This window comes from Poecilia mexicana, unplaced genomic scaffold (assembly GCF_051168715.1).
Source record: "Poecilia mexicana isolate PSO_F unplaced genomic scaffold, ASM5116871v1 scaffold_5, whole genome shotgun sequence".
Taxonomy (NCBI): domain Eukaryota; kingdom Metazoa; phylum Chordata; class Actinopteri; order Cyprinodontiformes; family Poeciliidae; genus Poecilia; species Poecilia mexicana.
Window position 1 is genome coordinate 5984960 of NW_028263374.1, and position 59653 is coordinate 6044612.

Genomic DNA, 59653 nt, shown 5'->3' on the forward strand with positions numbered 1-59653 from the left:
TTTTATCACCATTGTATCACACAAAATCTTCACAACCTCCATGTGGCAAATATACTAATTGGTTTGGTTTACAAACTTATTTCTGAACTTCTAAATGATCTTGTCAGCAATGTTTGGGGGCATTTAGTAAAAGTGAGAGGAACATCATTTTATTTTTAAACCAGTAATGATCATATCCTCTTCTGACAAAACAAATTACATTTAAAAAGACTTGGACTTAGCAGGTCAAGTTATTCTCAAAAATTATAAGTAATGGATTTAAATAAAATGGTCTCTATGCACGTGCAATGCACAAGACTCCACTGAAGAAGGAAAATCATGTTTGATGTTTGCTGCAGATCAATTGTGAAACATAGCCTAGTCAAAGTTTTTGGACTCTTTGGATGCCACCATGACACATTTGGAGGAGGAATGGCACTGCGTTCGCACCAAACGCACCACAAAACACAGTGACGTTTTGGGGTGAAAACATCATGATGTGATGTTCATCATGTGGAATTTGATAATCTGAAGATGGAACGTGGGTGGATTTTTTAATTTTTTTTAAAATTTTTTTTAAGCAAGGCGATTATCCTAAACACACAACCATGAAAACTCTCAATGGGTTTCAGAGAGAAAATTATCTAGTTACTCTGTTGACTGGACATGTCAGCCTTAAATCCAATTAAAAATCTCTGGGAAAATGTACAGGTGAGAGCAAAGGAGATGCTTTAAAATTATTCGAAGACGTGTCAAAATCTCACCTGAGCATGCTACTATTTTCTCTACACACAAAGCGACTTGAGGCAGTTTGAACCAACAAGAAGCTGTTTTATTACATAGACAAATTCCATGAATCGTGTACAACAAACTATTTTTGACGTCTTTGTTTTGATTTTTGTGGATTGCCTGCGTTACTCTCATGCCAGTATGCTGATTGTTAAAAATCTTTCCTGAGAAGAAAGTCAACAATACTTATATTCCCTGCTGTAAAGGTTGCTGCTCTCCCTCTCAAGCTCCTAGCCGAGCTTTGGTGGCCCGTTCATTTGTGAACAAAAAAAAAGAAAAAAAAAGTGGATCTTCTGTTAAAACACGACTTCTTACAAAATGCTTGCTTTTTAAATTTTCTGCTTCAGTTCTGCTAACTTTTTTCCATTTCACATCTTTTCTATATGAAACATGCCCTATCGTCTGCCTCTGACAGACGCGCTCCCTCGGTCGGCTTCTTGCCTTGGGACGACTCATTAGCCATGCCTGCTGATATTATATTATTCAAGGTACTGGAGTTCTTTTATTTATTCATCTCGATACTGGATGTGCGCTTCAGGAAATAAACAACACATGTTTTGAAAATGTGCCATCTTTTTTTTTTTTTTTGAATATTCCCTCCACGCATCACCTTCAGGGTTGATGCTGAATTATGTATAATGGCCTTGTTTATTCAACGCTGGTCATTTCTTATAGAGTGTTGCTCAAAGCTTTGAATTTCTACCAGCCTATACAATCGTGTTTTGATTAAGTTTTTTTTTTTTTTCGTATTCATCTCCTCTTGCAGCTCTGGCAACATTATTGGCACCTCTGGTAAAGATGTGGAAAGTTAATCTTTCATAGTAGTAGCATAATCTCTCTCGCGCACAAAACAAGACAAAATCCAAACTTCAGTGTGGTGGACATATTTTTAGTGGGAAGGAAAATTCCTTCCTGTTTAGATATAAATGTCTTTAACGAGATCGACGGTTGCACAACCCCATTGTTGACAATTGCATGTTCATGTTCACGTTTCGAATTTCTCAAACTTATAAGTCTTATATTTGACATTTTATTACTTGTCGTCATGAAAATCAGAGATGTTGACGGACGTTTTCATGGAAGCCATGTTTTCATTGGTTTTGATCTCGGGAGTTTATCTGACTCTATTCTCACAAACCAAGCATGTGTCTTGCTAGCATGGATGGATTTCCCGCCACTCTGCTGCAGCTGAGTAAGTTGGTCTGCAAAGTTTGCATCACATGACAAATTGAGCTTTATTATCACAGAATATGTGAAGCTAGAGCTCCACATATTCTGCGATAATCGTAACCAGTTAATCTCATGTAACTGTTTACGTCCATCGCTGCCGTGATTTTTAATGACTTGTCGCGTGAGCAAGCTTATTCACGTGTGATTTTAATTTCATTTCTTATTTAATGGAAATGCCACAATTATGAAATCTTTTTTTTCCACATCAGCAGAATATCAACAAGGACTGTTTGCACTTTTGTAATGGAAACTCAGCTGCGGTGAATTTCACAACCTTCATCCCGATTTGCATGCACTGTTCTAAGTGGGAGGACGTCCATCAAAAGTATTTCCTTACACATCCAATTCATTAAATTCAGGTGTTTCAATTACTCCCAATGCAAGTGTATGCAATCCAACAAACAGGCATGCAGACCAGAACGGGTCGCTCTCAGGATATCAGAGTTCCAACGTGGTACTAGTTTAAATCATGAATTTCCCTCCATTAAATATTCTATCTAGACGTTAATTGTACGTGCATTTACAACACACTTGAAGAGATTGGGAATGAGAGCAACTCAGATACAAAGTGGTAGTTGAGATAAAATAACAGAGTGAGAGACGGCAGATGCTCAGCTGCACAGAGGTCACCTACTTTCTGCAGAGTCAGTAGTTACTGACCTCCAAACGTTACGTAGTCTCCAGGTATATATTCCTATGTAGATGGAGCGAGTTTGGTGTGGAAGAGCTTGACTGATTTATGCAGAACCGCGACCTCGACCTGGCAGAACGCTGATGTTGTAAGAGTGGTGATTGGGAGTCGGGCTTTCTCGTCCTACATCTGTCACAGAATGCACAAAAGTTACCGCAAACTCACTCCTTAGCTTTGTAGAAAGTCTTCCCTGAATTCTTCAAACTCCAATGGCTGCAGAGGGTGGGACTTTATTATATTATGGATTAAGAATGCAGTCTCACTTGATGTACGAAAAGTCAGACAAGCAATCACTTTTGGCAATATAGTGCACTGTAAAAATGAGACAGGACATAATGATCCACCAAATCTGCTTCAAAGTTTCATATTAAGGCCAATGCAGAATACTATTTTTTTTTTTTTTTTTGCATTCATGGTAGTAATGACCCTTTGCTACTTTCATTACTTAATCATTCAAGGCACCATGATGGATGTCGGAAGTGAGGGTAGGGACTATTGATCTGAGCGACTTAAGTTGTTTTCCCAAGTTATTCTTGTAAGTTTATTCATGGCTTTTACTTGTTTGAGTCAAACTAATTTGTTTTTGAGAGTAACACACCTGGTTGTGGCTCATATTTACAGAAGCTTGAAACAGCTAGCTTAGAAACCGACCCGTACTTCCTCCCTCCTGATGTGTTGATAAAATGACCCACTTTGCCTGAATTCACACCACATGATTTATGTCTTCGTCATAAACAGCGTCTCCCTTTAAACCGAAGCAGCTGTAAAACGTACAGAAGTCGAGACGCTAATTATTTTTCCCCCATACATGCTAGGCTACAAGATGGAGCGTCTTGCTTCCATGATTACTGACGGTTAGATGCGCACCTTCAACATAATGCGATATTTGATATGTTTCTAATGATACTTACTTATAATCTTCTTACCTTGTAAAAAGTCCGTAATTACACCGAAGGCTGCTATCCATCGCTGCTGCATCTTTCGTCATTAAAAGTTATACAATAAAATGACAAGTTTGGTTTGTATCCTTGTCTGTCTGTGCAGCTGACCGTGCTTTTTACTGCAAAATCAACTAAATAAAAGCGACATTAGGCCACCAGATGTGCGTTTTATGTGAGCGCATAGGTTGTTTTTTGATGTCTGTCATGGCGGAGCGGGTAGAGTTTCTAAGTGAGTGACGTCAAGTGCAAAGGGCCAATAGGAAACAAACAGCTTAAAAGTATGATATTATGCTGTTTCAATAAAACGTGAACTTACTTTAAAGGTTTTAACACAAAAAAGGTTTACCAACTTAAAAATCTAACCTCACTATGTTCTTTCGCTCCTTGGAACAGTTCACCTTTTATTATTATTTTTTTTTTTTATTGGCGCTTTTACAGCGTCGCCGGGGCAGCGAGGCCCTCTGCGGCTGAGCACCGCAGGCACGCAGGTCAGGAAGTGTGTTTGTGTCCGTTCCTTGTGATTTCAATTAGTCAGCCGAAACGCCCCAAAAAATAGGCCCGCTGGGGACTTAGAGGGGATTTAATCCTCTCCGGCTGTGTGTCTATCAATTAGCCACACCATTAATCCCCACGGCGTAATCTCATTAGATAGAGCGCCTTTAATGAGACGCCCGGAGAGGAAAGGCAGGGAGACGGGCAGGAGAGAGACCGAGAGAGAGGGAGAAAAATGAGGCTGTGTGGCGTGATGCAGGTAGGCCGTGTGGAGAGGAGAGGTGATTAGTGGGACGGGGGAGAGGGGTCAGCAGAGGGAAGGAGAACCGAGCGCAGCGGGAGCAATGCATAACATTTAGAGAGTGCTTTGGAGGAAAAGCTCACGTGGAGGGGAAGGGAGCAGGGAGGTATTTTCTCTGCCCACTGTGGGGGGAAAAAAATTAGAAACCTGGGCGGTGAAAAGAGTAAAAGCAAAAAAAAAAAAAAAAAAACTGGTGTGAGCAGGACTCAATGAAAAAGAAGAACAAAAAAAAAAAAACTCCGGAGTTCTTAATGAGAGGTGATTTAATTCTCAGAGTGTCCAGATAACGACTAATAAACCCAACTTAACCTTTATGGTTGTAAAATAATGAACTCTTCCCCAGGATTGCGGACCTGTGTTAATAGGAGCGCCATCAGCAGAGGTGGGAAGGTCTGAAATTATAATCAAACCGGGAAGAAGTCATCTTAGTCGCAAGCTGTCAGCAGAAAAGAATATTCAGTTCAAGGACGGGCTCTTTGATGGGCTTTGGTGAAATTTCTTTTTCCTCGTGGCGGAGGAGAGGAAGTTACCCCTCATAACCCCCCCTCCTCTCCGCCCTTCTTCTTGAGAAAGGAGCTTTGCTGCCGGCTTGCAGCCAGAGCCTTGTGTGTTGTAAATAAAGTTCTCTTCTTCAAACATGTCCTAGCCTAGCTATTTTTTTTTTTTTTTCCCATTTTCTCTCCGGAGTCTCCTGGGCTGACCCAGAGAACAGTTCAATTTGAAAAACACCACGGTTGTGATGTTGGCTGGGACGCCGGCTGCGTGATCAACCACTGGTGGTTTTAGTGTTTATGTTGTTATTCCACAGAAAAACAGGCCTGGATGGACGGACTCTGCTGGCTGGGTGGGGGTTTTTTGTAATTATTTTTTTCTGCTGACACCGCTCTCAGCCTTCTTCTGCTATATTTCAGGAATCTGTCTACGATGAGATCAAAGCACCACAATGGATTTCATGTTCCTCCTGGAGAAAGTATCTGCCGCCTGACGAGTAGTTATTTATGATGTGGAGATAATCTACTCCACACCATAAAATAAACTATATTTTCGACAGCTTAGGCTATCGAAAATACTTTTAAAAACCGCAAAGTTCAATGTAAATTGCAATAAAACTGAACTTCTCTTAATTGGTACTAAATAAACACCAAGTAAACTTAATAACTTCTCCATTTAGGTTGATAGCTCCTCCATTTTTCCCTCCCCTCAGGTTAAGAGTCTGAGTGTTATCCTCTTCCTTTGCCTCCCATGTCAATAACCTCACTCGGTCAGCCTACTTTCATCTCCAAAATATTCATCGTCTCCGACCTTCTCTCACTGCTGTTCTGGTCCACAGTCTGGTCACTTCCCGTTTAGGTTACTGTAATCGTCTTCTCTTTGGTCTGCCACAGAAAAACTCTTCATAAATTACAACCGGTTGAAAATTCAGCCGCTCATGTCATCACACACACAGCCCCATTGGCTTCCCATCTCATACTTTCAAAGCGGTTCACATCCCTCCCCTCCCCCCGTATCTTTTGGACCTCCTTCACGTTGCTGCACCAACCCAAACCCTCAGATCCTCTTCTTCTGGTCTGTTCCCACTGCCCGTCTCGTCACTATGGGGACCAGAGCGTTCAGCCCCTCTGCTCCCAAACTCCCACCTGATCTCCGTAACTTCGACTCTTTGCCACACTTCAAGTCCGAACTCGAAACCCATTTGTTTCAAATCGCCTACGCTCTTTGATTGCAGTCACATCGTCTTTTTAAATCTTGTTCTGTGCTAATCGACCTTACAATGTCTGAGTTCTACAACAGCATTCACTCACTGTGCAGAGGTAACCGTCTATAAGGCAAAGCTCCAGGCTCGATATACGTCGGTGAGTTATGCATAATTAATCAGATGATTTGAAATGCTGTACAATAGACTTCTTCACATAGTGTTTTGGCATTAAAGATGCATGTAGCCCCTATGTCTGCTACATGAAATAAATCAAAAACGCCTTTAAGTATAAACCCACCGAGGAACGATCGCCACTGGCACCGAAACATAAACCCAACAGACTTTGCTCCAAATTTCTCCATAAAACAGTCTACATGTTATCCATAAACCATATCACTGGCTTAAATGGATACAATATGCAGCATTTTTTGTATCAGTTTTGGGCTCAGTTGTGATTTTTTTATTTTTATTTTATGTTTTTTACGTATCTGCTGAAGTGAAAAATGTGCCAGAAAGACAGAGGTGGGCTCTGGCATCACGTCTTCATGACTGGAAATATTTGTAATAACATCCCCACTGAGTAGTTAGTGCTTTTGTTGCTGAAATCAGAGGTTGTCTCTCAGGATCGTTCTGAGTTGAGTTTGTATGTCCTCCCACTATGTGTCTTTTTATTTTTTTATTTATTTTTTGACAGGTTCTCCGGTTTTCACTAACAAACCAAAACAAGCGGGTTTGGGTTAATTTGAGATTTTTTCTATGTTTGACAGTGTGTAACAGTTTTTTTTCTATCCTGCCTCTCATCAGTAGGCTGTCGAAGATTGGTACCATCAACTCTGCAACCTGAATAGAATTAAAGGGGCCTAGAAAATGAATGAATGGTGTTTTCATTCCATTTCGAATGGATCAGTGGACCTCGGTAAGTATTATAAACTGTTTACCTGTTTGTCATAACTGAATGAGATTAATGACATTTTTGCTTGATTCTAAAGTGTATTTAGAAGCTTTAGAGTACCTTCTGAAGGTATGTTGTATTTTTTTAGAAGTAATATCCAGACTACACAGTGGCACTGATCTTTTAAAGTTTAAAAAGATCCTTGATTCTTGAACTTGCAAACTTTTGTGTGAAGTTAGCATGTTCTCCTAGCTTGGCCATTGCTCTCCTATGCAATTCCACTCGATTCTAATCTCCATTCAGTTCTCAGTTTGGGCTTTCTCCCATTGACAAGGATTCTTCTGGTAGAAGTTCAACCAGGCCAATCAGCGAACAGAAGGAGAAGTTGTGAGCGGTGACGTCGATTTTCTTTGCTGTTTTAGAATTGTAGTCTTCCTGTAGTTTTAGCGACGGCAATGGAGGAAGTGAACAAAGCCGTCCAGTCCGTGTCGGCCACGTTACCAAATATTGAATTAACATGGTTATTTATAGTACAGGGCAATTTGCGGTAAGCTTCATAGCATCAAGCTAGCGCATTACATAACGTCATGGCACAGGCAAACGTTAACGATTGAGTAGAATGTAAAACTTCAACGGGGTTTACGCCTCCAGCAAGCAATTGCTTCTCAAAAGCCCGAGGTCCAGATCCTCTGTTCGGAGCGACGCTTAGAACAAGGGGACAGGCTAATGTATGTTCTTCCTATCCATTTGAGGGTTTTCCCTGAATACTCTCTTCCTTCTACACAGCAAGCACAAGCATGTTGGCCTAGCATAACTCCCCTCCTGCTGGGAAAACTGCTGCACATATTCAATTAATGCTAAGAGATTATTTCTTTGCACCTGAGCTTCTTTAGTGGTGTTGAAGGTGCAATAGATCTTCCATTCTCGTCTGTCTTCTGTCTATAACTCAGGAGGATCAGTGGTATAATCTGAGTAGTAGTGATCATTTACATTCAGACAAAAAAAGAGGCCAGCTAGTGACTTTTTAAAAGTACTCATTGTGCTTTATTGGGATTTTTTTGTGACCGTGCAGCAAAACAGAAAGACCAGACAAGGAGGAGCAGCCACGAAGCGCCATGGTAACTCTGGAGTTCAAGAGAGAGAATCGTTGAACAGGACAGCTTTTTGTTGTGTATTCCATAAATCTGTCCATTATGGGAGATTGGCAGGAAGAAAGCTATTGTTAGGGGGAAAGCAAACAGGAATTTCCATTTGCAGTTGGTCATAAAGCATGTGAGAGACACAGGAAACATTTAGAAGAAGGTGTTTGCAGGCCAGATTAGACGAAAATCTTTTTTTTTGTTGTTGTTGTTGTCAAGATCAACTTTACTTTCCTCAAGAGGGAATTTGTTTTGCAGCCAGCGAAGAAAAGACCAAACACAACAGAGAAATACAAAAGTAGCCACATAATTATCTGTTTCCCTTGACCATATAAGTGCGCAATTTGACTTTTAAAAAGTAAAATTTGCTCAATGGAAACACGTCACTTAAAAAAAACCAACTTCATATTTTGATAAGTTTTGGCTCTAAGATGAGGTGTTGTTTTTAGTCATATCGAAATTGGTTTATTTTACGAAACTACAATCGAAACACTTTTTTTCCATGTCCAACGAGTCACGTGATCAACCACCGGCTGTTGTCACTGGCGCAAACCACGAAGAAGAAGACGACAGGAAGTAGTTGGAGGATGATGGCGCCACATTATTTTAAGGACTTAAAAAATGCATTCGCATCAGATTATGAGTGCGTGCCTTCTATAATGTTAACATCGCAATTGCAAAATTGCTGGGGTTTTTTTTTTTTTTTTTTTTTTTTACATTAGCGGAACATTGACAAAGTTTTATCTGTAGGGGAAATGCAGCTAGTCATGATACAATCAGGACACAGACATAAGCTACTGCAGTGTGTGTTGAGGGACTGAATACCAACACTGACGCTGTTTTCAGATTTTTGTTTGGAAAAAAAAAACTCTGAAAACCGTGTGTCATTTCCCATCCATTAAGCAGTTATACATTACGTTGTTTGATGTCCACTTAATATGTAACGTTTTTAGCAGGAATCATGTTAAATGCAAACAGCAGAGCACAGTACGTTCAGTCTGCTGGGGGCACAGCGCATTTTGGAGTCTGACCCGCATCGCCCGACACATGACTTTGTAAGAGGAGACGTTCTCGTCCTCTGGGCCCGAAACTGTGTGCTGCTTGGCCTGAATCAGCTCCATTAAAGAGGCCAACAGGCTATTAACCCCAGCATCAATACCTCACAGGTTCAGCGACGCTCCCAAACCCCATTCCAGCAGCCGGTCATAAACACCGGCCTTATTATAGCATCTCCTGGCCAGAGCGGCGAGCTCCGGTCGGCCTCGTAACAAAAGAGTCCTGAAGTCAACATTAACCCGGGTGGGACAGAGGCCAGAAACGAACAAGAGACAGAGTCGTGAGGACGCGGGAGCTAATGAACTGTTGCTCGGTTTTATGTTTCGGGGTTTAATTCCTGTCGGTGGGCTCCAAATGATTTCATTCAATTTCGTTTGGGGAATAAAAGTGGTTCCGGGCTGCTGGGTTTGCGCATCCAAATGGAAGATAAAGTGCACCGACTGAATCACATTGTGCCACATCAGTTCACCTCAATCATATTCCCTCCCCGGAACTCCTTCCAGCAGATTTTTTATTCATAAGCCCCTGGCTTAATCAACATTAGACAAGGTGGTGTTGAAAGGAATAAAACAATTTAGCGACTACCAATGCATTTGTCTCACAGCATGAATGCGACGCGACTGCAAATGGATTTTTTTTTTAATTCACCAGCTTGCAAAGATAACATCACACTAAAATATGATCTGAGTTTTAGTATTTACAAAGCTATAGGGATCGTGCCGTAATCAGAGTTAAAGTGCAAACCGCGATGAGCTTCTCTGTGAGAGTAAACAAAGGAAGATTGTTTTAGATTAGAGGCTTATCGTGGAAGTGCAGCAGAAACGCCCCACTGAGAGGAACTATCACATCAGTCAAATCCCATCTTGGAATCTGACAAAAGTGACAACTGAGAAGAACACGCGCGCGCGCATGTGCACACATTTGAACTTGCATGAGACTCATTAATGATCTCACCCCGGGGTGAAAGCAGAAACAGCGACACTGAGTGTAAGACGTTAATAAAAGCCTTTTGCAATAAATGTCACGAAGGGAGGAGGCGAGGGAGTCGGGCTGGTGATGTCACTCGTTTCCTCTTGCCTTTGGCAGGCTCGCGGTGTTTACCCAACACCCTCAGGTGCAGCGACTGAGGCGTCGCTAGGCAACCGCACCATCCCTGGCGCTGCTCTGCCTCTGGCACTCAAGTGGGAGCTTATGTGGACTTAACTCGGAAAAGAGCAGCAGGGCTGAGGAGCGGAAGGGAGGATTACCAGGAAAAATATTGGATTGGGCCGAGACACAAGGGCCGAGGCCTTACCTGAGTCCCCGCTGCCGTCGAACATTGACGCCCTGAGAGGCTTTCGGGCCTCGACGAGGTTCCCACAACCAGAAAGAGACCCCGGTTTGGCTTTCTTCTTCTTGGCTTTTTTTTTTTTTTTGATTGATTATTCACAGCAAAGTCGATGATGCAGGGTCACCGAGCAGACTGGGTGCTTAATGAGTAAAGGGAAATATAAGTATTGAATGGTGAATGCTTTTATAACCTAATGTTTAAGAGAACGACTCTGTCAGCAAGATAAACCTTATAAAGGGAATGAAATATTGCCATCTAGTGGCTACCGGATATATCTTCCTGAAGGAAAAGAAAAGCTCCACTTTGTTGGTTAGCACCCGCAAGTTGTAATGTATTTTAGTCATTTAAACGTTGTGATTTGGAAAGATTTCACTTTTATTTTTCAGGTCGATTAATCATCAGAGATCCACAGCTGTCAGAGTAACTTACATGCTCAGATAAACCTGAATTTACAGAAGAGTGGCAAGAAAACAAAATAAAATAAATAAAAATACTCCGAACTGCATGTTGCAGCTCTAAGAAAAGAAACAATGCTCTGGTCAGATAAGATGTATGTTCAGCTAGTGATGCGCTAGAATGGTCCAGTCAAAGTCAACATCTAAATCCTAAAAAATCAGTGGAAATCTTGAAATCTATGTTTCTAGATGTGACTAAGCTGGTAGAAAATATGTCAGTAGTGTATATCAGTAGAACTGTACACCACATATCATAATTTTAATTCCAAACAGGAATGAAAACCCTGAACCCTTATTCCACTTCATAATTGAGTGCCACTTATAGTTTTGGTCTATCAAAACAACAAAAAAATCCCTATAATGTATACGTTTAGGCTTGTGGTGACAAAATCTGAGACGTCAAAAGGACGAGGATCCATTTTTTTGTGAGCTGTGTAGCGTTCCTTTATAATGGACGTCATAGACACACACACACTCACACACATACACAAAAGAAAAAAAGCTGCTCTGCTCCCAATCATTAAACCATCAGGCTGCTTTCCCAGTGGAAGAATGGGCCTAATCATTTCCAGCAAATGGTTTATTATGGCGAATGTTAGCAGCTGATGTGACAGCTGTTGCCAGTGCACCATGCAGGGGCTGATAATGGGGACAGCCTTAAACAAGACGACTCAACAAAGAGTCGGACAGACTGGTAAGCAGGCTGCATGCGTGTGATTTCGTTCTGAGCAGTGATTGTTGCTGCACTTCTCACACACACACACACACGCGCGCACACACACACACATGCAGGGGACGCGTACAGTGAACTTCAGGTGGTTTTACAGATGTTAAGGGTTTAGGTCCTTTGTGTAACACAGCTTCGCAGTCCTTACAGACATACAGCACATATTTAGATGCTGCCCCCTGGTGAAAATCAAAGCAAAAAACATCAACACATGGAATATGTAAAATCATCCTTTATTCAAACTTTTCAGTAGAGAAATTTAGATTTTCTTGATGCAGTATGCATAAATTTTCAATTCTATACAAAACTGTATGTAAAACTTTAGATGAAACATTTACAAATGTACAAGAAGAAACTCTAGTTTCTTAAGACAGACACACTAAAGACCTAAAGGGTTGTCCAGTAGCTCACCAAAGTAGTAATGTCACATTACAGCTGTCAGTTTGCAACAGGAGTAAAAATGTGTGTTGGGAGGCTACAAAAATAGATTGAAGAAGTTTGGTATAGCAACAGAGGTTAGAAGCCTTAAAAAAACTATTAGAATTAGAAATTTTAAGTTTAAATCTAAAGAATAGATTAAAAATAAAGAACACCCAACTCTAAGCATCTGAAATCTAAAACGTCATTTCAAACATATCCTGTTGTGGATGTACTTTTAATTTTTTTCCCCCAGCTTTAAGCAATAGGACACACTTGTAGCGTCACATAATAAATAAATAGCTAAACATTAATTTAAACTTTGATTTTTAGTAAATAAATATGATGGAAATTTTTAAATATGCTGCAAAGTAATGGAGATGAACAGAGTGAGCTTACAGCAGGGTTAATTGTGTGAGAATGGTTGTATGGCTTATTCATAGTTAGGAAGGCAACTCAGCAGGTTACACAGTTTGGAGTTCAAACTAAAAATCAACACAAACTAGAAGGAAATCATCATTCAAGAAAAACAAAACAAAAACAAACCGGTTGTCTAATACAAGTGATTTCCATAGCTTTAAAGCCTAGCTTGCATACGAATGTTCAGAAAATAAACCAAACTATGATACAGTGCACAATTGTGCATTATGTCATTTGTTCACACAAAATAAAACCTTCATAAAACACGTTTTACTTTTGCACCATCTTGAAAGAAAAGGAGGTTTTAACAGGGCAGATAAAGGGGCATCAGTCAACGACTGCTCTGAAGGAAAAGAGGCATCACTTGAGGAGGGAGGTAGAGAGGCCTTCCAGTATGGCTACGATTGTATTTTATGATAGCAGGTGAACCTAAAGAACCTTTAAATGCACCAAATAGATCGTCTCCTCTCCTTTTTACCCAAAGGAGTCTTTCTCAAGAGGGAGCGTTTTGGTCTCTCCACTCACGTCGCTCCCTCTTCCCCCTCTAGTTCTACTCTCTCTCTCTCTCTCTCTCTCTCTCAAACATCAAGGCTATTTGAGAAAGCCCTTGTAAAGGAAATGAGAGCGACTGGTAAATCTCTCGTTCTCCAGGCAGAAGAGCAGGTCCCTGAGATTGACACGCGTGATGCGCTGTCGAGTGAGTCTGGAGCCCGAGGAACCAGCGGCGCCGGTTAGAGACGAGCCTGTTCCGGACCCCTGAAAGATGTGGAGAAGTTAAGGAAGAAGGAAACGGTGAGCGATGCTGACGGCGCTTGACAACATTTCTGCGATAAGTGACGTTACAACTACAAACGTGCTAGTGCATAACTGTGCAGTGAGTGGAAAAAGCACATAGTGTGCTACAAAAGTGAGTACGCTCAATTACATTTTTGTACATACCTTATGTCTTTTCATTGGACAACATTTTAAATATGACACTTTGATTCAATGTAAAGCACTCATTGTACAGCTTGTAGGGTATCTGCAGGTTTTTACCAACTCAAATGTAAGACTTTTTAAGACTGTACCGCAAGACCTGTATCACGACAGAAATGTACGAACATCGTCCAATTGGTGGTAAATTTCCACTTACCCATAACAGATGCAAAAAGCTAGCTAGCTAGCAAGTGTACATTAGCTGTGAATTACCAGTAGCTTCAACAGTGAAGTCACAGAACGCAACGATGTCTGAGTGCAACTCAGACGTTTGCCTGAGATTTAACCCTGCTGCTAAGACACCATTTAAGACATGTGACTGTTATATTAAAGGCCATATTACATTTTAGTAAGACATTTTAAGGCCTTCATTTTAGGTACATTAATTTAAGACTGTTTAAGGACGCGCAGACACCCTGGTTTGTATAATAGTATACCCAGAAAATGATGCTGCCACCAAAAAGTTTTACTGTGGATGTTGTTTGGTTCGAACTGATGCGCAATTTTGGTGTTACTTCTTCATATAGGAATTTTCATGTCGACCAAGAAACCTCTATTTAGGTCTCATATGATTGTAAAGTGACAAAATGTGGAAAAGTTCAAACAGTATGAATACCTTTGCAGGACTTTGGAATCATTCCCTTTATTATCTAAGGTCTTCATATTTTTGAGAGCAAATGGAACTACAATAAAGCATTAAATATATCTGTTGTATGTGTAACACATCCATATAATACATGAGTCCCACTTTCTGAAATGAGTGACAAAAAAACAATGAACTTTTTTCATGATACTATTCTTTTTCAAGCTTTTACTCGTGCAACTGAGTATCATAGAGCAAACTGAGTGTTTGGACAGAAAGCACCATATGGCCGGGGCTTTCCCTGGGTTAGAGCCTGCATGTTCTTCTGAGCACACTTCTCTTCCAGATTCCACCCACGGCCCAAAGACAAGCAGATTACACTGATCAGCGATGAGCGAGGGAGCTCATAAAGACCGTTAGCTCAACCAAAACGAATGATCATGTTGGCAAAGCAGAAGTAAAACCATTTAAAGGAGATAGAAGGTAATAAAAAAAGATATGTTGAAACACCTTTTAGTGCGAGGTGAGAAGTCAATGTGAATATTTTTGCAATTTTAATAAAAGTGACACCTCTCCAAGTATGCCATAAAGAGTTAGCTGTAACATTAAACTGCACTAAAAGCAGTAGGAAGGGCAAACTCTCAAAGGCCAATGAACAGTTTCCTCCAAAAAAAAAAACTGAAGTTTTTCTTCACAAGAACAGGGAGAATAAAGGATGACAATCCAAAATGAATGTGTCATTTCATTAGACGTATGTGGATCAAACTTGTTTGATGTGTGTTTACAGGAGTCAGCTGACGGTTGCAGTGAGAACAGAGCTCTGCTTGACCTAATGAGAGCCGTCGCTCTGCAAGTTTCTCTGCTCGAGCAGGTGGTGAGGACCGCCGGTGACAGCTGGTGACAAACTCAGCTTTCTATCACCAACACGGCCACCGAGAAGCAGGCTCGAGTCTCACCGCTAACATTTGTAACCATTAACAAAACGAATGTTTCAAACTAGAGCTATAAATACACTCAGTGACTCCCAGAAAGGATCTGTTGATGACAGTGCCTTGCTAAAGTATTCATATCTCTTTTTTTTAACGTTTTAATCACATTACAACCTCAACCTTCAGTGTGATTTTTTTTTATTTTTTATTTTGTGATGGGGTAATCCTGTCATGACAAGCAATAAATCAATTCATCACACGCTAAATTAAAAATGACCTTGATAATTTCGACTTGGACAATAATCTTTAAAAAGACACTTCCCTTTTAATATTGTTGAAAAGCCGCCATTTTGAAAAACACTGGAAACATTTGACATCCACTTTGAAGTAGTTAGTTTGCACCTTTTTTTTTCATATAAAAATCCTACCTGGCTCTTTTGTCTGTTTTCCCTGTACAAGAGGACTGATTAATATTTTTTGAAATGGTTCCAGATGCTTCATAATCTATTTTAATTATTGTTGTCTAAGTTGTTTTGTTTAGTTATTTTGGATTTTTAAAATGTTTTCCAGTCCCAGTGTCAAATGTTCTTGATTTTTGATATGGTGTTCTACTATTATCATTATATTAGTTGAAAAATGTTCTCAAAATGACATTGTTATTGTTTATCACAATACTTTCTGGCATAATTTGTGGTCCAGCAAAATTTGTTGTCGTGACAGAAATATGATAGGCCAACACAAAATTGGACATAATGGTAAATGGTAGGGGAAATGATGATTAAGTTCACAAATGTATCAAAACTTGATTGTCCACCAAGACTGGGCAAGGGAAATATTAATCAGAGAAGTCAGATGAGCCAATATAACTCTGCAGGAGCTGCATTTGTCCAATCCATAAATCTGGGCATTTTGAAAGATGGGCAAAAAGACGTCTGTTAAAAAAAAAAAAGTGCACAGTCCTCCAAAACTCTCCACATTTTAAAGACTAGAGGAAACATACCTCTAAAGACTTGCAACTGAAAGCCATGCATCGTTTTTACAATGATCAATGTCAATGACGCGATACTTTTTGTTTACTAGATGCTATTTAAATGTATAAAAGTTTTTGACTTTGAGAAAAAGTTTAAATGCTCTAAATATTTGTTGCGAGACTCTGTATGAAAAGATAAACTACGGCCGAGCTGTGCTGTCAAATAATAACCAAAACATGCAATTACAGAATATTATCCGACTAATGCTTTTTAGTTTTTCCCTGATGTTGCGCTAATAAGAACAGGATAGGTGGGAAAAAAAATAGAGAGAGAGAGAGAGATGACCCAGAATCCTAATGCATCCGGCCCTGGCTGCTGCAGGTGCACAGGCATAAATCGTGCAAACATTAATTACTGTCTTCATTGTTACCTCAGCTGAAGCAGATGAGGATGGAGAGTCCAGGTTCTTCTTCTTCTTCCTGGGACCAATGGCTGCCAAAGCAGTCAGGTTGGCCTCCCTCTGTCTCATCTGAGCCAGCTCCTGCTGCTGCATCTGGACAACACACACAGAAACACACACACACACATACGCTCACCAAAAACTGAATCAGTCGTAAACGTGACAGAGAGACCTGCAGACCGTGCTCCACCTCAACTCGTACCTCTTTCGCCTTCTGTTTCAAACGCAGCTGCTCCGGATCCTCTTGCCGCGCTCGGGACTGAAGGGCCGACATGAAGAAAAGTCGTCGTTTATTTAAGACACTTCGATTGCAGTTTGACGTCAACAGCAAAGCATAAAGAATAAGATACTGCTTATATAACCGTGCAATAACTAGAAAAAAAAACAGGCAAAAATAAATAAAGGCAAGAGGTGTCAATTAAAAGCTCTTATTAAATAATCAGAGTTTCATGTGTTGCACCATTTAAAACCACTTGTTAAATCTAACCCCAGCAGAGTCACGGTGTTAAGTCAACTGTTTACGGTAAAGACAGAAATGCAACAGGCAGCACAAAACGACAACAAGCAGACGTACAGTCTGTGGTAAATGATGACAATGACAGGTTTCATTTTCTGAAGTCACTTTGATCTACTTAAGCATGATTGAGAATCTGTGGAGATTAGGGTTATGGCAAAGAGGCCTTTCAACAAAAAAAAATGTTAGAGCGTATCACCACAATTAATGCTGTAAATACCAACAAATTGGGATTATCAAAAGGATTGCCCTGATGATTACAGACAAGACTTTTTATAGTGCTTGAAACATTTTTGTTTTATCAAAATGTAAAAAAAGAAAAACAACAACCCCAAAATGTATATATTTTTATATTGATGCCCCTTTTTACATTGTCAAATTCCCTTTTGAGAGACGGCCGCCTGATCTCTATCAGAAACAACTCTCTGAGCATTAAGAGAGTCATTTAAAAACAAAATAAGCCAGGTGTATAGATAACTATCAGCTGAACTTTAGACTCTGCAGTATATAGATATGACCGTAGGGCTGAACAAATGAATCAATAATCGTCAAATAATTTAGTAATAGATTAATTACTTTTTACGTAAACGTAAAGTCCTAAAGCCCCAAAACTATGGTGAATCAATTTCAGACTTTAAGTCCTCACAGAAATCCTGGACAGTTGAAATTGTTCTCAACAAAACAGCAACAGCCAGAAGTCTTCAAATGTAAACTTTGAAATGCAGAGAGGGTTCGTTTTCTTTAAGCTTACTCTTCTAGAGCTGGAAGTTTTTTACACATTCTGGCTTCAACAAACTAAAATCTATGAATCATTACGTATTTAATATCATGTGGTTAAATCTGACGTTAGAAATTCAACCCAAATACCAATTAGGACGCTTGCTGGCAGCAGGCTCCCTGTTGTCGAGTCATAAATCAATCCCGGCCGACCCTGGGGTCAAACCGTATGGCGCTCTCGAGTCAACTGAAAAGCTGTCAAGTGACTAAAACGTCGTATGTAGGCAAAACATTTAAGACGGCTGTTAATGGTGAACACAAAAATGTAACAGGCGGCTAAAAACAACAACAGGCACATGTGTGTTAATGAAGGTTTCGTTCTCTAGATTCATGACAGCGTACCTTAGCTGCCTTCAGCAGGATCTCCCTCTCCTGCTCTTCCTTTCGCTGCTTCTCCAGCTGGTCAAGCTGCTCAAAGAACTTCAGCTGAGTCCGAACGTCGCTGCTCTGCTCATAGCTGTCATCCTCCTGCTAAAAGACGTCATCGATACAATGCTACCTCAGAAGAAGTCAATGCTGACATACCGGTAATCGTTTTAAAGCCGTATTATGTTTTCTTCCATTTATAGCACAATCAAGTTCATCATAAAAACATGTATATGTGATGTGAAAAAAAAAAAACTGACATAATTTAACGCCTTGAAATTGGGCCTCCGTCTCATTAAGAAGATTTCTCTAACATGCATGGAAGAATACAGGCAACACTCCCAGTATGTTTTTGATGAGCTGTCTTAAAGGGGCAGCTCAAAGAAGCTGCCTTTGAGAAATCTGGTGGAGATGCAGCATTAATCTTCTATGCCCTGCTAATGTTGAACAAACTGAGCTCCTTTAAATCAAGGCTAAAAAGCTAAAAGTTGCCTTTGATTAATGGTAAATGGATCACTGATCAACATTTTTTATGTGTAATGGTGATTTTGATGACGGCATCTGACAAAATGACATGGTTATGTTTCATAATTGGTTCTATATTATGATGTAAGGCACTTTGAGCTGCCTTCTTGATGAAATGTGCTCTGCTAATCATCTTGATTTGGTGTAATTCATCAACAAACCTTGAAGTTGATGTTTTTCTGCTGGGCTACTTGGGAGACTTTTTCAAGTAAGTTCAGAAGTCGCTGCTGGGTGGCGTGGGAGACGTAATTCACCACCTCGGTGCCGAGCTCCGTAACGCCATACTTCATACCTGGAGGACGAAACAAACGATGCGGTGAGAGACTGACCAACCGGAGGCTCCCGTTCGGTCAGGAAGGACCAGAGCCTCACCGATCTCCAGCATTCTCCTCTGCAGCAAGGCATAGGAGAGGAAGGCCTCGTCCTTGCAGGAATGCGTCACCGCGCCGACGAGTCCGGAGTTAGTTGCCAGGATGTTAGCGCTCTCCTCTGATAGGTTCACTCCCGCCATGGAGGCCACGTCGTTGATGTCGTCGTCATCTCTGCTGATGAAGAAGCAGACGTGTTGTGGTTGCAGTGTCTGACAGTCAACGTTGTTGTTCGGCAAGACTGATTTGCTTTTTCTGCAATAATTTTACATCCATCTCTCTTCACAAAATTAGATTGATACAGAACTGTTTATGATGGCGAGTGCAGTTATGTATGCCGATTGAAAATATCCACATGTTGTCATGTCGCATCAGCAAACCGTATAGTGTATTTTATTTAGATTTAATGTGATAAGTTAGTAAATAATTTGACCTGGAAGGCCATTTAAATATGGATTAGCATTTGAAAAGTCAGTCCTTTTTACTAAACATGGTGGTGGCAGGATCATGCTGTGGGAATGTTTTTCTTCAAATTGATCAAAGTTGATAGGAATGAAGCTAAATGCAAAAGGATTACAGAGTAAAACTCGTCTAGGGCCACAAATGACAATTTAACAATATTCAATAAATACCTGCAATAGAAAGTTTGTGGTTAAAGAACAATCATTTTTATTTTTAAAACTAAACAAAAAACAACAAAAAAACATGAAACATACACAAACAGAGGATTGATACATGCTTTTTCTGCGGATGTTGGTTTCTGGACTATAATTTAAAAGTTTCAAATGCAATAATGAGTGGAAAGTACTGAAGGGGGATAAGCAGAGATGTGTGAGCCACATTTCACATTTTCATTTACAAAATTAATTCTGAAACGTGTATATTTTTCCTTCGACTTTACAAATGTGCCCCATTATGGTCATTCATGTTGGCCTATTACATGAAACAGTTGGGTCTGTAGTTTTCTATCACTTTGGGTTCATCTTTGTATACCAACTTGAAAACATCACCAACTTCTGCACAGACTCATTTAATAAAAGAGTTTGGGTGATGAAAAAAAAGAGTTTCTACTGCCTGAAGAAGTCAGCAGAAATCTTATGACTGCCGGTGCCTTTTCTTTTTAGGACCAAATCAAAAATAATAATTTGCGGGTTGTGACTTTTTTGAAAATGCTCAAATGGCGTCTGTGCTTTTCGCAAGGCACGAAACCAAGAGCAGAAAAAGAGATGAAGAGTCTCACTTGAAAGTGCCACCCGCTTCTTTCAGCTTGTTCTTCTGTGCCTGCGTCAAGGCAACGGCGGAGACTTGCCTGGAAACAAGCGTCACCTCGGGTCTCAGTTGAACCGCTGCAATATGTGTAGCAGAGGGGTTGGGGGAGAAATGAGAGAATAAACTACGTGGATGCAGAAAGACACAGAAACAAAAACAACGGCGTTGTCAGGGTGACGCCTCACCTGGCTGCAGCTCTTTAAGCTGCACTTGCTGCTGTCCCACCATGATCCGACCCGGGGTTTGATTCCGCAGAGCCATCATGGGGGTGGTGGGTAGAGTTACCTGAGGTCTCAGCATTGCTCTTTGCTGCTGAGGCTGGAGAACCTGGGGGGGATTTAACACCCATACATTATAACCAGATTAAATGGCAGCTATTGATTCCATCCAATGCACATGGATCAAAAGGCATGTGGTGTTTTTCCTCCCCATTTCAAACTTAGAATCCAGAAAAACTACCTTAGCAACTACGTTTTAGACTCCTGTTCTTCCAGCCCAGAAAAGTAAATAGACCAGAGGATACTTACTTATACTTATCTATCAACCCTGAATAGGAGTATCTAGTTTATCTAGTTTATATACTTTGGATCAACATTAGATACTTTCTCTTCTTTTGCTCTTTCCTTTGGTTTATTTTGTTTGTATTCATTTTAATTCCTGTAAAGCACTTTGTATTGCCTTGTTGCTGAAAATGGGCTACCTTTCCAAACTACTTAACAAAATACATTAAAAAAATGCACAGTTGTAATTCTGGACCCATCAGATGATTATAGAGTGTTAAGTAGAGATTTTCCATACGTTATTTTTGTAGTTCACTTCTCCCCCGCCCCCAGCAGTGCACCGTCCACTCTCAATAAAACTAACTATTCTCCTCCCCGCCTTCATTTTGTGTGGCCTGTTTAACTCGGCTTGATTCGAGACGATGGAAAGAACAGCTTCAGGGAGAAACTGTTTCATTAAAGCCGAGCGGCGAAGACGAGCACAAACACAAATTAAACATAGAAAATATCACATTCAACAATGTTTCTAAAATGGGGAAACATTTACGTTTAACACTGGTGCAGATAATCATAGTGTAAAAATAATCAACTGTAACAAGCTGTTGTTACATTGTTCCGGTTCGTTAGGATCAGGATGCTCCTCTACTTGACGTTTTCTGCAATGCAAGAATACTAAAGATTTGAGAAGTTACATGCCTTTTTTTTTTTTTTTAATTTACACAAATGTGAGACACTTAATGCTTTGGATCTGAAATGATTTAGGGCTCTTTTTCTAGAAAAATTTGACTATTAGCTATTTCATATTTTTGCACTTTTAATAATGATAAACAAATTTTGGCACGAACAGTAAGAAGACTGAACATGATAGTTTTTTCCCCGACACTCTTACGATTGTGACTGAACAAGACATTTGAGTCAACATGGTGACAATCGTCATAGTGTGGAATGATTTCCTTCAGGTTTTACACTGTAACTGCTATGAAACACTGAGATTAATGCTGCGCATCGTTACCAGTGACGTCGTCTGTCCTTGACTGACTGTTGGCTGAAGTTGGGGTCTGCTGCCCGGAGTCATGAGGCGGGGGCCAGGGCTGCCCAGGACCACCGTGGTGCAGGTGGCTGAGGTGGAGGAGACGGCCACCGAGGCCGGCTGAGGAAGCTGACTCTGCTGGATGAAGGCTGCCGAGTCTGGGGTGAGCTGCCTCAAGGCTGGGAGGCTTCTCTACCAAATTAATAAAAGTAGCCAAATGATTTAAGGTGAAGCCGCAGCATAGAAACAACCTTAAAGTGTGCTGCTGTTGGCTGAAAGCTTTAAACGTGACAGAAGCACATGGGCGTTCTCACCTTCAGGAAAGGCACTAGGTATGGTTGGGGTGAGGAGTTAAGCTCTTTGTACAATCTGCTGGTGAACTCTTCAGCTTCCAGCTTGTCTTCCTGGGAAAACATCAAAAAATCTAAGGGCTTACATTTACGCGAATATACTTTCCTGCTTTGCTAGTGTCTCTGGGAATCTTGTCCAATTGCAAATGTAAAGTTGTCACTGTATGAAGCACACTCACCAGCAGGTCTTTGACCAGCTCCCTCACAGTCGCTGCAGTCTCTGTGGACTGTTTCCCGCTGGATGCCAGCTTGATCAGTGTAGACAGGAAGTTCTTGCATTTCTTTACATTCTCCATTGTCTCCTATGGCAAACAGAGACGATCCGCATTTTAAACAAGCCCAAAGTCTCAAATAATACTACTACCCCTATAAGCCATTTTGAAAGAAGTGTTTGAAGTGAGCACTTCTTACCTTGCTCACAGTTACAGAGGTAACCGTGGTCCCAGGTGTTGGAGTGAGCGTTCTAGGGGCCAGTCCTGGCACTGTGGCCCCTACAGAGCTCTGGGAAGAGACAAAAACAAACAAACGTGCGTCTTAAAAAAATGAACCAGAATAAAAGCCTGTAGAGGACGACCTCAGAACTTTGAAGTCCTAGTTGGTTAGAAATATATTTTGTTACAGCACAGCAGGTAAAATGCTCCATAGAGCAAACCAGACATGTTTAATAATAATAATAAACTTTTTTTTTCTTTTTTACTATTTTGCTTGAAATCTGTTTTTTTTTGGGGGGGGGAGGGTTCCGCAATTTTGTTTCTGGGAAAAACCCCACTGCAGCCTGATGGTGCTGTACTGCATTTAGTTTAATAATTACATAAATATGTATATATTCACACATATTGTATCAATGCAAAAGCAGAATGCAAATTAGCAGTTTTGAGCCATGCATTGTACATAGCAATAATTTCTATTGGATAGAATGCATAATAAATATGTTATGCTGTAATTATGTAAATACACATTAAAAGCTTTGGTTTGCTTAAACGGAGCATAATACATTGGTAAAGTATCCACATTCCCAGACCTTTTCATATTGTCATTTTGCAAACTTCAATAATGTATTTTTGCACAACACAAAGTACTTCATTATCGTTAAACGGAAGGAAACTGATAATGGATTTTACATCTATTTACAAATGAAAGTCTAAATTGCGGTTTGCATTTGTATTTATCCATTTTTACGTTGATGACCTCTACATTAAATTCGACCAACTGCCTTCACAATAACCGCCATTAAGTCCAGTTTCTTAAACATCTAATGAAATGCAGTCAGAGTACCAATGTATTGGAGTTTCACAAAGTCCATTTGAGACTCTAAAACAAGACTTGACAGCTGAAGTTCAGAAAATCTGACTGATACTGAGCCACTTTGGAAAGAAAAACAAGCATTTTTTTTTTAGTTCTTACATGTGCAAAGTATTTTGTTTGTGAAAAATGTCAAGTAAGTTCCAGGTACGAGGTAAAACTGCCCAGGTCTGCAGTTTTACGGCAAATTACATTAATAAAATGGTAAATTTGAAGTGCAAATGAGACATCAAGAACTAAATCCTTTGCTTATAAGCCTGGCGATTATAATACTTATTATAAATCAAAGTTTAAAGCATCATATTATTAAAAGAGAACACGTTTGTAGAATCCTGTACATAGAGAGCATCTACACACCGGCAGGATGGGCGCTCTGTGAAGAGCAGTGGTTGCAGCGAGTGATACTGGGGGCGGACAGCCTGGTCGGATGATGGTGCCCGGAGATACTTGTCGGCTGATGATTGTGGCTCCAGGAGCCTAAAAAAAAAAAAAAAAAAGTAATCACAGACTAACAACTAGACTGTTTTACCAGTTTCCTTCTAGATTAAAATATACAGACAGTTTCCTGAAACCCCAAACCAAAAATACCTGTGCCGCAGACACATTTGTTGGCGTGGCGGTCCGAGGTACCATGCCTCCCTGCGCCTGCGCTTGCATTTGGGCCAGAGTCTGCTGAGGAATCACCAACAGCTGCCCGCTCTCGCTGCGCACTAGCACCATACCTGAAGTGAAACAGAAAGGTGTGTGAGAGCAACAGCAAAAAACTTAAAAAAGTAGTTTGTGCTTTATTTTTGTGTGAATTATGATGGGCTGCTTCACTGATTTTTTTTTAATTATTATTATTATTCTGTGAAGCACTTTGTAACATTTGTTTATACAAATAAAGTATTATTGTGTTGATTTTAAAGACAAGCGTTATAGTTACAGTTCATAAATTTGGGAAACTTACATAATTAGTTTTCTGTTTAAACTTGTAATAGCTTATAAAATGCTAAATGACAGCTCAACCTCACTTACCCGGGGGTATCTGGATGTTGTGTACACTGGGCTGTCCCGGAGAGGTCTGTGGGAGCCTCGGAGCCAGCATCTGGGTCGTGATCCCGGGCGCACCTGCGGCTGCCATGCCAAGAGGTCTGGGAGCACTGATGGAGCTGGGGGCGGCGGCAGCAGCAGCGGGCTGCGGTGCTGACTGGATTATCGTTGTTGGCGGCTCTGCTTTAATGATGTGCGAACCTGCGCTGACGGGCTGCCCATTGTTTATCGGCGGATTTTGCGTGCCAATACCCGTCTGATTCGATGCATTCGCAGCCACGGCGGGACTCGCGGTACTGCTGCCGTTCAAAGTTGTGCCCGACCCGGCTGTTTGCATAGGCGGCCTGACAAGTGTCACCGTGGGTCCTGCTGCTTGGCTCGCAGCAGAAACACCGTCCGAATTCATTAGCGGCGTCTGAATGACACTGTTTGACGAGGGGGGCAATGAGACGCCGGTCAGCCCTTTTGACAGCACTGCTCCGGTGCTGCCAGCCGCGGCTGATATCACAGTGCTGCTGCTGCTGCTGTTGTTGTTGTTACCAGTGCCACTTGTCGCTTTCGCCCCCTCCAGGGGGGTAACGCTTCCTGAATTGTGAGAGTTCATAGTTTGGCTCCCATTAAAAGTCTGCACAGAGTATGAAGCCACTTTCCCCGGCTGGTTAGGAGGGAAACTTATACCGTCACCGACAACAAGTGGTTTTCCCGGCTCGTGTCCCCTTTTGGTGTCGGTGCTGCCTGTCGATGCGTCCATGGCTGAACCATTGGGAAGTCGCTAAGCGGAGACCCCAACCTGCACTTCAACTAGTTTAACCGGGAGTAACACACGCTCGAATGTGATGGGGGAAGACTACTGTACGTCTGTTGCTTTTCTCTGCCAACTCCGGCGCTTGCTTCTCGCTTGTTCTCAGAGAACAAATAAGGAAAACAATATTAGTAGTTACAGCGTACCTGCTTTAGCAACCGTCTTGACCAAGTCCCAGCTGGACATTAGCTCGAGCTACCCCCCCGTCCCGGAACTATAACCATGTAATTAACAGCTGCCTCGTGCCAACTCAAACTAATAAACAAGGACAGCTGTGACTCTACAGACCGTGGAGGATGGCAAACTACCGCTTTATTCTCCCCCGTCTGTGAAAAGAGTTCATCCAGCAGACTGGGGCCAACCGCCATCTTCGCACTCCTGCGAGCTTGTGAAAAGTGAGGTACTTACTAACTGACGTGCGCCTGCGTACAATGGCCAAAAGTCCTCAGACCGGGGAGTTCTCTGAACGGTGATTGGCTGCTCTGCCTGCTAAAAGGCGGTACCAATGGCTTCAGCTGTCATTCCGGGAGAAGTAGAAGAGGGTATAACATCTCGCCGGGACGATATGTTTTCACCGAATTTTTCATACTAGAAAGCATACTTTGTCTTAAATTACAGATAATCCTTTTCAGAATTCAATCATGTGACTTTTGGTGGATAAATACCCAGGTTTGCTGCAAGCTTAATATTCAAATTTCAGAGTTTATTCACACTGGATGCACCGGGCAAGATGGCTGCAGCGAAATGAGGTTTCGGTTGTACAGAGACGTATAAAGACGCCCCACCCTTTTTAAAAAATGACTGTTTAGTCTTGAGCATTGTAGTCAAGCATCTCTGCGCTGACTTTTATATACACAACAAGAAATGTTGTTATATTCGTCACTTAAAGCATCAATACGACAAATCCCTTATTAGTAATATGTTTTTATCTGCATCCAGGGGCGTTTTTAGGATCTTGAACCTTTGGGTACTTAGCCCAGCCTGGAAAAAAAGCTTTGTCAGCTGCATAAGTTTTCAATTATTTATTGAAAAAATAATGTAGAACCTCTTCGCAGCTGGGGCAAGACACTCTTAAGAAAATCACGTAGTGTATTTCCCACAGATGTCTGTTTTTGTGAGTGATTGCAGACATATTTCACACACCCTGTTAATGCAATGAGTTGGATGGAGTCAACCTTTTAGTGGAAGAAGTAACTCAAATCTATGCTTAGTCCAGGAGTAGAACAACTTTTTCTCATCCAATGGACTCAGCAGTACTTCACTCACTCAGGAAAAAGATTCTGACTCTAAATCCAGCTTTTTTAGTTACCTTAAGCAGAAGTAAAAAAGTAAATAAAAATTCTTGAAATATAACCAGTTTTTAATAATAATGTTCCTCAATATGGATAACTGATTTTGTAATTAAAGCTAAAAAGATACTTTCTATGTATCATGAAATCACGACACAATTAACAATTAACTGGCATCCTGATTACTTGTTACAACAGTGTTTTGAAATAAATTTATTAAAAATGTTGAATATAGTGTCACCACAGTTTCTCACATTGCAAACATTGTAAGAAATGTACAATACAAACATAAAAATATATATATTTACAGTGATATCTACATATATATGGACATACACACATGCACCCCCCTCCCCCCCCACACACATGTGTGTGTGTGTGTATATATATATATATATATATATATATATATATATATATATATATATATATATATATATATATATATATATATATATATATATATATATATATAGTGTTTAATTCAGTGCCACTCTGTGAAGCTATAGTACCAGAGTATTAAGAAGTCCGTTTTTAATCTTGCAGTAGACATAATGTGTCACTATTTGTTTATTTAAGTCTAAAACGATAAAGTTCTGCCAATTTCTTACATTATTTTCATCAACATTAAAGGACTATGTTCACAAATAGAAGTTGTACGATGCCTGTCTTTGATTTAATAAGAAACAAATCGCAAATAGTTTCTCAACGTCTGTGTCGGTGTACGCTGGAGAGTTAAACGAACTAACCCAGGATTATGCACAGGTGGCTCGTTCATCTGCGAGGAGATTCAATCCTATAAAGCGCACAGGTGCACAGTAATTGCACATAAAGCAGTTCATGTCTGGGTGTCGCTATTTATTCATTTGTTGTTTATTGCTTCGTTTATTTCAATAAAAAAAAAAAAAACGTTTACTGCAAATATGAGTGCCGGAGGTGGAACTCCTTATATTGGGAGTAAGATAAGTTTGATTTCGAAGGCCCAGATTCGATATGAAGGCATACTGTCTTCTGTGGACACGGAGAGGTCCACCGTTGCTTTGGCCAAAGGTAAGTGTAAGCACCGCTTATTTAATATTTTAATATACTACTTCTTAACAACTCTTGTCGTCAGCTTTTGTCGGTTATTTGGTATATATTCTAAAGAAACGTACGCTTTCTTCAACCAGTTAAATCCTATGGTACAGAGAACCGGCACACGGAGAGACCAGTGCCTCCAAAAGATGAGATATTTGAATATATAATATTCAGAGGAAGTGATATCAAAGATATTACTGTGTCTGAACCCCCAAAACCACACCATGGGCTACCCCGAGATCCTGCCATTGTTCAGGTATGCTAGTTAATTAGCTCGCAGCAGTATAGGCTCGATAATTGTATGGAAGGCCAAAACTGCCACATTCTGATAAATGATTCAACTTAATATATACAGAGTTGTCTTTTTAAATTTCTGCTTTAAAAAAAGTGTAAATTCGATGTGCTACAGTCTATTGTGAAATGGTTCAAACCAACTATTAACCTAAATGTCTAAGGCTATGTTTACATAGTGGGGAAATGCAATTTTTTTCTTCTCTCTGTCCATATGAACCTACTGAGTTTTTCATGGCATTCTGATTGGCCCAAATGTAGAAGAGGAAGGAGCCTTCTTCAAATCAGACAAAGCTGGTGTCAAACGTTTGTGCAGCAAAAATAGTTTGTGCTGCTTTGGCTTTGAAGATATTAATGAAAGTTTAAAGGTAATTTTGATTTAGTAAAAGTGAGGGGGCTGGTTGACCTTCTGACCTTTACATTTTCATTAATATTTTCAAAGCCAAAGCAGCACAAGCAAAAAAATTTGCTGCACAAACAGTTGAGTTGATTGACACCAATTGTGTCTGATTTGAAGAAGGTGGGGAGGGACCGTGTTTAATTAGTAGTATGAACGAACGTGTAAAAAGAAGGCTTTAAAATTAGGGGAAAAGAGAATTTTTTTCAAAATACTTCCAATTTTTGCTTCCAGAATTAACTTTTATCTGGACTTAAAATTGACTGTTCTATTGAATAAGGTTTCTGTTAAATTGGTTAGATAGCTCGTTCTTTCCTGTTTTTAATTTTATCTATAAAAATTGTACTGAGCAATTTATCATTTTATTTCTTTTTCTTTTCTTTTCTTTTTTTTAACTCAGTCATCCATGGGCCCACCTTCTGGATACCACCCACGTTGGAGTCCATACAGAGAAATGATGCCCACCTTTAACCAACTGGCTGCTGGCTCTTTGCTGACTCAGCAGTACAATGCAGCTCTAGGCCTAAGTACAGAACCTTCCATCTTGAAAATTTAGTGCCGAGTTTTTTTGGTTATGTGCCTTTCTTTTTCTTTTTTTTTTTTTTTTTGGTCTCCTAGTGCCAGGACTTCACGGTACAGCCAGAAGGGCACCTACGGTGGAGCAGGCGGTTCAAACCGTGCCTTTGGCCTCAGCCGCACAGAGGAGGGGAAAGGCTCCAACCCCGCCGCAGAGCAGGATTCCTGTTCGTCCGTCCAGGGGCCCCCCACGAGATGCTTCACGGGTTGAGAAGGAGAATGTTCCCACAAGTAAGCAGAATCAAACTTTCACAAATGACTCCAATAATTTTATTCACATCACATGTGACAATCACAGGAAAAAAAATACAGAAAAAAATATGAATGGCTCCAGTTCAGATCACTTGTAAACTCCCCATGTTTAGTTTAATTAAAATAAATATCTACTCTGAAGCCTGGACACAACTATCATTGCACCAAACAACTTAGAAAAGTTTTTTTTTTTCTATTTGCTCTTCAGGTCAAGCATCAAAACCAGCTGCAGTGAAGGTGCAAGGCCAAGGTGCTGATGATCAGAAAACAAGACAAAAACAAAGTATGAAATGCTTTTTTTTTTTTTTTTTCTTTTTCCCCCTCCCCAGAACACTTGAAAAAAATGAGGGGTCAGATTTAGGATGTCTCACAGGGGGGCACATCCTTTTCTTTTTTTTTTTTTTTTTTCTTTTAACCGTTTCTGCAAATCCTTTTTACAAATTCTTTAATTCATTCTAAAACACGACTAAAAAAGATGCACCATTTATGCCAGGTCTGTATGTGTGAATGTAAAGTAATCACGGAAATATACGAAAGCCAGTTTTTGGGTAAGGCATTCTGTGAAGTCTGATGTGCTTAAAGGTTCAGCTATGACACTATTTTTGAAAGGTGTGTGTAAAAGTTGCATGAAAATCCATAAAATTTAAAATGCCTTGCAGTGGTATGGAGTTGGTGTGAAAACGAAGCAGTCGTCCATCATGTCTTCATTAAAAACAGGAAAAAAATCCATCTTTTATTTTGTACTCTAAACGTCCTGATTACCACTCCAGTAAAGCCTTAGACTCAGGCAAGTAGAAGCAACTTGATGTGACGCTGCTTCTTTTGACTGAAGGAAATGAACTAGGGAACATTTTTTCCAGGGTGAAGTTGTGGCCAGTTTAAAACAGTCAAATTTGAGTTGGTTCTGATGCGCATTCGTAGGCAGTCGCAGGCCCAGGACCAGAAGCCGTGGCCAGCTCTTGGCGAAAAACTCTCAAGTCACAGCTTTGGAGTTTGAGGCAGATTTTGACTTTGAAACTGCGAATGCTCAGTTTAGAGATCATCTGACAAAGGAGGCTAAAGGTAAGTTCAGGTCATCTTTGTCAGATTGGTAAAACTGGTAAAAAAAAGTTTATTTTTTCTTTTAGCAGGTGAGAAACTGGACTCTGGAGAGGACCAGGACTCAAAGCATGAGCTACAGGAGGAAACTCTTGCAGAGAAGTATTATAACAAAGCTAAATGTTTCTTTGACAACATCTCAGCAGACCCTAAACCCAGGTACTTCAGGCTGCCAATCTGCATTGGTACCAGTTTGCTCTGCGCTCGTCTGATTTTTAATTTTTGCCCAATGTGACCTCCCTAGGAGAACTACCTGGGCGGAGGAGAAAAAGCTGAACATGGAAACGTTCGGAGTCCCTGGTCGCTTTCTGAGGGGGAGAGCATTCAGGGGACGTGGCCGCAAAGCAGAGGGCAGCACAGATCGGCAAACCCTCGCCAAGATTGGCAGTGGGAGGGTGTGAAAACCTTTTTGTTAATGCTACTGTAAATATCGTTTTCTACTTTAAATCTATCTGTCTGACTTGTGTATTTTCATTTAATGTTTAAGCTTTGGCTTGTTTACATGAAATGGGAGCAATTTCTTTTTAATCCAGCAGCTGTGTACCAGAAGAAGGCAGTATTGAATGTCCCTGGATCAGGATAGTATTTCTGTTCAGTGTATTGATTTATGTGTAACTCAAATGGTCTTGAAACAATTTTTCTTGGCATTGGATTTTTTTTTTCTGCTCCTTGTAAAAGATTAAAAGTGGAGAAATGTGCAACAGTTGCTATTCAACTGTATGTTGTGTGAAGGTGGTTTTAGTCCCTGTGGTTGTGATTTCTAATACAGTTGGCCAGTTCATTAAACTCTGGGCCTAAATTCTCAAGGACTTTATGAAGCGAGTAGTTCTCAGAAATGTCGAGGTAACCCAGATCTGCAGGACTATAGGGTTCCCCCTCCTCTGCATAGGTTTGAGGTTCATAATCAAGCAGCTCAGCCATTGGTTCCTGTAAAGAAGAGATCTTCTGTGGAGAGAGGGAGGGGGGAAAAAAGGAAGTTGTAAGGGCTAATTCATGTTCAAGTTTTGGAGCGTTTTGTGATACTAACCCTCTGAAGGAGAAGTAGTATTTCATCAGACATCTGGTAGCTGCTCGCAGCGTTGCATTCTTCAGTCTTTAAAAAGTGAAAAGTTTATTTTAATGAGGTGACCCAGACATTTTACATTTGGTATTCTAAGAGGTGGTGAGGTTTATATCTTGGATGGAATCTGTCTTGGCATCCTAATTTCAGTCAAATTGGTTTGTCCTGGAAGCACAAGTTGATGCCTAGTCTTTAGTCTTTAAACCAAATCCAACTCCCATCACTGGATAAACCTTTAAACTGTTGCAGTGTTTGAATTGTGTGATTTATACAGGAACTGTAGGTTGGCGTTAGGGTGACTGAAACATTTAAACAGAATATTGTAGCCAGCATAGCACCAACTTAAATCACTTTTGTTGACTTTCTTCCATTTTTCTTTCACATGAAAATCAAAGGTGGCTTGATCCCCTTAATGTAATTTTCCATATAAATTGTCATTTTCTGCACATAATCTGATTTTAGTGATCTGATGAAATTGGGAAGCTTATGAAACTAGATACAGATTGTGCTTGTCAAATTGCCCTCCTGCCTACATCTGATGTGGTCAAACTTGGTTTTCAAACTAATTCTGTGCAGGAAATGCTTGAAAGCAACTTCAACCAAGACTATACAATACATGCAAAGTATCTGCATGTACTGCAGTAAACTCATTAAATTTCTTAGACTTTCTGTGAATGATTGCTAGTGCTTTTGCACAATATATTTTTCAGATTTCTCATTGATATTCTCTCGAATCCTAAAGTTGTCAGTTGCTACAGTCTTCAAATTGAGGTATTTCTCAAACTTATTTTGCCAAAACTGTATTTGTCCAGGTGTGAGTTGATTAGCCAATCAAACCCAATTAGAAAAATTTGATTGGCTAAATGAGAATAATTCTTTTAAGTTGTGATATGCTATTTCTAATTGGGAACCTATTTTTATAGGTTGAGACTATTTAGATTCGAGTTTGTTTTTCACCAAGAGAACTTTCTTGGTGAAAAAGGAACATGAATCTAAATCTGCCAGGGATATGAATAATTTTGGGTGTAACAGTTATGCTCTCTACAAAAAATCAGGATCGGTTTGAATTTTAGTACAATAAAGCTGAAAATAAATATGTAAACACCTAATTCAAACATTGACAATGCACTAAGGTTCATAAAATAGCATTCATGTAAACTCTACCTGTCACTGCTGGCTTCAGCCTCTGAAAACCATTCTGGATCTATGCATCTGTTTAGAGTTGTCTACTAAGTGAATATTAATTTTAACCTAGAAAGAGAATCTCACGATCTCACTTTTGAAAGTCCAAAACTACAAGTAGCAGGTGTTTATCAGGAAGATGTAGCCGTTGGCCGAGAAGTCCAGATGTGTTGATGCGAGGGGAGAAAACTGAATGTTCAAATTGATTCTGAAGATCATATGGTGCAGATTACCTTGTTCAAGTGTTTAAGCGTCCTGACGCTGTATCTACCCTGTGGAAGTGAGAGACAAACATCAAACTTTCTAGACTGACTTGTAAAAAAAATGTAATTTACTCTCTACCTACTTTCCAAATGTCTTGTGTAGATTCATCTGAAACCCTCACGTTTTCAGATTGCTCATGCAGTGGTAATTCCCCTAACTTTGCAAGAAATAAGAAACAGTTGAGATTTGTACAAAAATGAGTCACATTTGAGTGTTTAAAACATTTAATCAAATATTAAAAAAATAGAAGCAACATCGTTAAGTACAAACACTTCTTACTTTCTCAACAGTGAAAATCCCATCATTAGTCTCTTCATTTGTCTCTATCTTGAAGTGTCCTCCCTTGTCTCCTTGAATGGTGTATTTGGCTGTCCAGGCTTTGCTATGTGTCTTGTCTTTGTCCATCACATGGAGGTGCAGAGGAGAGACTCCGACCTCGTTTTCCTTCACTTTGCCTGAGCCCTGTTGTTTAAATTCAATGTAAAGATGATGGTAAACATTCAGAGGTAAATAGGAGTGTCTCAAGTTAACCAACTAAACGTGTTAGCCTTAAAGTTACAGTCAGGAGCACATAAAGCACATCACACATACTGACTTGGAATTTATCTGACTCAAGTGCTAAGGTATCTAAACAGTTGAGATTTGTACAAAAATGAGTCACATTTTTGAGTGTTTCTCATGTGTAACCTTAATATCACTCCCTGGTGCTTCAGCGTTTGAAGTCACTAGGCTTCCGTTGTAAGGGCAAATTGAGGTATTTCTCAAACTTATTTTGCCAAAATTGCTTTTAGTGCATTTGTCCTGGTGTGAGTTGGACGTCTGTTAGGACGTCCTGCCCAGCATGGAGTTAAGTGCTGAATGTACATGTGCTTTGTGCTTTTGTTGAAAGTTGCTGGTAACTTAAGTGCCATTGGCGTCAGTGGCTGATTGTTTTATGTTGAATTGCTCATATTGTCTAACATCTAACCATTACATTTGAGCATAAAACTATTCATACCCCTGGAAGATTTGAATTTAACGAATTTTAATTTTACATTAAGCGAACTGGAAGAGAACCATCTCAAGTGGCTGAGCCACAGCATTTATTTGAATCCAGAGATTGAACTAAGCATTAGGGTGATGGCAAGGAGGCCGTCCAAAATCTAAGACATGGAGCTCATCACTAGACAAATTTTAAGAAACAATATCCATAAAAATACAAAGGCTGGTTAACAATTAGAAGGGTTTGACTAAATGTGAATAATTGTTTTAAGTTGTGATATGCTATTTCTAATTAGAGTTTGAGACTTGTACCAACAAGAAAGTTCTCTCTTAGTGAAAAAGGAACTTGAATCTAAATCTGCCAGGGATATGAATAATTTTGGGTGTAACAGTTATGCTCTCTACAAAAAAATCAAGATCTCAGTTTGAATTTTAGTACAATAAAGCTGAAAATAAATATGCAAACGCCTAAAACAAACATTGACAATGTGCTAAGGTTCATAAAATAGTGTTCACTGCTCCCTGTCACTGACACTGCTGGCTTCAGCCTCTGAAAGCAACCATTCTGGATCTATGTATATATGTTACTTTAAAGAGAGAGTCGTCTACTATAAGTGAGATATTTAATTTTAACCTAGAAAGAGAATCTCACGATCTCACTTTTGAAAGTCCAAAACTACAAGTAGCAGGTGTTTATCAGGAAGATGTAGCCGTTGGCCGAGAAGTCCAGATGTGTTGATGCGAGGGGAGAAAACTGAATGTTCAAATTGATTCTGAAGATCATATGGTGCAGATTACCTTGTTCAAGTGCTTATTCGTACTGTATCTCCATGAGTTGCTACTGATGAAGCTGTCTCTTCTACCCTGTGGAAGTGAGAGACAAACATCAGTCAAACTTTCTAGACTGACTTGTAAAAAAGATGTAATTTACTCTCTACCTACTTTCCGAAATAGGTAGGAATAGGAAACAATGAGATTTGTACTAAAATAAGTCACATTTTTGAGTGTTTCTCGTGTGAAACCTTAATATCACTCCCTGGTGCTTCTTCGTTTGAACTCATTAGGTATCCATTAACTTCAGAGGTTTCGTCTACGGGCATGGGGCTAAACACTGGTTTGCAGGAGATGGTAATTAGAGCCAACACCGCCACTGCAAAAAAAAAAAAACAGTAATTTTACAGGAGTTGTCACATTTCCAGGATGGTCTAAAGATAAGTGCTTTCATTTCTTACACAAGAATAAAGCTACTGCAAGCAGCAGTGCGACGCCTACAGCGCCAGAGCTGCTAATCGTCAAGTTCCGATTGCGGCAGTGGTGCTCCAAGCAGGAGCACACGGTGACGTTCAGCTTGTAAATGCCATACGTCCCCTGCAGGTCCGACACCTTCACTCGAAGAGTGTAAAGACCAACATACACTCTAGAATGCCTCACCAGGCCTGCTGTGAAACCTACAAGAATGAAAGCAAAGCTTGTTGAGGTGCTTGGATTGTGTCGTTGTGTTGAGATTTGTCTACGTTTTATCTCAGTTTTACCGTAAAATGGATCCAGTTTCCATTGTCCTTTGACGTCCCCAAGCAGCTCAAATTTGAAAGGCCCTCCATACGGAGAAGCGTCTAGATCAGTGGCTGAGATGTTGGTAGAAGTTTGGTTGTCGGACATGCAGACAACCACATGGTTCACCTTCAGTTCTGGTACGTTGTCATTCACATCAATAACATGGATCTGCAGTGTAGCTGTGCCTGTCATGGGTGGCTCACCTGTTAAAAGTAGAAAATTGTGCTTTCACAATGGAGATTTTTAACGCTATGAGGATTATAGAAATTGTGATTACCTTTATCCACTGCATGCAGTATTACGGTGTAAACGCCGTTGACAACATGGTCAGATTCCCTGTCCACCATCTTTCTGGTAGTGATGTCTCCAGTTTGGGGATCAATATTCATCCAGCCTCCTGGATCATGTCCCACTTTGTAGCTGTTGACAAACGCAACTCACTTTAACGTAAAAAGATGCTAAATTGAAATTCAAAATGCAAATGTTCTGAACAATCCGAATTCGTGAACAGTTGTGGTCCTGACATAAATGACGGCCCGTCGATTGCTTCCCAGTGCACCCACCACACTACCATTGCCTCCCTCCCAGTGACGGCCAGTGCTCTGTAAGCCCGCGTTCATGAATGTACGTCACATTCTTCACAACTTTGAGCTGAGCGATGGTGTTTTTGAACTTGAAGCTAAGGTTTATACTGGTGTTTTTAAGGACACGTTTATACACCATATTCCTTCGAAGGGGATTTCTGAGTGACTGTTGAGCAAGGGCCTGGCTGGCAAATTGTCCATTCTGGAAAAGTTCGCAGTGATTGTTGGCCTTCCTTGGTCTAATGGGAGGCAGAGAAGAAGCCAAATCTACAATGCAACTTTCCTCTGAAGCTGAACGTCATAGTTCTTCAGTTTTCCACATCTCTCTCTCTCCCTCGGTTTCGTTTTACAAATTTTCAGATTGTTCAAAGCACTCTAAACTCTATAACCTCAAAGCAGTTGGCCATTGCTCCCCATATTTACAAAAAGAGCCACCTTACATGAAGTCGCTTGAAGCAGTGGCATCTCGATCCACAGCGGTCACTTTTTCCACCCAGGTTCCGATCGGCGCATCCTCCTTCAGGTTGGCCTCTTTGACGGTCACGACGAAGTTTGGGGGGTCGTTCACGTCCTCTACCTCGATGACAACTGTTGTGGTGTTAGGCTGAACCCTCATGCCACCGATTTGCTCATCAGTGAAATCAACATCCCAGGGGCCACTGGACAGCTGCCTTTTCACTTTGCAGGAGAAGTATGGCGCCTCATTTGTGACCGATATCTTCAGGTTTTTCATTGCTCCGTTTTCAAAGTCTAATGGCTGAAAAAAAATCTCTTTTTAGTTGAATTGTAATTTAAAAAAACATTTAAACATCGTTAAGTACAAACACTTCTTACTTTCACAACAGTCAAAATCCCATCATTAGTCTCTTCGTTTGTCTCTATCTTGAAGTGTCCTCCCTTGTCTCCTTGAATGGTGTATTTGGCTGTCCAGGCTTTGCTATGTGTCTTGTCTTTGTCCATCACATGGAGGCGCAGAGGAGAGACTCCGACCTCGTTTTCCTTCACTTTGCCTGAGCCCTGTTGTTTAAATTCAATGTAAAGATGATGGTAAACATTCAGAGGTAAATAGGAGTGTCTCAAGTTAACCAACTAAACGTGTTAGCCTTAAAGTTACAGTCAGGAGCACATAAAGCACATCACACATACTGACTTGGAATTTATCTGACTCAAGTGCTAAGGTATCTAAACTATGTGTGTTTGATGTTTTAAAAAGGTGTGCAGGTGTAGGGGTGCAGTGCTGATCATGTTCATTCGAAAAATAGTTTTCCCTAAACCTTCTTTCTTTCTTTTTAGGATTAGGGTTAGAGTGTTTGTTGCTGAAAAGTTCCGTCTAAATCCACACCACTGTTCCCTTTCTTTCCCTGCATGTTGGCATATCAAAAACATTTCCTGCATAAGTGTACATGTGAGGACGTCAGCGGTGGGTCTAGAAAATTCCACATGTATCGACAAAGAAATGGCAACAGGTCTGGACGTGGCACAGGCCAAATAACGTATGCAACAGCTTTAAATGTATTGGAAGGTAAAGTATAGATGTGTCACTTCTTGAAGCAAAAGTCTGATGTTCAATAATGTAATAGAAATATTAGCTTTGTGTGACCAAACTGCAGGACTTCAGTTAAAATCCCTGTAACATTTAGCAGACTTGATGTGCTTTCTTCTGTGTTTATAGGACAGGAAAAAAATGGTATCACTACCAGACCACCAGTTTGCATGTGGATAGCATCAATAATAGTTGTCATGGAGATTGGTGCCCGCCAAATGACACTCTTTGCTTTAAGTTATTTAGTTTTGGACATCTTTTTTTTATTATTATTCTTTTAAGTCCTCATTGTGTGGAGAAAACATAAACAAGATTCCTTATCCAACCTAACGGCAGACAGCAACAGGCCACTTTGTCCAGTGCAGATTTATTTCCAAAACATGAAGTCATGGATTTCTATGAGTCAATTGCATATATTGGAAACATATTAATACAAGTTTATACAACAACACTGAGTTTACTAGAAATGTATTTGTGGTTTCTTATTGTGGATTAAACTGAATTGAATTAACTAGGCAAATTTAAACTCTGGTTATTCTAAGAATTTTAATTGTGAGATTATCCAAATGTAACAAAATGTTTCAGCGTTTCACACGTCTGTCCCTTCGGTCTCAGTACATGTCACTGGCTTTGAAACATCTCTTGCCATTCTGCTCGATTCTCATCTCCCTTTCTGCGCCGTCTGATTTCTCCCATTGAGCTGGATATCTCTGGTAGAATTTAAACAAGTCCAATAGTCGACAGAAGGTTATGAACAATGACGTTAATTTTCTGCACTGTTGTAGTCTGCTTGTAGTTTTAGCAATGGCTGTGGAGGAAATGAACAAAACTGTTCAGTCTATGTTGGCCATGCCTGTAAACACTGAATTAACATTAGCAGCCATCTTGCGTGGCTTGGCACTCTTCAAAGTCAACAACTGGGTAAAACTGAAAACTTAACAGAGTCCACTCCACGCCTCCAGCAAGCAGTTGTTTTTCAACAGCAAAGCGTAGCTGGTTTTAACAACATCATCTCCAAAATGAAACCCAAAGTAATTATAAAACCAGTAGGAGTAAGAGAAGTCTTTATGAAAACACTGTTGGCTTCCAAACGTTTGTTTAAACAAGGTTGAAAGCCCATGATTGTCTGAAGGAAGATCAGTCTCAAACCCACGCAGGTTTGATGAAGGAAAAGGTGACCATGACGTGAGCCTGGTTGCCTACCGTTTGACCAATGATGACTGGAAGGTGGTCATTGCTGTCCGCCACTTTGATGACGACTGTGGTTGAACTGGACAGCTGGATGACCTCACCATGGTCAATAGCCTCTATCACCAACCTGTGCTCTCTGGCCACCTATGGTGTAAGAAGTGACAGCCTCGTTAGTGTAAAGGGTGTGGAGGAAAAAAAAGGTAGTTTTCTCTGGAATTCTGCGCTCCTCCCTCAGACATAGATCAAGAGCGGTGCAGCAGATAAAGGTTTTCCTTCCAGCTAATTTTCGTTCTTCTTTCATAACACTTTTCAAGCATACTTTCTGTATTGTCAGACAGTACTCAGAGTGAGCACACCCTCAATGCTTGGATACACACCATATGTTGTGAAATTTTTTCTTGTCAGGTGCGATGTAGGCGAACTGGAAATAGCTGTGCTATTGTTTACCTTTCAATGCAACTATTCCTGATCTGTTTAGAAAAAGGGAGTGTCTTGCCTCATAATCAAAACAGCCTTTAAACGAAAGCCCTCCAGTTTCTTTGAGAACAAATTCGATGTTTGAAGACTCTGGGGAAACTGACTTGATGGCGTAGTGGAAAGTTGAGTTGCGGGTATTTGGTTTATCTCTGTCACTGGCAAATACGGTGAGGAGATGGGAGCCTGCAGAGGATCAATGATTTAACAAAAAAAGGTTACAACAGAGTAAAACACAAAAAAACAGGAGACCTGCTGAACCGCTGTACCTTGATAAAGACTCTCTTCAACTGTGACGTTATACAGATCGACATCGAAGAGTGGCGGGTTGTCATTGATGTCCCGAATTGTAATCTCAATTCCTAGTCGAGTGTCGATAGACTGGTCCTCCTGCTTCTTGGCTTCAAAACTTAGCTACACATCCACAGAGAAGCAAAGTTACCAAGTAAACAAAAGACTGAATAAAATGCTGATTCTGTCCACCAACTAGATGCAGATATTTCTGAGTCAAGACCACATTTAAACCAAGCAGTTTTGCCCCTACAAATCAATTTGTTTATCCAAGTTAGTTAATTAGAAGGAAAGTTTTCAAAGCTTCCAAAATAGTAAAAAAAGCTTAACTTCAAACTTGGCAAATTTATTATTTTGGCTATATTATTGTTTGAAAGAGAATCAATTTTTGCTTAGTGCAAAAATATTATCAAAACTGAAGACATCTTTCCAGATATGTACTGTAGGGCAAAATGAATCAATGCATTTCTATGCCTTCATACTATTTGTAGGTATGGTCCTGTAGGATCCATACATGTTTGGTTAATTGGACTTTCTCATCCAAAAGTGCAAAAAAAAAAAAAATGCACAATTTTATTTTAAAAATTGACAAAAACAAATAACTTCAAGCTATGTTGTTTCAGCTAAATGGTTAAGTAAAAAAGAAAATTGTTTTGCATTTCATATTAAAATTTATCCATTGCTTTTCCCTTTGTGCAGGATATGTTGTGAGATCCCATTTAAGTCTAACAAAAACAAAAACACATTTATTCTACAAAATATATAGCAGATCGGTGTGAGTGAGAAACTGAAAAGTTCATGGGTCACGGCCCCTGAGGTGCGAATTCTGACGCCTGCTGAAATGCAGAAGATGTTGGCGGTCCAAGATGTTTTGTGTAAGGTTTGTAAAAGACGAACCTTTAGAACTTGGTACTCCTCGAAGTCCACCGGCTTGTAGACAACAATCTTGCCCGTCGACTCTTCGATTCTGAGGACTCCCTTCGGGTCCTGGTCCACTCCTTGGCCTTTCAAGTCGAAGAATACTTGATATTTGCGGTCGACAGCCACCTGCAACACGACTTTTGTTTTTACAATCTGCTTTTACGAGAATGAACATGTCCTTCACACCTGATTAAATTATACAGAAGGATAAGTCATTCAGTTTAAAGCATATCTCTGTATTTGCAGTGAAAACAGCTAGTGTTGGTAGATCCGGTGTTTTCAAGAGGAGGATCGCTGATGCGTTTGCATCTTGTTTTTTCACACGAAGAAAGACGAGTTTTCTGAGACTTCTTTACCTGGCTCAACTCGTAAGGGAAGGGCCCCGGGTTCCCTTCTTCTATTTCGTAGGAGTCGATGATCCAGTCTCTCTTCTGGCGGCTCTGCGCCGCTGTGCATGACGGACTTGGCAGCAAAAATATCTGAAAGATAAAGAGCCAACCAAACCTGAAGGGCAATGAAAGCTGGCGTCTACACAACTGTTTTTGCTCAGCTACAAGCTTTCTGTCAAGTGAAAAACCAAAAGGCTGACTGGAAATGTTTTCTCTGAGAAGATTGAAGTTTTTTTTTTTTTTTTCAGTTAAACGTAACCAGAAACAAAAAGAAAATAGCTCAGCAAAATGTAAAATGTCTAAGTTTTTTTTAAAAAAGAAAACAAGATTCAAATTTAAATCAGAATCCCAAGATAAATTTAGGTAAAGCAGAACCTCTGGAGTTAAACCTGAAATCTTTAATACAGGTGATACATACCAGCAGGGTTAAGAGAAGCATGATGCTTGTTCAGTGCCTGCAGCGCAGAGTGTGTGTGTGTGTTGACAAAAAACCTGGACTCCAGCCTTCACACACACCCGCATAAATGTCACAATCAGCCGTCTCTGCCTTTTCCAGCTTAGGCAATTTTTTTTAAATTATGACTTTAAAGACGTCATGGGGGAGGGGATCTGCTCCTATTACTGAGCAGACGATCAGGTTTCGGGCGTAAAATATGTGTGGCATCGTGCCAAATTATTTGCAGTGTTTCGTTTCGCATGGTGACTTTGATGGAAAAAACTCACAGCTGCAAAACGTAAATTGATGTGGACATTTTTAAGGAAGTAAAAATCAGACAGAAGAGGGACATGTTCTTCCTGTTCCCTTTGTTCTGTCAGGTTGCTTAACAAGATATTTGCATATTTGGGGCAGACAGAGTCCTGTCAGGTTAAATTACAAAAATGTGGAGCTCTGGTAAAATAAGCTTCAAAATCCAGAAATGCTGTCTTTGACTCTACACACCATAAAAAAAAATAAAAAAAATAAAAAAAATTGAAGTCAAAAGGGCACTTTTAGAGGAGAAAGGGCAGGTGCTCTACCACCACCAAGTTTCACTGATGTGCACTGATGACAACACCATCAGTGCACATCCCTGGGGATGAACATGCTGAAATATTTTGATTTAAACTTGTTTCTGTAAAAAAATATTAGTCATGTATTATCCTCAGTTAGGAACTACATTAAACCCCCTAAATTGTATGAAGCTTGTAGATTTATTGTGACAAAATTTACTTTCAGCTGTAAAAATGCTGTATATACAAAATATGACTTAAGAGAAATTTGACTTAATTTAATGCCCTGAAGTGGGACCTCTGTGTCTTTAAAAATCTGAATCTCCGCCTTCAGAAAGTCATCACAACATGGCTCCTCCATTAACCTTTTAACATCTTCACCATGCACTGAGAAGTAGCTCATATAATGAGCTCAGCTGATGTGTAGTTCCACTAGGTGTTTGCTAATTGCTGCTGGCTAGTCTGAAGGAGCTGAGTGGGGAGTTGCAGGGGGAGGGCTGGAAACTACAGCTCTGAGGAGGAGCTGCGGCCTCAAAGGTGGAGCTAGGTCCACCCAGGCATTTTAGCTGAATGGTTGCTACAGGAAATTAAACAATTTCTCAAACATGAAAGAATCATAGCAACACTCCAGCTCTGTTTTTTGCATGAATTAATAACATTATAATATGATGTAAAACTTAAAAAAAGTTGATTTTACATAATACTGCCCTTTTTAAATGAACACATTTTCAGTGCCTCAAATTACTCTTAAGCCTATGTTATCTCTTCTTTGTCAGTGTGGATACATGCTGACATGATGGCCTCCAATAAGCTCTTTTGTGGGAAAAGCCTTTTTGAAGTCTGACTGTAGCGCTTTGCGAGTTTTGCCTGAAGCGCATACTTTTAATTTCGGTCTGAAGCTGAGCACATTCTCACATTCATCATTCACAGAGTGTTAAAACACCCGAGAAGAACCAGTTCTATTACCGTCTTCCTTTATTTTCAGTACCACACACAAGTTGTAAAATCTCAGTGCTTTTTCTAAATGGAATAAAATAATTTTAAAAAAAAAATTATAGAATTTCTGTCATCTCTTGTTTTAGAGTTTTATTAATACTGTACAAAAATTATTTTTCCACACTGAAATGACAAGAAGGAAGACCAGTCTAACCAGGATCGGCATATTTACACTTCATAGCCCGCGCTAGAAAGTACACATCGATTAGCGGGTTACCATGGAAACCTACTCATTTAAAAAGTATTTCCTCAAACAACGTCCTCCTTTAGTTGGTGCGTCCTCCGTTTAAAATCTCCGCGTTATTTCGTACGGGACGCTTCTTCGCAGTAGGAGTCCACGCTCCGAACTCTCTGCTCTCCGTCCTCCGGCGACACGCCTCTGTTCACCGCTTCGCCGCTCGGCGTCTCCTCGTTGTCCGACCCGACCAGAGGAGTGTCTCCTCCGTTGACGTTGGCGGTCTGGCTGTCCGAGGAGCAGTCCGAAGACGTGGAGGACATGCGGGACTTGCCGTCCAGACTCTCCAGGACGTGGCGGAACAGCCCGTTCCTGATGGCCTCCTCGTCGCTGCTGTGGCCTGCTAAGGTTTGGAGGTAGAAAGCACAATGTTACTCGTGGTTCAAAGTCGCTTATTATTGTTTTGTAGGATGAACACTCTAAAAATAACAATATGGCTATATGGGCATATTATAAAACTTTTGAGCAGCATTTAGTTGTCTACTAACTTCGACTTTTTAAGAACTAGATTTTGAACTTACTGCAGTAAGTCATGTCAACGTTTTTATTAATTTTGTCCCATCGGTTTACTAAAGTAGGGATTTTAGGTCTGCACTTCAAAACTGAAAGATAAAAATGGCGGGAGTGGAAACCATTTCCCAGGGTGCTTAGCGGTATGTTGTGTCCTGCGTTGCACCACTGGTGAGATGGAAATGTGTTTCCAGGCCCCTTATATGGAAGAATACTAGAGCCACTAAAATTTAAAAAAAAAATTGACTTCATTTTCAGAATTTTGACAGTTTCACAAAATTCTGATTCATCTCAGAATTCTGACTTCTTTTTTTAATTGGAGTTCTGGCTTCAATCTTCTGAAAAAATTTTTTGAATTCAGAGATTAAAATCTTTTATTTTTAGTTCTGATTGTGGTAAATGTTAAATACAACTGACAGAAATGACTGAGGATAATGTCTTCAAATGCTGCTTAAGTCCAGCTCAAAATAATACACTGACCCGACAAATCTTTTGCTTAACTACTTTAATAGAGATGGTAGAAATACATGTAATTTCCTATAGCGACAATGTAAATTTTTGTTCTATTCGGTGAGATATTGATCACTAAATACTGTCAAATGTAGTAAATTAAGTAATAAAAAACAGTTGCTAAAACACATTTTTCAGTAGGTAATTGGTCAATTTGAAGTTGAAGCCTATAAATGTTTTGAATTTTATTTATTTATGACCTTTAATACTTTCAACTCAGCTTTTCAATCTGGTTCAGATAATACTTAGTTAATCTACTCAGTTGATGGCGTGGTTTGAATGGTTGAATCTGATGTAATTAAAAACAAAGCTTATGCATTCAAATAAACTCAATATCTTGTAAAAATGTCACTGCATTTTGCTAAATTTAATTAGCGTATCATTTTTCAGTGTGCATTATGATCCAGTTCCAATAGTTTCAATACCCGGCAGCGGCGAGGACAGCACCGCTTCCTCCCCCACGGAGCTGAAGAACACATCCACTGGGTCTGGGTCAGAGAGGTCGATGAGCTCCATCTGGTCCAGGAGATCCACGTTCACCTCCATGGAGGAGATGCTGCCGATGGGCGCTGCAAAATCCGAAGGAAGATAACAAAAAAACAATTAAAACGTCTTTATCCGTGGATGCAGAAATCCGCTACCAAACGACCAGCTTACGTCTCCTGTAGTCCCTGATGCACAGGTGAGCCGAGGACAGGTAGACGTCCACTTCGTGCTGGAAGACCTCCTCGAAGAAGCGTTGTCGCTCCCTAAGCTTGAGCTGCTGCGCTGACTCCATGTCTGGAAGCCTCTGGGCATGCTCCGTCTCTGCTGGGAATCATAGGATGCAGCAGGACAGGAAGTCAGACGTTGCTGCAGCACATTTCCTATTTACAGGTTTAATGTCAACAGGAGTGATGTGACTAACTCCCCAGGGCAGCAATCCATAGGGAGTGGCACGGAAACAAAAACAAAAAACAAAAAGTTTCTGCAAATTACACTCCAGTGTGTTATCTGGTACTCTATTGTCATCTCTCTGTAATAGACGATGTGAGTCAGAAAATAACTACTGTTCACCGCAGCCGGCTAACGACGCTCAAGTTGGCACACGACTCAAGGACAAACAATCTGGAATCACTTCTGTCAAATCCGAACTGGATTATTCTTTATTAACAAAGACTCTTAAAAACACTTTGAGATTACTGAGACAATTATTCTATTCCTGGAAACACAAAACATTTGCATTTTTCAGAGTTGTTTTGGCATCGGGACAGTGTTTGTCACGTGTCTTAATACTTTGATATATGAACAGATTGCATGGGCATCAGAAAATAAGTCATCTTTTGCTAAAAGTGGATTTTTGAGGGGCAGGGGGTTTGCCTAAACTACCTTTCCAAAATCATTTTAGGCCATTATTTTAGGAAGATGACAAATTATAGTCTGCTCTTAGTGTGTGTAAAGTTCATGAGAGGTTCCTGATTGTCTTCTAATGACTCACTGTCAACAGACCTTTCTGCTTGTTGAGTACATCCTTGTGTCTTGACTCCCAACCAGAGCATTGCTGAAAACATATTTCAAAGCGCTCAGCAGCCCAGCACGCCAGAAGAGGGCGACATTGAGCTGTAGCCTAGAAAGCTTCATATCCCTTCGTTCAGTTTCTGTAGACAGTAAGCAGTAAATATAACAATGCCAGGCATAAAATGATGCGCATGTTGGCAGTTTTATTTTTCTGTTACTTTGTAAGCATACATCTGTGAAGATACAGAGTTTTTAAGTCCCCTCTATTCATCATTTGTATGAAAATGCAAGCTTTACTGAGCGTATCAGTGGAAATTAAAGACAGCCGCACTTTGCTCACCCACACATTTTCAGTCTTGCTCTTAAGATTCACAGGGCGAACTGCGAGTCCTCTCGCTAAGTTAATCCTGTTTGAGGAACCATGTGATCCCATTTTCCTCCTCATCAGCATCACTGTAACCCGAACTGCAGTTTCAAGTGGAGACCAGGCTGAAGAGAACCCCAGAAAAAACTGTGGTTCTCTCTTTTTAGATTACTAATCTTAAATTTAAATAAAGACAGGTAGATATATCTACTATATATATCGAAGTACAGTTCGACAGGAAACTTGAACTGAAATGTATGAATCGGTGGATTTACTGGCCGCTGCTATCATCAGATGAGTCTCTGAGATCCGAGCAGCGATTCCGAACAGGGATTGAACTAATTGGATCAGCTGTCTGATTCATGTCTAAACTGGGAGTAAAGTCAAGCTTATCTAGTCAGCGTATAGGGCCCAGTGATCAAAAAAAAAAATGCACCGGCGAGTGCAATTTAGAAAGGATGAGTCATCGCTTGTGTCAATTTGAGGACGCTTGTGATCGCAGGTTTTCTGTGCTACTTTATTAAGCTAAACTAGCACAGAAAGTGCTGAAAAAAAAGGTCCTTTTCTGGATGTGCAAAGGCAGCAAAGCTGATCTAAAAGAGCAACAGGTTGGCTTGTCTGGTGTGCTGCATCAGCACAGCGCTCCCCATGAGTCACGGCCAGGCGCATATCTGCGACGGCGACATGACAGGAGCCTGTCACCGCAGCTCCAGTCTGAGCTGACAGCTTGTTGACGGAGACCGCGATGAGAAACAGAGCTTCACAAGGAGGACTGGGGACATTTTAAAAACCCCTGGGTCATTGGAAACAGCAATCAGCTGAACCTGCTTTCTGCTTGTTTACATTCATAATAAGGAAATCAATTTCTGCTGGCTGCGTAGTACGGATGTGCGACACTGGGGATTTTTGTATCGATGCGATCAGAAGTAAATACAGGGCTAGTATCGCAGACACTGATACCGATACTTCAAAAAAATCATTATTCAATAATTTGGTGATTTGACTTCAGTTAGTTGATTATAAGTGTTATGAGAAGTGTTTACTAACTACAATAGAAGATAATTTAGCAGTATAGAAATAACTTAATTCCCTTATTACCTTCTACTACGCATTTACTATAACTGAGTCTATAACTAATCTGCCAAAATAAAAATACTTTTTTCTCTTTAATAGTCGATATTCAGCCATATTCATAGTTCAGATGTACATCTTTACATAAATGTGTACTTTGAAGTTCCAGTAAGATATTTTTTTCAGCTGCCTGGTTAGGTAATAAACTGTGCTTATGGGGAATTCAACCAATTGTATTTGACAGAAAGCAGACATTAAGCAAGACTAAAGTTCTTTCCTTTAAAAATTAAAGTTAAGATGTTCACTTTGTATGTTGATTCTTTTAAAATGATTTTAATAAATATGTATCCTGATATTTATGCTGAGAAAACATAACTTTATTTTAGGAAGCTTAACTCTCGACAGATTAAAAATATGTTTTGGGAAGGTTTTTGAGAGAATCTTGAGATTAAAATAAAACTTAAAATTTCTCATCAGTGATACATATTTTAAGGCGCAGTGTCAGAAAGAGCAGGAGTTTCACAAAGAGACAGTTTCTTAATTTTTTTTGTAATGTTTGATATATACAGCAAGTGAAGTTAACATAACTACTTGATTGTGCTGTAAAATGACACCATGGCCCTGTAAAATGCATAAAATAGCCCCTTACAGAGAGGGACATTTATAATTGTTACACAATCACAAATCCAGTTTTCCTCAGAGCTGTAACAGGAGGCGAGGGCAGCAGCGTTGACAAAGCGATATGTCTGACACAACAAGAAGCGGCCTGCTCGTCGTGTGACTCTAAATGTTTGCTGCATCCAGCTGAGAGCAGCGTGCCGGAGAGAAAACAGGGTTTAGTTTTGGAAAGCAGCTGACCTGAGCTGGATTAAATTGATTCCCTTTAAGGCTGCAGGTTTAAATATAGCTGCTGCTTATCCTGAAGTGTTTTCCCACCCAGTTAAACACTGATTGATCACGCCATTGATTGTTTCCACCGAAAGCCTGATGCCCCTGGGCAGCTAAAGGTTAGCTACAGACGTATATCCTCACATTGATTTTGCTTCCTCATCCAAGAGTTAGTCTTTTGGCCACCGGCGACCCCGGTGACCTCTGAGTAGCCCAGGAACTCGCGTGGTAAAATCTTCAGTCAAAAAAAAAAAAAAAAAAAGGCGATGAGATTACACGTCTATTGTACATCAGTTCCACACAACAACGAAGTCATTAGTTTCATGGTGAAAGGAAGGAAGAATGTGAAAGATTTCATTCACTCAGTCTTTTCTGGCTCTTTTTTCCCCCCCTCGTCTTTCCTTCCTCTCTCTCACCCTGGGACTTGAGAAGCAGAGGTCCATAAGACCAGCTGGACACGCAGAATGACTGGAACAGACAGAAAAGTGATTGCTACAGACGGAGGAGGCCGGATGTGTTTGCATGCCACTCCGTCTCCCGGCATAAAGACAAACCCAGATCTTCAGCTCAGGCAGCAGGCAAATAAAGGGCCCTTTCAAGGCAAACACAAAGGCAGAGATGCAGCTGAATGGGACTGACTGCTCTCCTTAAAGATAACGCAAGTTCCTAGAGTGAGTAGTTTGGACAGATTTTAAAAAAGAATAATCACAAAAATTCCAGACAGAGTGACCAGATAAAAGTAGAGAACCTGGCAAACCTGATACTGTGCTTCCAACGCGCAAATTGGACTCACAAAAATACATTTCCTTAATGGAAACACAAGTTATTTAGAAAAAACAAGTTTTTTGATAAAAACGCTTTTGCGTTTGGACTAGGTGGTTTTTCGGCTGTATCAAAATTACTGGAATGCAATGGAAAGACCTTTTTTACATCACACAAGTCATGTGATCAACATCTGGATGTTACTACTGGCGGAAAAATTAAGAAGACGACAGGAAGTGGTATGAGGATGACGGAGCGTTGTGTTTTTTAATGACTTATCCCGTGAACAAACTTATTCACCTGTGATTTTAATTGCGTTTCTTATTAAATGGAAAAGCCATAATTGCAAAATTTAGTTTTTTAACATTAGCAGAATATTGACAAAGGTTTGCGCAGGTTTGTAATGGAAACACAGCAACGATTTCATTAACCCTGGGATTAAAGTACACACAGGTTGACCCTTTACTTGTTTTGTGATCTCTGAATGAATTGGTTATGTTGAATTTTAATCGCTGTCAGAAACAGAGTCCACACTTTTCAGTACTTTACTACACTTACTATTTGTGTTAAGTCTATGGCAAAAAAAAAAAAAAATAAAAGTAAAATACATAAGCTTGTTCTAAAGGAGACATTTGAAGTCAATGGATGTGAATACTTTTGAGAGGTACCATGAGTGTGCCCTTGTTGGGATTAGCATGAAGAGCCTGAATTATACTATCGTCACATTTTCACAAAAACTGTGTCATGATGAGGCTGACCACATGAAAGGGCTCAGCACAGCATCTAAGAAGTAAAACCCATCATCCCTTTTTGATGCTAGATCATTTAGCGCTCAACTAAATCTCGTCATCTCCTCACGGCACAGCTTCAAGTACACGTACATAAATGAAAACGAAAAATCAGGTCACTCTTTGTGTCTGTTTAATGTGTGGATGTCACATGTTTCTCTTCCCCCTTGTTTTTTCTTTTTTTTTTTTTGTGAGGAGCCGCCCGCTGAGATGCCAGGTTAGAAGCGTCAGCCGCAGCAGCAAAGCATTGATCCCTGAGCTAAATGAAGGGATAGGAGGGCTCGGTGTCGCCCACAGGCTCCCATTAGGCCCATCAGTGAGCTGGAGGAAAATGTGAGCTCACATGAAGCTCCCCTGTGACGAAGAGAGGGAAGGTCAAGGCCAGAAGCAAACGCTTCTGTGGAAACATTTTCCCGTCGTTTTGTAACAACAGAAAAATGTTGGCGGAGAATTCAAACTTCTGGGAATCACTGCTTTCTTCTCCACTTTGATTACAGAATAGCTTACCATACTCCAACTTTGGTTCTGTCTGAGCTGGGAAGTGGTTTTCATACCCAAGTGGATGAAGTCATCCCTGTTTAAATAGCTCCTGTGTCAGCATACACCGGCAAGACTTGACTTAAATGATGCCTATATAAAGAGCCAATTCAAAGCAGAATATTTGGACTTCTGTTATTGTTCTTAGCTCACCCAGTTCCAGTATTAAAATTTGGATTGTTACAATAAAGTTAATATGAGCACTTCTGATGGTACTGGTATTGGTACATGTGTTGTCAATATGGGTGTTTTCACCTGATAGTCCAGTAAACTTGGTCCTTTTGGGGACAAAAGGAGCAACACTTGTTACATTTTCAGCTAGTCCGGTTCACTTTCATACTGCACTGTGCCAAATGATTCAAACCCTTTAAAAAATCTGTTCTCACCTGTGGTAGTGCTGCACGTAGAACCACTGAAGGATGCGACACTAAAACATCAGAATGCAGACCAGTGCAACTTCCTACTTCATAAAATGTGAACAAAAATGGAGTGGCGTCAGATTTTAGCGGTTGTAGGATTTCTCTTTTGTCTTTGGTTAAAGACCACAAACCATTTCTCCGACCAGCGCTAGACTCTCACATTTGTTTAGGTTGTATTTACCCAGAATGCCCTGCACCATAGTTTGATTACACATTCACATCTTCCCAATTTAACCGAATTGGGAAGAATCTAGTTTGATCTAGTTTGATCAAACTAGAGTTTGATTAAAGTGGACTAAACAGGGCTGGTGTGAATGCACCTTATAAAGAAACCACTTTGACAAGGGGGCAGCACTTAGTTTTCACCTACAGCATTTAACGAGGTTGGAGCACCCAGAGAGAGAGGGACCATCAACAATTTCTCTAACAATCTGCAGACTGTCCAGATTCCCTAAATTCTCTTCTATCTCCTCTCCTCTTCAGCTGCTCTTCTGTAGGATTTGGGGACTCAGATGGCCAAGGAAGACTGGATTTTACGTCTGGTGAGTTATTTGTGTGTTGACTTGGCCGTAGGTTTTGAGTCATTATCTTGTTGAAAGACACAACGATGACCCAGTTTTAGATACCACCAGGACTTTATTTACAGTGGTTTTGTATCTCAAACAGTCCTTGATGTCATGCACATCATAGGGTTGTCAGGAACGTCTAAAAGCAAAAGATCCCTCACCACATTTAACTTTGGGTATGAGGTGATCACTCCGAGTCTCATCTGATCAAAAGCTCATGGGTCCAGTTACGGGCCCACAGTGTTTAGGAAACTCTGGATGTTTACATTTCTGGTGGTGGGGTAGGATAGAAAAGGGTTTTAGAACTTGATGACCCAAACATGCTACTTTTTCCTCCAGTTTTCTCACAGAAGTTTTTTTTTTCCACATTTACCAAAATCAAAGCCTTGACTTTCATTGTTTTTATTGTAACACGGTGTTGTAGCAAATTACTGATACAGTCCACGGCTTTTCAAAGTGTGGGGCGTGCAGAAAAAGTAACTGCAAACATTTAGCCAACATCCCCAAGCCTTTGTCAGAGATTAAATGGACTGATTTTTAGTTACTAATGCTACAGTCAGTGAGGACGCAGAGTCTGTGCCAGGCAAAATAAGAATAAAAAAGATGAAAGTATGACCACAATTATTTAAAGTGGGGGTTTTTCATGAGTTGGACGTGAACATGCTCCACTGTAATAGAGTTGTCTGCAAAGTACTGGGAATGTCTTTTTCCACAACCCTAAATAAACAGTGGCCAAACAGAGGGTAGTTCATACTTTTAGCACTGCAAAGCACTTTGAAGACCCCTGACATAGTCCAAAGCTTTTTACAGCTGTTATTTTTCAGACTCTTACATTTCTAGAAACCATAAACGGATGAGTGAATGATCTTTTCTGTGACCACTTAGCCGGCCCACACTTCAGATTTTGAAACACGGAGATCTACCTGAGGTGAAACCTGGCAGTGAATGCCCTGGGCCTCCTGTCCAAAGGTGAAAAGATTCCATCACTCTTTGACCTTTGTCCTACCGCGAGATTTCAGGATACGAACGCAGGCCTGGAAGCAGTTTGAGGCCAAAATCCCTCTGCACTGCACACTTGCATCTCTTTTCCTCTCTCCTTAAAAACAAAGTGGAGCAGTCAGACTTTCACTCTCAGTTTTTTGGTTGGAACACTAAAAAAGATCCCGCTTTACAAGAATCGGGTTGCAAGGTTCGTGCATTATTAAGCTGATGCTTTGTTATATTTGCGGGTCTTTCCATCGTCATATTAGCTCAGGCTGTGTTTGCCGGGACAAAGCTGTGTCCAGCACCGTCCATCGGTGCTGACATCATCAGCAGGAGGCCTCTTCTTGGTTCCACCATGACTGACAATAGGGCCGTTTATAGGTCATTGTCCTGTCCCACTACCCTCCACATGTCCACCAGCAGGCTGTCATGAGTTCTGATTAACACAATAGGCTTTACCAGATGATGAAGCACTGATCCATGTTTGTTTCCTGCACTGACAAATCCTCTTAGAGAGAATGGTTACTGCTGAACAGCAGAGTGACTGCATTTAGCTCCAGTTGCCACTTGTTTAAAACGAAGTTCATGGTCGGTCTGTGGGGAAGAGCCAGTATGAAGTTCTCTAACTTTAATACGTTTTGGAAACAGAATCATTCAGTTGCATAGCCCTGTTGCAATAAGCAATAAATCAATTAATCACATGATATATTAAAAATAGTTTAATTATTTCCATTTGTATGATTTATAATTTTTCTCTTTTCTCTTTCTATCAAAAACTGAATTACAAAAGCCTTCAGTCTGGTTTATTGGTCTCAACTTGTCCTTTTTTTTGATGGACAATATTTGTTGTTTCTGTTGTTTTGTTTATTTATTTTGGACGTTTAAAAATGTCTTCCAGTTCCATTATTAAGTGCTCATTAGAATTTAAAGTCTACTGATCTCTGAGAATATTTTCTTGCAATATTATGCCATTTTCAGTTAAGTTACTTGAAAGTGGTCTCAAAAAAGCAATATTATCGTTTATCGCAATAACTTCGGGGACAATGTATCGTCCAGCAAAATTTGTTATTGTGACAGGCCTTGTTTCTCCAAAACAGAGGAAGTGTCTGAAAAACACTATTGTGAAAAAATAGTTACTATTTCACAAGCTACAACCCAGACCTGATGACTGCAAGAACTGCAGAATTAAGAAATATTTTACATGCAGCATTACTGAAATAATGAAGACAGCTAAGAGAGCTAAGAGGTTTAATGAAAACTATTCTACAAAAAACAGTGATGTAAAAGTTTTCACAAACTTTTTATGGTAGCAAAAATAGCTCAAAAATTTGTGCCTAGTTGATTTAAGTACCTTTATCCATTCATGAAAAATAATTATTTCAACATTGGACTCTGTGTATGTACTCAGGTCTTAGTTTTATCATCTTTATCCAACATCAAAATATGCCTTATGATCAGAAACATTTAAGTTTGCTTTATAAAAAAGAAAAAATAGGAGCAGAAGATATTTGTAAGTGAGCAGGAATGTTTTCATACCAATGTATGAAATACATTATATATGTATATAATGTATAAAAATAAAAATAAAAAAGCATCTGGAATCCTTATATAAAAGGCTTTAACTTTTCTTAAATTCCCTCACCATCATGTTTTCATGGGTTGCATATTTTGGTGTCTGCTGTTTCTTTTTCTTGTACTTTTGAAGCAGCTCAAAGTTATTTTAACACAAGCCAGGAGCATGAGAGGAATTTTCTATTTAACCAATCACAATGACTTAGACATTTTTTCATTTTCGTTTATTTTGGAGTTGGAAGGTTTCACATTGTTATCGAAAAACACGACTTAATGGAATTTACTAAGACAACAGCCAAAAAAAAACCCACTTGTGTAACAGTGATTGATAAAGAAATGAACAAACTGTGTCTTTGTCTCAGAAAGATTGAGCTGACATATCTATTTCATCCCTCAGTCAGGAACAAGATTTGGTGATGGAAGTGATGAGTTGAGCGGATCGTTCAGTCTTTTACTCGGTGCTCTCTGGCCAGGTCGCTTCAACCAGAACTCCTGGGAGGTCGTCATCTTTCCTCCCACTGCAGCCTTCGTTAGTTTTGTGACTCACGGTTTTTTCCTGACACTTATTAACTTCAGCAGCAAGTGTTTGGTCATATAAGCGCTGAATCAGCAGTCAGCATGTCTGATCACTCTGGACAACCACAGAGACTGTGATAATCCCTCACTGTGAGCCCGGCTTCAGATCTCTGTTGTTGTTTACAGTCAAGTTTATTAAGAATTCAGTTTCTTTTGTAGTATCTGATTTAAAAGGATTCCAGATGCTTTTTTATTTTTATTTTTATTTTTTACCTCAAATTACAAATTATATTACATTTAAATGAATTCACAATTTAAAAATACGACAGTTTTCTATGAAAGTTTTATTTTTTATGTTAGAAGGACGTCGTCTCTGAGGTGGGGTCACATTTTCACCTTACCCTTAACCAACCGTAGTCTGAATTGAAACAATGTGAAGCAGAGAAACAAACCAATCTCAAATTTATTCACAGAATCTACTTATCAAATAATTTAAAAAAAAATCCCAAATCCCAAGAAATAAATAAATAAATAAATTGTCCAACTAATGCACGTCACTGTCATATAGTCAACATATGGTATTCATTGCTGTCTTAGCAGTTATGAGGCTTGTTGAACACACCAAAACACAAGTCACATCCTGCCCGGGGCCCTGCTTACCCTCAGCTCGGCCCTGTTTCTAAGTACTGGTGTCTGAGTTCACCTGCATTAAAGTATTTAGTTTAAATTTAGGTAAGTTATTGACATAAAAAATATTTAATCACAATTTACCATTCAAGAAAAATACATATAAATAAAAAAAAGGCCTTATTTACCACCAGAGTCCAAATATTAAACCACGTCATAATTTAAGGTATGTCCTGATAAGGCCTTGTGCAACACTGTTCATGACCCCAAGTGGAAAATAATGTAGTGATCAAGTTTAAACTTTATGGTCAAACATCATGGCTATCCCTGGATTAATCCATCAGATCTTTACCTTACCAGATATATATATATATATATATATATATATATATATATATATATATATATATATATATATATATATATATATATATATATATATATATATATATATATATATATATATATATATATATATATATGCTTGTCTTTCTTTTTACTGTGGACACCCTAGAGGAGAATAATGGATGCAGCTGATGTGTATCCACGGCGCAGCAATGTTTAAACTTCTCATTTAAACTTATTAAATCATTCATTTACGGCTGCTAAGCAGAATTACACGCAGTGACTGAATAATCGCCCGATTATCACAAGGCATTGCTTGCGGCAGAGCAATTAGGGTATAATGTAAGCATTGATCCACGTCATCTTTATTGTAGCAATCATTAATACAAATATGTCATTAGGCTTTCCTGGGAAGAAGAGGCCAACTATTATTTATTTTCTTAAGAATAAAATATTTTCCCATTGTGCTCAGAATGACCTGGAAAACAAAACTCCAGGTGGGTTTAAGTGATTTAACCTGGCTTTTGTCAGCTAGATTTAAAGAAGTAAAAACACTTATCATCTTCAGATAAATATCACAGAGGATCCAGCTAGATTAGAAAAAGTAAAGCAGTTTCATTTCAAAGCTTGCTTTCAGTTTCACGAAAATATATCATAATTTTCCAGAAGAATCAAACAAAACAGTTCTTATGTTCTTGGTCACATTCTGAACGAGAGGCCCGCCCACTTTTAGCACAGGCAATTTTTTGAGCATCATGGAAAAAAATGTGTTATTTTTAATGCAGTATTCTGAAAGTTTTCCACATATGTAGAAAACTTAATTGGAACCGCAATAAACAGGTTATGAGTGAGAGCAGACCTGATGTCATATCTCTGCTGCTATATCTTTATGAAATTATTTATATGCCCTTCTACTTTACAGTTATCACCCAGCATTTCAATAAAATCCATCGAAGTTAGTGGCTGTAACATGACTTTTGCAAGACTTTGTAGCTTGTTCAATATATGTTTTTACTTCTGCTGCACAAGTCTTAATCTCCTGCGTGATGCATAAACAGAAAAAGCATAAAACACAGCAACAAACACCTCAATGTGATCTGGGAGAGTTACACTTAGCTATCATGAAGGTTTTCATCCTCTGTTTTATGCTCATTAGGCAGCATCTCGCATCTCAGCGCAGTATCCAAACGCGGCACAGCGGATCTCTCCGGCTCATACACACAGAAATCAAAACGTGATGCAGCCGAATACACGGGGAACAGCAGGCACAACGACAGATGGGCGACGCCATCTCCAGAGCCAGAACCCTGATCCATTTCAGTCTCGTGAAATCTCTGTACTCGTCGGGACTAATGCAGTTTCAGGCCCTATCTGGGTCGCTTTATCTCTGAAAACAGGCTGCGGCGAGTCGATTCTGACGAGATTCGCAACCGCAATCCCATTAGGAAGAAGAGATCTATGTCTATAGTTGTGCTTTGATCCCAATCCAACTTTACCTCTCAATGTGTGCGTGCGTGCGTGTGTGTGTGTGTGTGCGTTCGTTCCTGACAGAGTATGACCTGTTCATCTGGTAGTACTGAATATGACTTAGAGTAGTGAGTCAACATTCCTTTCAGATTTTTTGGCACTTGAGGTTCATTGGAGAACGCCAACACAAAGGCAGCTATTAAAACACCGGCTGAGCCGTCACACCGGCTCCCATGAAAACATGATGCACAAAGGGAGCTTAGTCTTGACAGCAATACTATTGTAAATGACTTTACAATCTATTTACATATATGAGAGAAGCACTTTTGACAAAAATTGTTATTTTACCCCAATGCTGGCTTTACTCTGTTGGGATAAGTTCAACCAAAAATTAGGGTCAAGAAGTGTGACCTAGATTATTGGGGTGGACACAAACGAGCAGCTCATCATTCTTACTAGGTGGCCATTTTGAACTATACAACAATCTGATAAGACTGAAAAAATGCTAAGGCGGTAAAATAATGCAGTGGAATAATATAAATGTCAGGGGATTATGTTCATTAATTTACACAAGAGAACCAGTTTGTTCACTGAACAAGACATTAGGCTTTTAGCGCCAAGTGCTAATCATGTTCAGTAATCCTAATTAAAGCAAACAATTGTCAAACAATAACAAAGTCAATCTAGGTACGCAAAGTAGTATTAATTAGTATTAATGTTTCTCATAAATGTGTTTCAACAAATTAACTTTTTTAGTTGCTTTATTTAAAAATTGACATAAAATTACTCTCTTTTACTTATCGCCCTGGGTCACTTTATCTCTGAAAACAGGCTGTGGGGATGCACATTATGCGCATCCCCCACCTCCTCCGCATAATGTCAAAAATGTGTCGAAGTAATAAAGAAAGTAAAGTGAACTTTGTGTTTCCCTGTTGATACGTTGCTGTTTTGTGATGTTTGTGAATTTGGAAGAATTCACTGTCTTGTACTACATCAGACGGGTGTGGAATATGTTTCCCATAACGTGAGCTTCTTGTTTTATTTATTTCCAATAATTAAAAAAACAACAAATTTTTTGTGGCAAAAATTTTGAATGCTTTCTGAGTGTCTCCTCCATCTGAGCAATCAAATCTTCTTTATTGGATTCATTCAGCAAGTTTAACAGATACAAGCGAGGTAATCTTCTTCAGTGAAGACTGAGCGTCTGCATGGTGTAACATGAGGTTGGGTTATGTTATCGGATAGTGCTTTTTTTTACCAAAGGTCTTGGGTTGAAAACATAATAAACCTTGAATGAACCAACTTTTTGTATTTTGTTGCAGCTAATTTTAATAGTTTGCTCAAGATATAGTTTTGTTTTTATTGTGGAGTGTCTCAATAACCCAACCCTGTAATGGTAAATTAATCCAGTGTTGCCCATATTTTGGTCGAGTGCTAGGTTAACAAAATAATCAATCAGGTTGTTGTCTTAACCCAGCAGCCTATAGACTCCATTTTTGTGGTTCATTTCAATTGGCTAAGGTAAAAAAAAAAAAATCACATCAACATGCAGACAATTTTCTTAGAATCGGAACATTTTGGTTAACACCTTCAATCTGATCAAACCAAAGTTTTTAAAAGAAACTTACAAGGTAGGCGTTTGCTTTGAAGGTTGGCTGATGAGGAGCTCATGATGCTGGGAAAGTTGTTGGAAACAAAACCATCAGTCAGACGTGTCGACAGGGTGAGGAGACGCTACCAGGCAGCCTTGTCAGAGTTGAACCAAAATCCTGACGCGCATCCCCCACCTCCTCCGCTCTCTGCAGCCGCTCCAAAGTGTCCAGATATAGATCGCCTCCCTGCTGGTCCTTCTTCCCTGCTTCTCTTCTTCCTCCCCGAGGGCAGCGTGAGCCACTTGGATGAGAGCGAGGACAACTTTGTGGCTCTGTGGATTCAGCCAGCTGACCAATGACGGGGAGGAAGGAGGAGCTGGAAGAGAGCAAGGAAAGCAGGGAGAGGAGGGAGGGAGGAAGGGATTTATTTAACAGAGTGGAAAATACCAAGGAGGAACAGACACATGCCTCTGTTATTTTTGTCTCTCTGCTCCCCTTTCCTTTCCTCTCCTTCACCTCCCCATTTGTCTTTTTTGTCCTCTTCTTCTCCTTGTTTGCTTGTGTTTTGAAATTGAATCTGTTTGAGTGAATTATGTTTCACAGTTTGATTAGTTTCCATTAAAAAAAAGTGGGGAAGTTAAATGTTAGAAAACATTTGAACTATGAGGGGAAACCCAGAAAAAATGACTTTTACAATTCTGTTATTGTTTCTTGGTAGATATATTTCTCTAGATTCTTTTATCATACATTCAAATCTGCTGTTGGGTCATAAAATATCTATATAGTCTAGTTTATTTATGAAATCAATCAGTTCTGATACAACTATTAATCTCATCTAGTGATTAGATCAAATACAAAGATGCTGGTAGGAGAGTCGTTTCATAATTTGCACCCTGAGGCCAATCTGTCAGGAAGAAGGTGTTTCCAAATGTGCAACAATCCAAGCCCTAATCTTAATCCCACAGCACAACTGAAAAGATTTGTGTGATCTAATAAACCTTAGTTAATTACACAGGAGGAGAACTTCTCAATTTGAAGAAAATGTGAAGAAAATTTGCAGAAGTGTTGTATTTTTTTATCAGGAGTATGCAAACAAGGGTTTTTAAACTGTATATGATATGAGTTAGGCTCCCGACATGAACTGAGTTAAGAGGCCTTGTCTCTTTACTCGGTTAAGAGAGTTAAGAGACAAGGCTGTCTCTTAATGTTGGGCTGGTCACCCAACATGTTGGTCGGGTTCTGGATGCGGCCGTTTTATTTAATGAATTTTACCCTACACTGTGTTTGTCTTTAGCCGCCGGCCTAAACAACGACTGCATAAGCGAAGATTTTCCCATCAGCTAAACCAAAATGGAATGTAGAAACAACAGCTTGACAAACACCGAAGTGAGAGTTTCTGTTTCCGGTTTGATCCTGGTGGAACTGGTGCTGAAGCTGATCGGTCCAGATGCTTTCAAAACATCTTCCTTTCCCTTCTTAAGAGTAAATTTAAACGTTGCAGCTCAGTGTTAGAGTTGATTTTTAGGCTCCTACGAGATTAAACTCTTTACCAATGCTACGTCTTTAATGACTTTCAGAATATTTTGAATGTTTGCTTCTTCATATTAAAGCTTCCATTTTGTCTGAAGAAGTACAGTTCGGGTGTAACAGCTAATTTTGTTTGTGGTATGTGGTTTTGTACACCTGTGGTTATAT

At 39.9% G+C, this 59653-nt stretch overlaps 4 protein-coding genes across 11 annotated transcripts; 1 reads left to right on the forward strand and 3 right to left on the reverse strand.

Annotated features, from left to right (window-relative positions):
- Positions 1 to 11935: 11935 nt before the first annotated feature.
- LOC106923235 (transcription initiation factor TFIID subunit 4-like) lies at positions 11936 to 25710 on the reverse strand. Of its 4 annotated transcripts, none has more exons than XM_088005409.1 (15): positions 24492 to 25710; positions 24063 to 24196; positions 23832 to 23951; positions 22584 to 22673; positions 22352 to 22474; positions 22137 to 22226; positions 21805 to 22014; positions 20478 to 20619; positions 20264 to 20369; positions 19028 to 19197; positions 18817 to 18947; positions 18107 to 18232; positions 16676 to 16732; positions 16444 to 16566; positions 11936 to 13311 (listed from the first exon to the last, which is right to left on the reverse strand). In XM_088005409.1, exons 1-15 carry the CDS (start codon positions 25255 to 25257, stop codon positions 13147 to 13149), a joined length of 2553 nt encoding a protein of 850 aa, XP_087861535.1. In that variant the 5' UTR covers positions 25258 to 25710; the 3' UTR covers positions 11936 to 13146. The 4 variants fall into 4 exon arrangements, with proteins under 4 accessions (XP_087861535.1, XP_087861534.1, XP_014851658.2 ...); XM_088005408.1 differs by having other exon boundaries at positions 19028 to 19200; XM_014996172.2 differs by having other exon boundaries at positions 18107 to 18235; positions 19028 to 19200; positions 24492 to 25709.
- A 1686-nt stretch (positions 25711 to 27396) lies between these two features.
- LOC106923234 (protein LSM14 homolog B-like) lies at positions 27397 to 30735 on the forward strand. Of its 2 annotated transcripts, none has more exons than XM_014996171.2 (8): positions 27397 to 27647; positions 27767 to 27930; positions 28763 to 28889; positions 28981 to 29169; positions 29399 to 29473; positions 30112 to 30252; positions 30321 to 30447; positions 30533 to 30735. In XM_014996171.2, the coding sequence occupies exons 1-8, from the start codon at positions 27521 to 27523 to the stop codon at positions 30687 to 30689; spliced, it is 1107 nt and encodes a 368-aa protein (XP_014851657.2). In that variant the 5' UTR covers positions 27397 to 27520; the 3' UTR covers positions 30690 to 30735. The 2 variants fall into 2 exon arrangements, with proteins under 2 accessions (XP_014851657.2, XP_014851656.2); XM_014996170.2 differs by having other exon boundaries at positions 27400 to 27647; positions 30318 to 30447.
- Positions 29186 to 41292, reverse strand: cdh27 (cadherin 27). 2 transcript variants are annotated; one of them, XM_014996168.2, is made up of 18 exons: positions 41141 to 41291; positions 40690 to 40812; positions 40310 to 40459; positions 39391 to 39535; positions 39144 to 39307; positions 38660 to 38791; positions 36748 to 36930; positions 36354 to 36670; positions 35607 to 35749; positions 35308 to 35532; positions 35008 to 35223; positions 34798 to 34925; positions 34574 to 34639; positions 33074 to 33256; positions 32877 to 32951; positions 32764 to 32802; positions 31316 to 31381; positions 29186 to 31233 (listed from the first exon to the last, which is right to left on the reverse strand). In XM_014996168.2, exons 1-18 carry the CDS (start codon positions 41159 to 41161, stop codon positions 31027 to 31029), a joined length of 2583 nt encoding a protein of 860 aa, XP_014851654.2. In that variant the 5' UTR covers positions 41162 to 41291; the 3' UTR covers positions 29186 to 31026. The 2 variants fall into 2 exon arrangements, with proteins under 2 accessions (XP_014851654.2, XP_087861536.1); XM_088005410.1 differs by lacking the exons at positions 29186 to 31233; positions 31316 to 31381; positions 32764 to 32802; positions 32877 to 32951 and having other exon boundaries at positions 33111 to 33256; positions 34772 to 34925; positions 41141 to 41292.
- A 1491-nt stretch (positions 41293 to 42783) lies between these two features.
- LOC106923232 (dysbindin-like) lies at positions 42784 to 58310 on the reverse strand. Of its 3 annotated transcripts, none has more exons than XM_014996167.2 (4): positions 57995 to 58310; positions 44621 to 44773; positions 44389 to 44532; positions 42784 to 43283 (listed from the first exon to the last, which is right to left on the reverse strand). In XM_014996167.2, the coding sequence occupies exons 1-4, from the start codon at positions 58035 to 58037 to the stop codon at positions 43009 to 43011; spliced, it is 615 nt and encodes a 204-aa protein (XP_014851653.1). In that variant the 5' UTR covers positions 58038 to 58310; the 3' UTR covers positions 42784 to 43008. The 3 variants fall into 3 exon arrangements, with proteins under 3 accessions (XP_014851653.1, XP_014851652.1, XP_087861537.1); XM_014996166.2 differs by having other exon boundaries at positions 42784 to 43286; positions 57995 to 58304; XM_088005411.1 differs by lacking the exons at positions 44389 to 44532; positions 44621 to 44773; positions 57995 to 58310 and adding an exon at positions 43465 to 44170 and having other exon boundaries at positions 42784 to 43286.
- Positions 58311 to 59653: the final 1343 nt, after the last annotated feature.

What these genes read in the sequence shown, in the direction of transcription:
- LOC106923235 (XM_014996172.2), bottom strand. Translation starts at nt 25,257, where the DNA reads ATGGACGCATCGACAGGCAGCACCGACACCAAAAGGGGACACGAGCCG. An exon ending in GAGGAGAATGCTGGAGATCG is followed by an intron (nt 18,948 to 19,027) that starts GTGAGGCTCTGG and finishes TTCGTCCTCCAG; the next exon opens with GTATGAAGTATGGCGTTACG. An exon ending in TCCTGCTGAAGGCAGCTAAG is followed by an intron (nt 16,733 to 18,106) that starts GTACGCTGTCAT and finishes TCGGCCCTTCAG; the next exon opens with TCCCGAGCGCGGCAAGAGGA.
- LOC106923234 (XM_014996170.2), top strand. Translation starts at nt 27,521, where the DNA reads ATGAGTGCCGGAGGTGGAACTCCTTATATTGGGAGTAAGATAAGTTTG. An exon ending in GAAGGAGAATGTTCCCACAA is followed by an intron (nt 29,170 to 29,398) that starts GTAAGCAGAATC and finishes TTTGCTCTTCAG; the next exon opens with GTCAAGCATCAAAACCAGCT. An exon ending in GAAAACAAGACAAAAACAAA is followed by an intron (nt 29,474 to 30,111) that starts GTATGAAATGCT and finishes GCGCATTCGTAG; the next exon opens with GCAGTCGCAGGCCCAGGACC.
- cdh27 (XM_014996168.2), bottom strand. Translation starts at nt 41,161, where the DNA reads ATGCTTCTCTTAACCCTGCTG. An exon ending in TCCCTTACGAGTTGAGCCAG is followed by an intron (nt 40,460 to 40,689) that starts GTAAAGAAGTCT and finishes GTCGTGTTGCAG; the next exon opens with GTGGCTGTCGACCGCAAATA. An exon ending in TGCAGTAGCTTTATTCTTGT is followed by an intron (nt 34,926 to 35,007) that starts GTAAGAAATGAA and finishes TTTTTTTTGCAG; the next exon opens with TGGCGGTGTTGGCTCTAATT.
- LOC106923232 (XM_014996166.2), bottom strand. Translation starts at nt 58,037, where the DNA reads ATGAGCTCCTCATCAGCCAACCTTCAAAGCAAACGCCTACCTT. An exon ending in TCAAAGCAAACGCCTACCTT is followed by an intron (nt 44,774 to 57,994) that starts GTAAGTTTCTTT and finishes TATGATTCCCAG; the next exon opens with CAGAGACGGAGCATGCCCAG. An exon ending in CATCAGGGACTACAGGAGAC is followed by an intron (nt 44,533 to 44,620) that starts GTAAGCTGGTCG and finishes CGGATTTTGCAG; the next exon opens with CGCCCATCGGCAGCATCTCC.